Genomic DNA, 72,089 nt, shown 5'->3' with positions numbered 1-72,089 from the left:
ATGTTCCTGCTGAGCGGATCAGTTTGATGGGATTCACTTTACTGCTCACATTATTAGATAACATTACATCTTGGTGTACAGGCTGTTATTCTGATTGCTAATTGACAGTTGGACAAAAATGATTGAGCATGTTCCATAGTTGGGGCCACTGTGTAATATAATTATATATTTCCCCTTTAAGCTGGGATCACACAAAGGCAATGGATTCCGCTTGCAGATATCTGCAGCGGAAGGCCTGTGAGTGATCGTGGAAAGGAATTGTGAATGGTCGTGTATGCATGCGGTTTTTCGAATGGATGTATGCATATGGACAGCGTATCGTCTGCACGGAAGCAAGCAGTGGATGACATCAGAAAGTAGCATTATACCGGACAGGTGAAATATCCATTCATATTCTTTCTCGAAATGCCCCCTAAATTAGAGCATGCTGTGATTTTTCTTCCTCTCGTGGAACACGTAATTCGTACTACAGGTGTGAAAGAAGGTTTGCAACTACATGACTTTCAATGCTCGCGTATTACTGTAAATCGTTCACACAGACAGCGATCGGCAGGAATCCGCAATTCAAGTCCAGTTGTGTGAGACTGGCCCTAAAGACAGTCGGGGTGGACACCAAAATCAGAATGCTCAACAGCACAGGGGCTCCTTAATTTTTACTGCTAATTTGATAGCCAGGTGCTACTCATTAGGCACCTAATTCATGGCTCCCCTAGTAAGGTTACATTCACATGCGCTGCGAGATGCACAAAACTTGTACGAATATGAACTCCATTCTTTGGAATGGACTTATTCACAAGAGCGATATTTTTTTTTTCCCCTCACAGAGAGGCTGGACTCACATGGCAATAGACGTTTTTAGGTGCACCCGCCAGCACCGTAAAAACATGTGAACGGGCGCAAAATCTAACGTCTGTGCGCCCGTTCAGACAGCCCGAGTCTGGTGTATATATGTCGAGGCCACAATGCCTTCCCTCCCTCGCCGTCTCTCTGCCTCTCTCCCCCCCTTCCGGTGGTTTGCAATAGAAGAGGGCAGAGTGGGGCTTAGCGCCACCCACTCTCGCCCCCTCCCATGGCAGACAGCAGGAGGGGAGAAGAGAGGAGGAGAGAAGGTGAAGGGAGTTTAACAGTCACGCTGCTAATCTCATTCGCACCTCCCTTCTCTGGCTGCTGTCATTGGCTTACATAGGAGTCTATGCAGCAGCCGACATATTCTGGCTGGGAAGATAGTTCCAGGACTATCTTTCCTGCCTGGCGTAAAAGTGCCCTGCACTGTATTTTCTGGCCGGGCGCTTTTATGCCACGGGAATACGCCTGTGTGATCTGATGTATTGGAATCCAGTGCATCAGATGGTACAGTATATTGGCCGGCCATGAAAACGGCGGCCGATATACGCTCCAGTAAATAAGCTCTGATGCTTCGAGAATAAAAATCGCAGCATATTCTGTCTTTGGGCGTTCCCGCAGAACGCATCGCTCATTGTTTTCAATGGGACCTTAGAAGACATTGCATGCCATGAGATGTGCATTCGAGTGCCATGTGATGTTTGCCATTAAAATCAATAAGAAACTCTGATGTACATGTAACACGCGCTTAAGGATCGTAAATTCACAAAAGCAATGCGAGATGTTTGGGAGCCGCTGGTGCTATTCCATCAAAAGATAGGATATGTCTTATCTTTTGACAGAGAGAAATCTCTGTGTCAAAAAAACGCGCCTATTGTGCAATCATTTGACGTGCAATTTTTTTTTTTTTTTTGGACGCACCTACTCAGTGTCACAATTATGCTCATGTGAAAAAGCCCTAAGGGAGCATTACCTGGAAACTACTTATTTGGGCACTATTCTGTATTATTTTGTGAACTCTTAAAGTACATAATTACCTGGATGCTACTTATTATTTAGGCACTATATGATAGGATTATGTGGGCTCTTTAAAGAAGCATTATCTGGATGCTACTTTTCATTTGGGCCCTATATGCTGGTATTCCGTGGGCTGAAATAACAAGAAGATTTTCCGAAAATGGAAAGTGGTCATTTTTTTTCTTGTCCAGGTCCCCATTTTTATATAAAACGTTCTGCATGTACATTTAGTAGGAAAAGGGAGATAAGCAGATCTGAAGTGTATGGTGGAGGTTTATCTCCCAGAAAAAAGGACTGAGCAAGTGGAAATCTGACATGCCAGATAGAGATGAGCGAGTATACTCACTAAAGCACATTACTCGAGCTTGTAGTGCCTTAGCCGAGTATCTCCCCGCTCGTCTCTAAAGATTCGGGGGCTGTCGGGGGGCGGGGAGCGGCGGAGAGGAATGGAGGGGAGATCCCTCTCTCCCTCTCTCCCCCCCCCCCCGCTCCCCGCCGCAACTCACCTGTCACCCGCGCCGGCCCCTGAATCTTTAGAGACGAGCGGGGAGATACTCGGCTAAGGCACTACTCGCTTGAGTAATGTGCCTTAGCGAGTATACTCACTCATCTCTAATGCCAGATCCTTGTACTACACCAAACCTGCAATTGGGGCACAGTAAAACGGCCGCTATACCTATTAAGTGGATGATCGGTCTCTTGCATCAGTGCCTTTTCTACGGTTTTACTGCAGGAAGAATAAATAAGAATTAAGGTGGAAATCCCTTTCAGAGCAGTAAATGTTTCTGTAGACTGAAGCCGGCTGTCCTTAGTCTCATGTAGGGCGTTCTGGATTCCTGAGTAGATATAAGTTATTTGTACTTATTATCCGCAGTTGCTACCCCGCTGTTCGCTCTGCAACAACTGTACCTACCGCCGAGCCGCAGCCTGTCACCTTTTTTATAGGTTGAAAACTCGTTCCTCAAAAGAGCACTTCAAAGAGCAGCAGATTGGGCATGAAATATATAAAACATTTGACTGCAATTTGGAAATATGTGATGAAATGCCATCCTACTTGATTGCCTTGGTTTTTAGATTTGAATGCCTCTGATTAGAGCCGGGGCTCATTATCTGCTTATCCCCGTTCTCCGCCTCGCACAGTATGTTCTTCCTCTGTTTCTTCTACTGAAACTTTGCACTTTTACCAAATCACAGAAATCGTATGGGTGTCTGGGAATCAACCGAAACAGCACTTCCTTTTAAAAGATGAAATTGATCTAGCAGGGGGTGCCCGTCCGTGCCAACTGTCACAATAATCTGCCCTACAAATAAATTAAGCTCCTTCCACCCCCCCACCCCCCTCCTACGCTTTGCAGTGGAGATAAGTCAGCTTTGACAGTAGCAGAATCATACAGGGCTTAAAGGCGCGTTTAGACAGAACGTTTCAAAAAACTGTTCAAACAAGCGAAAGTGAATGATTACACCGGGGAACACAGTTTTTGGTTGTCTGAGATGTTAGAACTATTTTGGGGTCATAAATAGAGATGAGCAAGCATAGTCGGTAAGGCGATATACGAGAGAGAGAGCATCGCCTTTTTCGAGTACCTGCTGGCTCGTCCCTGAAGATTGGGCGGGGGGGGGGGTTTGCAGAGGGGATCGGATCCAATGTGACCCCCATGCAGCGGGCGTGCTATCTGGGGTTATGATGGTGCCAGATACTGAAATGGAAATGTTGGGGGGAGGTTGGCTGGCAGAAGGCGGGAAGATGAGAAGGTCAGTTTTAGAGAGGTTAAGTCTGAGAAAAAGGGAAGACAAGGCATTAGAGACAGCAGACAGACAGTCAGTAATATTATGGAGGAATATGAACTGAACGATTTTGAATGATTCTCGTTTGAACGCGCCAACGATGCATTGCCTGCCTAAACCGGCTACATGAGTGTGAATGAGTTAGTGGTGACGTCATATGTTCATTTGCTCATTCAAATGAGAATCGGCTCCTCTAAAAGGACCATTTCTCTGGTAATTTGTTCAATCTGGGAGGTCTGGCTTTTATACCCCGTACTGTACAGTAGTGACCATGCCACTAAACAGGTTTACTGACAGATTGGAGATCTTTCTCATGCTGGCTGTTACAATAAAAGAACGGCTGGGTATTACAGCTGATCTCCCACTTGTGATCAACTCAACATCATAATACATGAAGGAACCTCAGCTGCATGAAGCCCCTGACTTACTATTATGTCATGGTGAATTAGGAGGTTAAAGGTTCGTATACATGTAGATATTAACTTTAGGATTACAATAATCCTGAGCATTCATGACAATACTTTAAAGTTGTCCAGTTGTAAACTACTGATGGCTTTCCCTTAAAATAGGCCATCAATTGTAGATCAGTTGGAGGCTACCACTCAAGATCCCAGCTGATCGGCTGTCCTGTTGGCTGATGCATTCATGCATTGAGATGACTTTTGCAGGAAGCAGATAGCTCCATTCTTACTGCATTGGTCAAGCTTGGTATTACAAGCAAAGTACCTATTCACTTCATTCGAATGTTTGCTTACAAAAATCAGCTTAGTGCACAAGCACAAAGGCCAAGAGAACAGCTGATCAGTGGGGATCCTAGGCAGCAGGCCCCCTGCCGACCTACAATTCATTGCCTATATTGGGGAAAGGCCATAAATAGTTTAAAACTGGAGAACCCCTTTAATTGTCCACTGTAAATGCACAAAATGATCACTGATTAAAGTACAGTTTTACTGGTGGTTAACAATTGTTTTTCTACAAAAACAAATTATCGTTATCTATATTAAAATTATAGCATGTAAATTCTGACTTAAATCCATCAGATAATAATTTATAGATGATACACTACAATAGTGATAATGAAGGAAGATCCATCTTATGATCATAACAGGAGTCACTAATGTTTTGTAAGAAAATTGTAAGGTGTCAATGGGCCATCAGACATGAGAAGAGCGGTGCTCAATTTCAATGAAGGAGAGATTGGCCTTTCCTAAGGCGATAAAAGGAAAGACTTTGAAGTGATATTTTAGAGCGTTTCTCCTCTATATGTTTCCCATTATAACTAGAATTCAGGGCAAAGGAGAGACAAGGGGTGAGGCATTTTAAAATACCAAAAAGCATGATCAAGGAGGCCTCCGTGCCTACAAGACGAATCCTTTGAACAAGCTGTTCTTGCGGAAATTAAAAAAAATTGGTATAAGTTAAAAAGGTCTTTTGGGCTTCTATTTTTTTTACTCAGCCCTCCGGGCTCTTCAATTACATGTTTTCTGTATGCTTATAAAATCGGAATCCGTTGGCCAGATGGTCCGTTCAGTTCCTGTCATCTTGTCCTGCACTTCTCTGGCGTAGATGCGAACAGAGCATAAACTTTACAATGACGCTCAAGTCTGTCTATAACCCTAACTGCTCCCAGCCTGTGCAATATGCAGGGTGCCCATACATTGTACAGGAGTGATTCCCTGCAGTTATACAATGACGTACCAAAAGTCATCGACTTAGCAATATATAAATTGATTATGAAGTTGTAGAAGTTGTGAGGGGTTTGTTAGGGTGAGAGAGGGGAACCCCGACCAATCCCGCCTCTATCGCCGATTTGCCACGCCTACTTCATTGCTATGTCCGCTTGTCACGGCAGAGCATCGATCAATCACTCCAGCGGGGGTGGAAGTGCAGAGTCGTTAAAATACAGGTGAATTTGCACCCGGCTTTCCCAGGCTTCTGCACACATGCAGAATAAAAGATCAAATCACCCCCTGATCCAGTCTAAATGCCTTCAGCACTCTACAAGACCCAAACACTCGCTGCCACCACCAGCTTTTATAACAAGTAAGCTGGAAACCGGACTATAAATTATGAACACAATTTTCAGAGTTGTGGTTTATTTTAAAACGGACAAGGTTTGACTAATAAATTGCAGATTTATTCTAGAAAAAAACAAAAGTGTTAAATATTTATATATACAAAAATATACAGAAAAAGATGTTACTGTGGAGATAAAGTTTACATGGAGAAAATAGAATAAAGATACCAGATTTGGGATGTGTTTGGCCTAAGGTTCTGTTTCTGTGCAGTCACAGGAAGCAAACAGGAAAGTCCTTACTCTGTTGCATATCTTCGAAGGTCTGACATCTGGACTCTCCGAGCTCCTAGTTGTAAAATTTCCCCAGAACACACCTCCCCCACCCACTCTGAGGTCATTCAGAAAAGGGAGGAGAAGATGTGTCGTACCTGTGAGAAACCACAATTCCACATTTCGGCCATATCTCTGCAAGAGATCCTCCAATCGGGAATGTATGCCTGGCATATCTCCGATAATGATTTTATCTACTCAGCGATATCAAACATGACACATAAATTATTACCAGGTACGTGGATACGCCATTTGGGTGTGTTCTGGGCCCCGCACCCCAATGAATTTAGAAGCGTTTTGTTCAGCTGGCACGCTTGATTCTGCAAATATAATCGGGCTAGGACCTTCACATTACCAATAATCCTTATTAAAAGATTTTTGCCTAATTTGAATGTCAGAGACAGAATGTCTGTGAGAATCCAGCTCCTAGTTGAATAATTTTCCTCAGACTTCATTCACATGTAAATGAGGACACAATGTGGTTTGCTCATGCTAATTTTAAATCAAAGGGACAGGTGGTGTAGTGACCCATAGGGTCCTACAGAACGTTCACATCAACACCTGTCCTGTCTCACCTGTCTGTGCCCTCCTTGGGCATAGGTGCCATATATTGGAGAAACCTTGTTTCTCCACCTCTTCTAATCCTAGAGCTTAGTTCTGACGTTAGCTGGCTGCTCATTAGCTAATTGTCAAGTTCACATTGATTGGAGCAGAGTCCAGGGTGGGAAGAATTCAATTAGAGTCCCTATGCAGAGTAGGAGGAGAGAAGAAAAGTGAGGGAATTGAAGCAGGAGATAAAAGGAGGAGTTGATGAGCAGTTAGCAGAGGGTGTCCAGTTGCAGTTAGGAATTAGAGGAGAAAGGTTGTATCGGAAAAGTAGGAGTTGTTCTTGCAGGAGAGAAAGCAGTATCTTCACAGTCTTTCCGAGGTTGAGTGAGGTCTCATTCCGCTCCTTAAGTGTTTCACAGCCGAGAGGAGGAGAATCTATCCGAGGTTGGTCTACTACTAAAACAGTGAGTTTAAAGCTACCCGGTGAACTCAAAGCCAGGATTAGTCTAGCGACCATCTTACACTCTGCTTCACCTACACTTTCGTTAAATCTTAATCATCTCTTCAGTTAGATAAACGAGTGGGAAATTGTCTTAAGTCAGCTTCAGTGAAAAGAAAGGAAAGAGCATTGAAGTCAATTGCTATTCAAATCAATATTGCTGTTACCTTCATTATGTTCAATTTACTGCATATTGTTGTATCTACTTGTACCTTCACCAAGTTCTGCATTTGGAAGTTTTGTATATTCAACTGTTACAAACTTCAATTTAGTAAATCTGTCTATTCCCAGATTACTACCACAAGCTACCGGATTCATCTCAATTATTTCATCGGCATTCCATCCCGAGGGTCCAGGTTGGAGTACTGGCACCTGTGACAAAACAGGCCTTCCTGTTAAGCGTACCATGGTACATTATTTTGGCCACTGTGCGACAGCTGAGCAGGGCATTGTCATCACCATTGTCAGGAGAGGCTACAGAGCTACTCGTGACAACCTTCCTACAAACCACGTGGTCTCCATCACTTTGGTGCTCTTGGCTCGGCCGCTGCAGACCAGACAGCAGCAAAGAAGAAAGGAAGGGGCTAGTTTATATCACAGCTCTTATCCAAGGTAGGGTGAGCCCAGTTGCCTTTCTAAATGTGAATATTCGATGGCCAGGAGTGAGGAAATGGGTGAAAGGTCGACCAAAACTACAAATACAATCTAATTACACACAAAATGGATGACACCAGTCTCTATATCACAGTGATATCTTGTAAGCGAGGTCAAACACTGACTAGCGTGCTCATGGGAAGGCAAAGTGAATTATCAGAGTTCGAAAAAGGCCTGATAACGAGTGAGAGATGGGACATTCCATTCCAAAGTTGTTCAGGCATTTACCATTCCTCGATCCACAGTGTCACGTGGGGAACATGTCATAGAAGTCATTACCACCCACAGTGGACAGCACAGAGGTCAACTATAGGTGCTTAATAGAGATGAGCGAACGTACTCGTCCGAGCTTGATACTCGTTCGAGTATTAGCAGAAAAGAAATCAGGGAGAGCGCCAAACACTTTTCAAATGTGAGTTGGTAACTTCTATTCACTCACCTGGCGCCAGACATGACACCCTGTACACTTCTGTACAACGTAGCTCCTGACTGGGGGTCAAGGGACGTAATCCTGTACGCCGGCCCCCAGTTACGTCATCATCCACGGCCCAAGATGGCGCCGGACACCGGAACGTGGTACAACACCGGTGACCTTTCAGGGTAAAGTATGCAATGATTTGTGGTGCTATATATACCTGGCTTGATGTGTGTTTGTATATGCTTGAGAAAGACGTCTAGTACGTCGAAACGCGTCGCATATTTCACTTTGCAAGTATATCTCTACTTGTTTTATTTATTTTATATAAGGCTTTGTACCTTAATTTACTATACCTATTAAATGATTTTTATTATGAATTATCATTGATCGCTGCGAATTCTTTTTTAAAGAAGAATTGGTTTTTGCTCCATACAAAGCAGCGCAGGAACCCCATTTTTCTCTTCATCTTCAGTTCGAGTATTAGCGTGTTCGAGATGCTCGTTACTCGTAACGAGTACCACACGATGTTCAGGTTACTTTCACTTTCATTTCTGAGACGTTAGCGCGCTTTTCTGGCCAATAGAAAGACAGGGAAGGCATTACAACTTCCCCCTGCGACGTTCAAGCCCTATACCACCCCCCTGCAGTGAGTGGCTGGCGAGATCAGGTGTCACCCAGGTATAAAAATCGGCCCCTCCCGCGGCTCGCCACAGATTTGTTCTGACATAGAGGAGGGAAAGTGCTGTTGCTGCCGGAGCTGCTATAGGGAGAGTGTTAGGAGTATTTTTGGCTTCAAGAACCCCAACGGTCCTTCTTAGGGCCACATCTAACCGTGTGCAGTACTGTGGAGGCTGCTTTTTGCAGTGTTGCACTTTTTTTTTTTTTGGTATATCGGCCGTGCAGAGCATTGCGCCCTGCAGTAATACTCCAGGGCCAGAAGCGCTTAGGCAGGGACAGAAGACATATTAATTGAATATAGGCAGTGGGCCTTTGCAAAAAAATTTGGGGAAAAAAATCTATTTGGGCTGCCTGTGACTGTCCTCAGTGTTCTGGGTCTCTGCTGGGTGTAGTAGTTCTCCAAATTCATACGCAGCCAGCTAAGTGTTACAGCAGGCTTGCGCAAAATTATTTCCTGGCTCTGTCTGGGCTGTGAAATCACCGCTGTATTGCAGTTCACAGTGCAACACTCTGCAGTTCTTTGACATACTCCAGGGCCAGAAGCGCTTAGGCAGGGACAGAAGACATATTGATTGAATATAGGCAGTGGGCCTTTGCAAAAAAATTTGGGGAAAAAAATCTATTTGGGCTGCCTGTGACTGTCCTCAGTGTTCTGGGTCTCTGCTGGGTGTAGTAGTTCTCCAAATTCATACGCAGCCAGCTAAGTGTTACAGCAGGCATGCGCAAAATTATTTCCTGGCGTTCCGTAAGCAAAGTCAGCCTCCAACTACAGGCCAATAAGCGGCACATTTAATTACAGCATTCTGTTTCTGCATTCCTGGTAATACAGCATGCTGAGGGGTAGGGGTAGGCCTAGAGGACGTGGACGCGGCTGAGGACGCGGAGGCCCAAGTCAGGGTGTGGGCACAGGCCGAGCTCCTGATCCAGGTGTATCGCAGCCGACTTCTGCGGGATTAGGAGAGAGGCACGTTTCTGGCGTCCCCAGATTCATCGCACAATTATTGGGTCCACGCGGTAGACCTTTATTAGAAAATGAGCAATGTGAGCAGGTCCTGTCGTGGATGGCAGAAAGTGCATCCAGCAATCTATCGTCCACCCACAGTTCTGCGACGTCCACTGCTGCAACTCAGAATCCTCTGGCTGCTGCTCCTCCTTCCTCCCAGCCTCCTCACTCCATTACAATGACACATTCTGAAGAGCGGGCAGACTCCCAGGAACTGTTCTTGGGCCCCTGCTCAGATTGGGCAGCAGTGGTTCCTCTCCCACCAGAGGAGTTTATCGTGACTGATGCCCAACCATCGGAAAGTTCCCGGGGTCCGGGGGATGAGGCTGGGGACTTCCGGCAACTGTCTCAAGACCTTTCAGTGGGTGAGGAGGACGATGACGATGAGACACAGTTGTCTATCAGTGAGGTAGTAGTAAGGGCAGTAAGTCCGAGGGAGGAGCGCACAGAGGATTCGGAGGAAGAGCAGCAGGACAATGAGGTGACTGACCCCACCTGGTTTGCTACGCCTACTGAGGACAGGTCTTCAGAGGGGGAGGCAAGGGCAGCAGCAGGGCAGGTTGCAAGAGTCAGTGCGGTGTCCAGGGGTAGAGGCAGGGCCAGACCGAATAATCCACCAACTGTTTCCCAAAGCGCCCCCTCGCGCCATGCCACCCTGCAGAGGCCGAGGTGCTCAAAGGTCTGGCAGTTTTTCACTGAGAGTGCAGACGACCGACGAACAGTGGTGTGCAACCTTTGTCGCGCCAAGATCAGCCGGGGAGCCACCACCACCAGCCTCACCACCACCAGCATGCGCAGACATATGATGGCCAAGCACCCCACAAGGTGGGACGAAGGCCGTTCACCGCCTCCGGTTTGCACCACTGCCTCTCCCCCTGTGCCCCAACCTGCCACTGAGATCCAACCCCCCTCTGAGGACACAGGCACTACCGTCTCCTGGTCTGCACCCACACCCTCACCTCCACTGTCCTCGGCCCCATCCACCAATGTCTGTCAGCGCACCGTCCAGCCGTCGCTGGTGCAAGTGTTTGAGCGCAAGCGCAAGTACGCCGCCACGCACCCGCACGCTCAAGCGTTAAACGTGCACATTGCCAAATTTATCAGCCTGGAGATGCTGCCGTATAGGGTTGTGAAAACGGAGTCTTTCAAAAATATGATGGCGGCGGCGCCCCCGCGCTACTCAGTTCCCAGTCGCCACTACTTTTCCCGATGTGCCGTCCCAGCCCTGCACGACCACGTCTCCCGCAACATTGTACGCGCCCTCACCAACGCGGTTACTGCCAAGGTCCACTTAACAACGGACACGTGGACAAGCACAGGCGGGCAGGGCCACTATATCTCCCTGACGGCACATTGGGTGAATTTAGTGGAGGCTGGGACAGAGTCAGAGCCTGGGACCGCTCACTTCCTACCCACCCCCAGAATTGCGGGCCCCAGCTCTGTGCTGGTATCTGCGGCGGTGTATGCTTCCTCCACTAAACCACCCTCCTCCTCCAACGCAACCTCTGTCTCGCAATCAAGATGTGTCAGCAGCAGCAGCACGTCGCCAGCAGTCGGTGTCGCGCGGCGTGGCATCACAGCAGTGGGCAAGCGTCAGCAGGCCGTGCTGAAACTACTCAGCTTAGGAGATAAGAGGCACACGGCCCACGAACTGCTGCAGGGTCTGACAGAGCAGACCGACCGCTGGCTTGCGCCGCTGAGCCTCCAACCGGGCATGGTCGTGTGTGACAACGGCCGTAACCTGGTGGCGGCTCTGCAGCTCGGCAGCCTCACGCACGTGCCATGCCTGGCCCACGTCTTTAATTTGGTGGTTCAGCGCTTTCTGAAAAGCTACCCACGCTTGACAGACCTGCTCGGAAAGGTGCGCCGGCTCTGCGCACATTTCCGCAAGTCCCACACGGACGCTGCCACCTTGCAACATCGGTTTAATCTGCCAGTGCACCGCCTGCTGTGCGACGTGCCCGCATGGTGGAACTCTACGCTCCACATGTTGGCCAGGCTCTATGAGCAGCGTAGAGCTATAGTGGAATACCAACTCCAACATGGGCGGCGCAGTGGGAGTCAGCCTCCTCAGTTCTTTTCAGAAGAGTGGGCCTGGTTGGCAGACATCTGCCATGTCCTTGGAAAGTTTGAGGAGTCTACCCAGGTGGTGAGCGGCGATGCTGCAATCATTAGCATCACCATTCCTCTGCTATGCCTCTTGAGAAGTTCCCTGCAAAGCATAAAGGCAGACGCTTTGCGCTCGGAAACAGAGCCGGGGGAAGACAGTATGTCGCTGGATAGTCAGAGCACCCTCCTGTCTATATCTCAGCGCCGTGAGGAGGAGCATGAGGAGGAGGGGGAAGAGACAGCTTGTCCCACTGCTGAGGGTACACATGCTGCTTGCCTTTCATCCTTTCAGCGTGTATGGCCTGAGGAGGAGGAGGAGGAGGAGGATCCTGAAAGTGATCTTCCTAGTGAGGACAGCCATGTGTTGCGTACAGGTACCCTGGCACACATGGCTGACTTCATGTTAGGATGCCTTTCTCGTGACCCTCGCGTTACACGCATTCTGGCCACTATGGATTACTGGGTGTACACACTGCTTGACCCACGGTATAAGGAGAACCTTTCCACTCTCATACCCGAAGTGGAAAGGGGTTCGAGAGTGATGCTATACCACAGGACCCTGGCGGACAAACTGATGGTAAAATTCCCATCCGACAGCGCTAGTGGCCGAAGGCGCAGTTCCGAGGGCCAGGTAGCAGGGGAGGCGCGGAGATCAGGCAGCATGTAGAGCACAGGCAGGGGAACACTCTCTAAGGCCCTGGACAGCTTTATGGCTCCCCAGCAAGACTGTGTCACTGCTCCCCAGTCAAGGCTGAGTCGGCGGGAGCACTGTAAAAGGATGGTGAGGGAGTACGTAGCCGATCGCACGACTGTCCTCCGTGACGCCTCTGCCCCCTACAACTACTGGGTGTCGTAGCTGGACACGTGGCCTGAACTCGCGCTGTATGCCCTGGAGGTGCTTGCTTGTCCTGTGGCTAGCGTCTTGTCAGAGAGGGTGTTTAGTGCGGCTGGGGGAATCATCACGGATAAGCGTACCCGCCTGTCAACCGACAGTGCCGACAGGCTTACACTCATCAAGATGAACAAAGCCTGGATTTCCCCAGACTTCTCTTCTCCACCAGCGGACAGCAGCGATACCTAAGCAATACGTAGGCTGCACCCGCGGATGGAAGCATCGTTCTCTATCACCATCAAAAACTAGGACCTTTTTGCTTCATCAATCTGTGTATAATATTCCTCCTCCTCCTTCTGCTCCTTCTCCTGAAACCTCACATAATCACGCCGAACGGACAATTTTTCTTAGGCCCACAAGGCTCAGTCATATAATTTTTATAAACAATTTTTATACGTTTCAATGCTCATTAAAGCGTTGAAACTTTCACCTCAACCAATTTTTATTTTAACTGGGCTGCCTCCAGGCCTAGTTACCAATTAAGCCACATTAACCAAAGCGATTAATGGATTTCACCTGCCCTCTTGGTTGGGCATGGGCAATTTTTCTCAGGTACATTAGTACTGTTGGTACACCAATTTTTGGGGGCCCTCGCCTACAGTGTAATCAAATGAATTTTTAGCCTACCTGCATTACAGCTGATGTTACATCAGCTGTGTTAGGCACTGCAATGGGATATATTTATGTACCGCCGGTGGCTTCCTGGCGCCCACCCATGCTGTCGGTCCACAGGGAGTTGTAACTGCATGTGTCCACTTCTAAAGAACCCCAGTCTGACTGGGGCATGCAGTGTGGGCCGAAGCCCACCTGCATTAAGCACGACATTACCTCAGCTGTGATGGGCAATGCAATGGGATATATTTATGTACCGCCGGTGGGTTCCAGGGAGCCACCCATGCCGTGGGTCCACAGGGAGTTGTAACTGCATATGTCCACTTCTAAAGAACCCCAGTCTGACTGGGGCATGCAGTGTGGGCCGAAGCCCACCTGCATTAAGCATGACTACCTCAGCTGTGATGGGCAATGCAATGGGATATATTTATGTACCGCCGGTGGGTTCCAGGGAGCCACCCATGCCGTGGGTCCACAGGGAGTTGTAACTGCATGTGTCCACTTCTAAAGAACCCCAGTCTGACTGGGGCATGCAGTGTGGGCTGAAGCCCACCTGCATTAAGCACGACATTACCTCAGCTGTGATGGGCAATGCAATGGGATATATTTATGTACCGCCGGTGGGTTCCAGGGAGCCACCCATGCCGTGGGTCCACAGGGAGTTTTAACTGCATGTGTCCACTTGTAAAGAACCCCAGTCTGACTGGGGCATGCCATGTGGGCTGAAGCCCACCTGCATTAAGCACGATATTACCTCAGCTGTGATGGGCAATGCAATGGGATATATTTATGTACCGCCGGTGGGTTCCAGGGAGCCACCCATGCCGTGGGTGCACAAGGACTTCACAATAGGGAGTTGTACCTGCCTGTGTCTATGAATTAAAAACCCTGGTCAGGTTGGGGCATGCAGTGTGGGCCGAAGCCCACCTGCATTTAATCTGACGTTAGCTCTGCTGTCCAGGGCACTGCAATGGGATACATTTATGTACAGCCGGTGGGTTCCAGGGAGCCACCCATGCTGTGGGTGCACACGGAATTCCCATTGCGGAGTTGTACCTGCCTGTGACTATTTATAAAAAACGCGGTCTGACTGGGGCATGCAGACACCTTGACAGAATGAATACTGTGTGGCACATAGGTTCCCCATTGCTATGCCCACGTGTGCAGCTCCAGATGGAGGTGGCACAGGATTGGATTTCTCATTGCTTCTGTACAGCATTGTGGACTATCGGCCCGCCCCTTTTAAAGACGGTCACTGCTTAGCCGTGCCAACCCTCTGCAGTGTGTGCCTGCTTTTCCTCTGGCAGACGCACTTATAAATAGACATGAGGGTGGCGTGGCATGAGGGCAGCTGAAGGCTGGGCAGGGACAGTTTGGTGTGCGCTGTGGACACTGGGTCGTAGGGGGGGGGGGGGTGTTGGGCAGCATGTAACCCAGGAGAAGTGGCAGCGGAGTGTCATGCAGGCAGTGATTCTGCTTTGTTGGAGGTAGTGTGGTGCTTAGCTAAGGTATGCATTGCTAATGAGGGCTTTTCAGAAGTAAAAGTTGTTGGGAGGGGGGGGCACTCTTGCCGCTATTGTGGCTTAATAGTGGGACCTGGGCACTTGAGATGCAGCCCAACATGTAGCCCCTCGCCTGCCCTATCCGTTGCTGTGTCGTTCCCATCACTTTCTTGAATTGCCCAGATTTTCACAAATGAAAACCTTAGCGAGCATCGGCGATATACAAAAATGCTCGGGTCGCCCATTGACTTCAATGGGGTTCATTACTCGAAACGAACCCTCGAGCATCGCGAAAAGTTCGTCTCGAGTAACGAGCACCCGAGCATTTTGGTGCTCGCTCATCTCTAGTGCTTAATGATCACGACTGGTGACATCTGGCTAGAATTGTCTGTGCAAACAGACAAACAACTCTGGTAGAAATCACATTCACAGCAATGCAGGAGGCCCCACACGTATATACCGCAGCTCAGTGTGATGTTTTTAGCTTTCATGGGATATGGTAGCAAAAGACCCATCAGAGCGCCTCTGTTAAAACCACAACACCAGACATAGAGCCTATGATGGACTCGTGAGGTTGCTAACTGAACCCTAGAGGACTGGTAATATGTGGCGTGGTCCGATGAGACAAAGTACAGTACCCACTGTTTTGGGTTTATGGTAGAGTTTGTGTGGCCCAGACCATAGACTTCAGTTGTCAACAAGGCACTGTGCAGCTGGTGGTGGTTCCATACTGGTGTGGCATGTGTTCTCATGGCATGGGTGGGTTCAGTGGTCCTAATTAAACACATCATTGACCAATACCTGCTCCATTTCACTGCTTGGTTACCATTTGCAGCCCTTTGTGGACTTCATGTACCCCAATAACGATGGGATATTCCAGCAGGTTATTGCATCATGCCATCAGGTACAAGTTGTCCAGAATTGCCTTGAGAGCATTCTGTAGCATTCCTATAAAGGGTGTGCCCAGCATGTTTGAACATTTATGAGATATGGTGGAGAGGTCCATTCGCACCCTAAATCCTGCATCTGCAAATACCACAGAGCTGTGGGTGGCTTTCCAGACTGCATGGTTCAACATTCCTCCAGAGGTCTTTGGTCCACTTGTGGAATCGATGCCATGTTGAGTTGCCACACTTCACAGTGCTAGACGGGTTCTACATGATATTAGTTCATAGGTTTTGGCATGTCAGCGTAGATTGCAGTATTATTTATGTTTAAGGATGCCTTCCCACGGTACGTAAATGCTGTGGAATTTCTGCAGCAGAATTTGCTGAGAAAAATCCATAGCACTTACAGTACAAGCCATGTGGGTGAGATTTTAAAAATCTTGTCCACAGGGAGTAGAAAAATTCTGCACGAAAACCACAGATTCTAAATCTGCAGCTTGTCAATTTATGCTGCAGATTTTAACAGCAGATTTCAACCTTTGAAATGGAAAGGTTGAAACCCAAGGCGAATCTGCACCAAAACCTGCACAATTGAGGCCGGTTTCACATGAGCGCTAACCTCACGCGAGTTTTGTGCGTTGCGAGGCTCACAAAACTTGCATAAATATGAACTACATTCTTTTGATGCTGTGAGAAAAAAAATCATGGCATGTCCTATTTTCTCACGTTCCTATGGGGCGCGGATCACGCTGCGGAATTTAAATTACATTTTAGCCATGGACATGAGGCCTAAATGTATCAAAAGAGCATTCCAACCTTAGACATTTCTTACATGTCCACCGTATACTCATTCAGCAGTCACAGTGAAATGTCGGTATTAACACTTCAGTGATGGGACCTCAATATTTACCCGTGTGGAAAATTTCACAAGTGACCTAGCGACCTGTGACCCACTTGGTAATAGTGCCCTCCTGTGCCGACTTAGTAATAGTGCCCTCCTGTGCCCCACTTATTAATAGTGCCCTCTTTGCAGCGTCCACTAATAATCATGCTCCATTCTAGCCCCTGCAATGTACAGTCTCTGCAACCGAACCTCTGGAAGAGGAATTAGAAGGATTACCTTCCTTCCTCACACAGTTCTGGTTGACAATGCTCATTCAATGCAAATCATAACACCTCTTGCGTTTCCGATACTCAGTACAGTGTGTGCAGGAAACAGTGGAGGAGGTATGTTGTGAACAGAGCGAGCAGCACTAACCAGGACTGTGTGAACAGAGATGATAGTTCCACTGATGCAGATGCTGGAGGTTCAGGAATGGGAGGCAGGACAAGGAGTAGGGCCATTTGGCTTTGGATTGCCTCTCCTTCTGGGCCATTGTATAGCTGAAACAGCCGCACAGGGTGTATGTGCCTCCCTGGGCAAGACTCTCAACAACCCTCAAAATGATTTGTCCTACACAACGGCGCTGACTGCAATCCACTTCACTAGGGGCTACTCTGCTGTGCAAAGAATAAGCCAAAGAGATGCTATAGGCAGACCCTTACTGATATAAATGTTATAGGACATACCATGACATTATTACATGGCAAAAGCCCTTTAGTCTACCCTTCATTACAACAGTCACCCAACATCTGTTACACTTTCGTGCTACAAATAACTTTGATCAATCACATAATTGATTGCCAGACAGGCAGATGTGGACCCACCTTGCCACCCACTGGTTTAGTTCTGTGGTGGCAACACCAGTTTTCACCCTTGCCCCATCCAAGTGGGGTATGGTCTTTACTGCCAGGCCATTACCAGCACAGATAGTCCCAGTGGTGTGACGATTGATGTGGCACAGGGACAATGTGCAGTAACTGACAGCCAAAGGTTATGGCTGGCGGCACAGATGCAGAAACAAGGCTCAGGCAGAGAGTCAGGGCAGGTAGTGGGAAATAGCGTGGTCCAATAAATAGAGTCAAGGTCAAGAAGCACAGAGGTCAGAATAGCCGATAGTCAGAGCAGTAGTCAAAAACCAAAATCCGTAAACTGGGACTTTGTCACAATGGCTAACGTTGACCATTTGCTTAGGCATGGTGGAAAGATGCCTGATGTAGACTGAGATGTGCAGGGATTGATGGAGGAAGGAATTTGGGAGTGCACAGTGGACCTTCAGGACAGGGGGCGTGTGTGCACCCTACGGGCAACTAACAGGAAGTAGAAAGAGGACATAGCCCAGCCTGCAGGGTAAGAGAAGCGGTGGAGCCTGACCACGGCTCCTTCGACGGGCGAGCTGTGGCATCAGTGCGCCATAACAATGAACAAAATGTTTTCCCACTCTCATTGTAGTTTATTGTAAATTATAACTGGAGTTTTACAATTTACGCTAGAACTCGTGTTATCTCATTAACCTTTAATACGGGACGCTGAATAGCAATTTCTAGCTGAATGCTCCGGCCTTTATTACGCCGAGATTTGTAAATATAAGTCATTTTTTCCATAGAATTCCATTGTCTTCCATCTCCAGCGAGCGTCAGACTAGAGTAATCTCCGGCGCACACAATTAGAGCGTCACAGCTATAATACGGCGGCGACAGATAATGCACTACCAGCTGAGAGTTTCTACAATGGAAATCTTTGTAATAATCCTTGACAATTACGCTTGTAAGGATAAAAAAAGTTAATAATAATAATTAAGGATAATTAAAGTGAGAACATTTTTAGAAAGAAAATGTCCTTATTTCATTGAAATAAGAAAAAAAACTGCAGCACTAAAGTTTTAGCACTCAGAACACTACTGAGGTTCACACAGTCATAAGCCTATGAAGGCTTTCAGGCCTGTCATGTGACCAAGCCCTGTGGCAGGCCTTAAAGGGGCTGTCCATTTAATAAAAAATGGGGGCCAATGTTTTAGCTGTGATAATACAGTACCAAAGCAATGACCCTTTATTTTAAATGTAGCCTCTGGCCACTATTAATTCCTAGGGTCAGGTGACAGGAAGACTCTGATGTCCAATAGTAGTGACAGGATGTCTGTCTGCTGATCATGTGATCATCTCAACTGCTAATTCCGTCAAAAGTGGCGGGGTAAGGAGTTGAGAAGATCACATGGTTGGCAGACCCTGCCATAACCACTAAATGTCACAGTCTTTGGGTCATGTGACCTTGGGATACAATGGGCTGCATTTAAAGGGCCATTGCTAAGGTACTGTATTATTACAATATACTGCAGTACAGAAATATTGCAGTATATTGTGCAAGCAATTAACCGATCGCAGGTTGAAGTCCCCTATGTGGACTAAGAAAATAGTAAAAAAAAGTATATTAATTTTTTCAATAAAAAATTTTAAAAAAATCTAAAGAATAATAAAAAAAACATTTGCGTTCATAAAAGCCCAAACAATTAACATATCGCACTATTGATCACATATGGTGAATGCAATGCCAGCATTTTACCGTGATTTCGAGCAGCGTTTTTGAACGCATGTCAGTTAACAGCGTACAAAACACACAAAAATGAAATCAATGGCGGTGTTGTACGGCAGTTAGCGTGGCGCTTGGGACGATGCTCTAAATCTGGGTACAACCCCTTTAAAGACCAACCCACAGAAACCCTTGGTTACATGCGTTAAAGGTGGATCGCATCATGGGAGTGCAATCCATTTTTTTAATGCACCCATTGACTTAATTGACCATTTTCGTCAGAAAATTGGTCAAACATAGGACACGTTGCTTTTTTCTTTAATTTGGACTGTCCATCCGAGTAAAAAAAACGCCCATGTGAATATCCCCAATCAAATCAATGTGCTCTACTTCCATGCGAATTTGAGCAAAATTTTTGGTCCAAAAATCGCCTGTGTGAATCCAGCCTAAGGACTTATTCAGACGACTGTATTCACGTAGGTATTGTGGTGCGTAAATAAGTCACACAAAAATGGCGACCATGCGAAGCATTGGATTTCAATTGCTTCATTCAGACGAACGATTTTTTTCAGCGTAAAATAATCGCACGAAAAAAAATTATTACGTATGCAACCGTTTTTGGTCTCCTTTTTTATATGTCCCGTGCAAAGATAGGTCCTATCTCTTGGCCGGCTGCACACGATTGGGAAGGATTCCGCATGTGGGAGCCCACAGCGGAAGCTGACCCAGTGCTCAGCCGGCATCTGCGTGTACCTGCCTTTTCTATATCTTCTCTGTTCTGGAAATGGTCCGCACGGCGAGCAGTCGTACATGCGCAGTACAGATTTTTTATTTTTTTTTAAAACCTCTGCTTTTCCCGCACCAGATAGTCCATACAGTAAAAGGCAGCATCAACGGCAAATTTTTTGAATAAAAGGGAACTTTAATCCATTATGGTTCCAACAGCATACATAAATGGAATTCACAGCAATATAGCAGCGCCTAGCAATAACGCGGAATCCGCGACCTTACCCCAATTGCCATTGTCATTGCAGAAGGACTGTGGATTGAACTGCTTCCATTGACTTCAGTTGAAGCCGTCCGCGTAAAAATAGAACATGCTGTGATTTTTCCTATGCAAGTGGAAAATTGCAATTGATTTCCGCTCGTGTGGAGGAAAAAGCGTTTGGGCAGTATTTGCTGCGGAATCCCGAGGCGGACGCCCGCTCCAGATTCTGCAATGCAAATATGCCCGTGTGAAGGCCTTCAACATGATACACAGCCATCTCCCATAGACTTCTATGGCAATAGGAAAAAAGGGAGGGAGTTACTCTGCGTACAACGCTGGGAAAAGCAGACAGCTCGCCCTAATTAGGCATTAATTGTCATTCCGAGGATTTTCTTTCGACCGTTGCTTGTCATCGCTTCTGCGTATTTTTTTAACATACTCGAGGCAGCGCCCCCATGTGAATACCTCGGGATCGGGACAAAAATTCATTCATACGAACAAACAGTGTGTACGGGCAAACGTAAAAACGTATGCGATCGTGTGGAGGCCTTAGGGCCATGTCCACGGGCGTCTTTTCACCACGTATTACGCATGCACTGGGACATCTGCAGCAGATACGGCCGCAGACACGGAGGCCCCCCTGCTCACGGCAGATGCGCGTTTGCAAGAACCTGAGTGCAGAGTATTTGTGGACTGAGCAATGTTTTTTGCAAGCACATCAGCGTATCTTGGGGCTCCTTCACACCGGCGGTCACGATATCGCTGCGAGATAACTGCTGCAAAATCGCAGCCATGGTCAGAGGATTTTTGAGCATCAGCAATGCTTTTTCACTGCTGCCTGCGATTTTTTGGTGCAATATAATTGCGCAATTTTATTGTGCCAAAGTCAATAGGAGTTTCTAATGTTAAAAAAGCATTGCATGAAAATTGCAAGTTCGTGTATTGCGATGCAATAAAAGGAGACTCCATGGGGAAACATGGGCTAGAAGGGAAAAAAAAACGCAAAACGCAGAAAGATAGGACATGCTGCGATTTTCAAATCTCGCAACGTCACAGGAGTGAAAACATCAAAAATGTGAAGGAAACCTTTGAAAATCATTGGCTTCATAATCCTGCGTTCTCACTCACTATCGCATCGCGCATTTTTATTGCCACTGTGAAGGGGGTCTCGCTATACTCTTTGCACCCACCAGGCATGTTCATTTGAGTTTCAGATGTGTTCTTTTTCCTGAGCAATTATGCAGCATTTCACGCACCTCCTAGCATATTGCGCGTGCATTTGCGTATACCCATTTACTTCTATGGGGGCGTGCAAATGGAGCAGACTGCGGGGGCGGTTTGCGTGACCGAAATGCGCAGAAAAATATCTCTACGTACAAATACATGTACAAATACGCTTGTGTAAAGAAGGCCTTAAGGAAAAACTCACAGCAACCAATCACAGTGCAGCTTTCATTTTTCAAGAGCACTATTAAAAATGAAAGCTGCGTGGTGATTGGTTGCTATGGGCAACCAAACAAGAAGGTAATAAAACTGTAAATAAAAACTAAGCCGTGCTCTGATTAGTTGCTATCGGTAACATGAAATATTCCTTTCAGACTATTTTAAATTCTGCCCCATTACGTCTGACTACAGTAGACTGTATCAGCGTCCACCGTCCTAGCTTACACACTTCCGCTTCCGGGCGCCATGTTGCGGTTGGCATACACGTTAAAAGCGACAGCTTGTAAACGTCATTCCCATAAGGCCCTACAGCGGCCATCTTGGTGGAGGCAATACAAATGTGTCGGAGGAAGACGCCATATTAGGAAGGTCACACGGAGTGGTTGTATCCGGTTACCGGCACTACGGGCTGAGATTACTGGTGATATTACGCAGCCCCCATGTCCACGCCGCCGTTATCAGGAGCCGGGATGGCCGGAGCCGCTGCAGCCGCCGGTGGTTTCCCCGGTCCGCCTCCGCCTGCAGCCGCCGCCACCCGGGAGGTGAACACGGCGTCTCTGTGCCGGATCGGGCAGGAGACGGTGCAGGACATCGTGTTCAGGACCATGGAGATCTTCCAGCTGCTGCGGAACATGCAGGTGTGCCGGCGGATGGGGTCTCGTGTCGTGACCCTACTGGTATCCCCGGGACCCCCAGTGTAAATAACGACCCCCATTATGGCGCAGCGGTTTAGGGCAGATTTGTCGCCCTTTTGGTCGTGGGGAAAAAGATGTAAATTGCTTGCTTCGCCGGTTTCTTGTATTAGGGTGCGCTGCCACAGCGGGCGCGGGGGTCACCCCGGCTGCCATCATCTGTATGCCAGGCTGATGTGTTTTGTGAAAAAAACGCATCGCTGCTCTTAAATAGCGCACATTATCGCCCGCGGGAGCAAAAACGCATCGTATTGCGTCTGCATGACACGCATACGTACCGGCGCAATGCCGTTCTTTTTTTATTTGCCCCTATAGAGAAGAATGTGCGATTCTTAAGCAGAACGTGCCGCGGTCCTTCCATTGCTGTGAGAGAAAAATTGCGTACATAAATAGACCCATTAAAACCCAGTGTCAACGGGCCGCAGATCGGACGGCTTCTATTGACTTCCACGGAAGCCGTCTGCGCAATTTTCTGCACAAATTAGAACATGCTGCAATATTTTATTTATTTTTTTGCCCCGTGAGCGGAAAATCGAAGCTGATCCCCACTGGTGGTTTACCACAGCATGTCTATAGACGGCCATTGCTGCGGAATTCGTGGTGGGCGTCTGGCCGTGAATTCCACAGCGATACTTCGTCTGTGGGCCGTATTCACATAAATAAGATACCGCTGCGTCTTGTGCCATGTGATGCGCGCAAATATCTAATCCGTTCATTTCAATAGATTTATAAACGTGAGCAATTTTTTTAAACAATTATTTTGTTTTTTTTCTTCGCCCCATCATCAATTGCGTTGCCTTACTCACTTCCGATTACAACAGCGTGTCGGAATCGCTCATTCTAGTATGCTGCGTATACACGTGAGATGGAGCCCGTCGTTCTGTATGGTCGTGTATTGCGAACAAACAAACGGGTGGTTAGGAACTCCTGAGCAATATTGTATTTGCGAAGCCGCGACTTTTTTATGCGAGTGTGATGCTTCTTGTTATAGAGCGCATCGCTGAACTTGCCATTCTCTGTGAGAGCAAAAACACATCACACTGGCATATAGATGCGGCGCGGTGCCATTTTATTTCCTTTCCTCCCGTAGGTAAGAATGGCGGATTCTTCAACAGAATCGCCCAAAAATGGGACACTCTGCAATTTTGCCCTCACATCACTTCTTGCATCGTCCATTGCTTTCAATAGAGACGGCAACAGCATGCTAGGTGTGCGCGGTGCGAAGCCAGGTTTTCCCATTGGAGAAAGTCTGTGATGCTCCACTGCGGCCGTCAGGAGGATCGCTATTTCGAGGCGGTTTTGAGATACCGCGCTCGCCAACATGCAATATCAAGCCGTGATTCAGTGCTCGATATCCGACTCACCTGTATGCAATAAGCCTAATACATAGCGAAATTGCTTTAGTCCAGCATCCGATAATCCAGCACTTTTTTCCGGTAGAGCACAGTTGTAAGTAACTTTCGATCATGTGGCGCCAATCAGGTCCCATTGATGCTGCTTTAAAGGGGTTTTCCAGGACATAAAAAAAAGTTAAAAGGGACATGAAATAAAATAAAATTTCCTCCCCCTTCCCCATCCTGGCTGCTCCTCGTCCAGCACTGTGGACTGTGTGCTCACCGCACGGAGTCCAAGAACTTGGTCAATTATCTATCTAACCTCGACTTCTGCTCTTCCAGCTCCCCAACGGCGTCTCGTATCACATGGGGACCTACCAGGACCGGCTCGGGAAGCTCCAGGAACACCTGCGGCAGCTCTCCATCCTCTTCCGGAAATTGAGGTTGGTTTACGACAAATGCAACGAGAACTGCGCTGGTCTGGAGCCGGTGTCCGTAGAGGTAGGTGCCGGCGTCCTTCTCACATGTCACTTTAAGGCTCATTTACATGGACGGTATTCTCGCACATGTGTGGTGTGATGAGCGCAAAACTCCCATGAATAGGACTTCCTTTCTTTCTGTATTAGTTATCTTTCTAACATTCTTACGGATGGGACCTTAACAGACATTGAATGCGACGCATTTGCGAGTAGTAATGTAAAAGGTTTGGTACCGTGTTCGGCAGTAGAGCAATGTGTGACTGTTCTCAGTCAGAGAAACCAAGAAATCTTGTAGATATGATACCTTTTAAGGCCTCACAAAAATACATGATGTTACAGCAAGCTTTCAAACCAACGCAGGGTTCTGCTTCTTTAACCTCCTTATTTAACCTCGCCGCCTCCTGAAAGGACTGCATCTGATTGGCTGAGCGCTCAGCTAATCACAGGCAGCACTCAGCCATTCATTGAAGGGCTTCAGTACAGTATCGGAGAGACAAGCGACAAGATGCGCCAGAGCCCCGATAGCGGCGGAGAGATGAGTATATAATTTGTTCTACACAAGCTAGGGATTATTTTCAGGGAAGGGCTTATATTTAAAGCCCTTCCCTAAAAAATCATTGCACTGGTTGCCGGCAGCCCATTGCTTTCAATGAAGCCGGCAGCAGCAGTGGCGGCAGCCCCATTGAAAGCAATGGGAGAACATTGCGATCCTCTACCACAGCTGTGGCAGGGGATTCTTTACTCCCCGCAGGGAGTCCCCTTGTCACTGAACACTGTGACAGTGCTGTCACAGTGCTGAGAGGATTCCCCGCGGGGAATATTTATGTGCAGCACGAATCTTTCTGGCGTGTGGAGGTCCTATCTTTTGCAGGTACACAAATTTGCGCACCTGTAAAAAAAAAAGGACGTGTGAACTCACCATTGGAAACCAGTAGTTCTAATAGACGCGTGGTTATGTGCGCACAAATACACGCTCGTCTGAACAAGGCCTAAACCGAACGTAAAACACATTTTCATAGATGCCATGCCCTTTTAATTAAGAACTCGTTTCATTTACATCACAAATTGCTTGTCCGAGTACCTCAGAATGATATCGCAGTCACCCGAATGAATTCAGCCTCAGGGCTTATTCACACAGGCGAGAATCTCGCCCAAGTTTTGTGCGTTCCGGAATGCACAAATATGAACTCCATTCTTTTGAAGGACTTATTCACATGAGCGTTTTTTTTTTTTCGCCCTCACAGCGATGCTGCAGGGATAACAATCGCAGCGTGTTCATCTTTTGGCGTTCCCTCGGTGGGACCTTAAAAGAGGCGAGAGCGATGTGATGTTTTCTATTGAAATCAGTGGGAAACCCTTGTGTCCCTCTGACACTCGTGGAACTCGCGTCTGCGGATCGTGATTTTACAGAAGTGCTGCGAGGCCTATTTGAATCAAAGACTCCTCGCATCTGCGTGAACGACGCACGTTGACGAGCGTGATATCGTGCTCGCCCGAATGCTTCCAGCCATAGAGCCCATTCCATATTTATGGGGACCGATTTTTGCGCATAACAAAAACTAAATTGTCCTATTTTGGTCCGTATGCGGGCGCGTAAAATAAAGCCATAAACGTGCATTAGCATTTATGTTTACTGCCAGTTTTGTTTTTTTTGTGCGCCCTCTTTTCCGTGGGTTGTGACAAAACTGGCATCACTTGGGCCTTCTTGTGTGTTTTTGGTTTTTTTTCCTCGCCTTTTGTGTTTGTGAAAAATGGATGAAACAATAATATAAAAAAGCTCACAATGCAGCAAAAACGTATGTAATACACAAACTGGCATTGACAACGTTGCATTTTCTACAAACCCCAATTGCATGGCCCGTGTGAATGAGCCCCTTGTATGACTCGGATTCACTACAGATATTCCGCAACAGGAGGAACAAAGTGACCGCGCAGCGGCAAAATCCAATGGTGCGGATTTCAGCTTTTTCAATGCAAAGGGTGAAATCCGCAGCGAATTACTGATATGCTGCGGATTTAGAATCTCCAGAATAGGTCAGTTTTGCTGTAGTTTTAGTTTGCCGTTTTTCACCTCTACGGTTTGTAGTTTAATTGCTTCAGGTTTTCCATAAGGAGAATCGGCTTAACCCTTCGTGTACACGGGGGTTTTGCAGGATGACTTGTGGTGTTTATTGATACCATTTTGCAGTACATGCTACTTTTTGATCGCTTTTTATTACACTTTTTTTCTTAGAGACGGGGGTGACCAGAAAAAGTGCAGTTCTGGCGTTGTGTATATATATATATTTTTTTTTTTAATAAATCCAGGAAAGTGGTTTTCTTTAACTTTTAGTATCCTTTATTTTTTACAATAATGGCAAATGTTTATTTTTCTTCTTCTCTTGTCTGCATAGGGTACAGGCTTGTCACAATAGGCAGAAGTATTTGGCAGCCCTTGGGCCTTCAGAAGGCCTCCGGCTGCCGCGACGACTGAACATTCCCTCGCAGTCTAATTGCAGGAGATCCGTTCGAATCGCCAGAATGCTGATTAGGGTATTTAAAGAATTAACGGCCGCAATCATTGTGAACGCTGATCACGGCTCTTGTGGCCGGGGGTCCGTTGTCAAAGACAGCTTACACCAGCTGTGTATGGAGTGGGCTTGGCTTCCTGTCCCACCCCGCTTCATACCAACCCCATGCACCCAGGATGTACCTATATTTCATGGCGGGCAAGGGGGTAAAATAGCTAGTGCTTCATTTCTTCTTTGATGGCGCTGAAGATAAATTGAAGCCTATTGACATGTTTCCCTGAGGATGACTGCTGGGTTGTCCGAGCATCGCGGCGCCCTGTGATGTCGTCAGGTGTTCCCTGCAATCAAAAGAGATTTCCAAAGTAGCCGGCCCGCAATGCTTCTGCTGATCGTGAGGTCTCTGTAAACTGCTCTAAAAGAGGCCAGGAATCTGTTTATAATGGCAGCATGTGACACCTACACAAATATGTCCTTGTGGAACTCATATTCAGTAGCCACGGATACCAGGATTAAAAGTTGTCCCCTGTGCCCAACTTTCAGATCAGTGGGGGTCTGATCACTAGAACCCCCACTGATGCCAAGAATGGGAGTCCTAAAAATCCTCGCATGAGTCGGAGCTGCTGCTGCACATACTCACCACTGCTCCATTCATTTCGGTGGGACTGCTGGAAATGGCTGAGTTCAAGTTCTTGGCTATCTCCAGTAGTTCCCTTGAGATGAATGGAGTGACTGTTTACCTGCCCGACCACTGATGCATTGATGCGGGAACCTTCGGAGCCTCTGTCATTGGACCTGTGAATAAGGGATAACTTTTGATCCTTGTATGGCTGGGGTCACACTAGGCGAATTCCCGCCGGAAATCCCGTGGTTTGGCCGCAGAAAAAAACGCGAGATTTCCGCCGGGAGAACCGCCGCAGAAAAACCCGCGGTGGCTTTGAAGCGGCCCAGCCGCTCGCTCTTCCGCGGCGGCCGGCGCTCCCATAGAGGAGAGCGCGGCCGCAGCGGAAAGAAAAAAAAAATAGACATGCTGCATAGTCTGAAGCCGCGGCTGCGGTCGCCGCAGTTCCAGCCTGACTTACCGCAGCGGATTGTCCGTCCCGTGTGGACAAGATTTCTGAGAAATCTCGTCCACATGGCTGGCCAAACCCGAGATTAGCGGCCGCAGGCGGTTTTGCCGCGGCGAAACTCCGCGGGAAATCCGCCCTGTTTGAACCCAGCCTATTATGACCTCTTTAACATGGGGTCAGTCTTTGCTGTGCTGCTACTATCTACATGTGACTGTTCCCAGCATGAGAAGCCAAGTAATCTTGTAGATCTGAAACCTTTTATTGGCTAACAAAAAAAATACATAATGTAATAGCGAGCTTGCGAACCTCTCAGGATTCTTCTTCAGGCTTAAATGGAATAGATCCGAAGAGATACACTATATATATATATATATATATATATATATATATATATATATATATATAATATGGCTTTTTCCCTGCTGCATACTTACACCATTTGTTTGGTTTTAAAGACACGTTTCAAGCTAAACTCAGAAATGAAGTGAGCAGAAGTTGCGTCCCCAGAGCCTCTCCTCGTGTGTGTTTGTATGTGTGTGACATCCCCTCCCTGCTCTGTATTACATATGAAGAGTTTATAGACCTCACTGTTCAATTTATATATTTTGCAGCAACTAATTCCATACATAGAAGACGACTACTGGAAAAATGATGACCGTGGCCCAGCCAGCCAGCTGCGGTATGTAAGTGAAGAACGGAGGGAGATCTTGGAAGTGAATAAGGTAATGTATAGAATGTGGAAGCAAGTGCATGTAAATGTCTATAACATAAATGAGTTTGTGGGGGACATATGCTGAACATTTTACACCAGTTTCTGTCGTAAAAAAAAGTCACAAAATTTGTGCAAGGCTTGCTCGTGCAATAATGTTGCAACTTTTGGCGTTCTGTATCGCCGCTCCAGACCAACACATTTGTGTATAATGTGTTCCAGACTCTGGTGTAAATGATAACAGAAATGTATGCCAGGCCAGATCATGTATTTATTTTCTGTGTAGGTGCCCTGGGCGCCCCTCTTCACATATTAGAAATAACATTAAGTTTGGCGTTTCAAATGCCTTTCTTAATAAATTTTCCTCCATGTTCTTCTTTTTAGCTCTTTGTAATTCCCTAGACGTTAAAGAGAATGTACAACTCTAAAGCCTGCTGCACACGGGCGGGTCAGACTGCGGGATTCCCGTAGCGGAGTTCGACCCGGTGACCCCCTGCGTACCTGCCCAGTGTCTTCTGTTCAGCGCCATGGATGTGCTGGCCAGCACTCTGTGATGACGCGGATCCCACCATACATCCGCACTGCTCACTGCAAAAGTGCCGTGGGACAGACAGCTTCCATTGACTTCATTGGAAGCCGGCCGGGCATAGCCCATTTAAAATCGCAGCATGCTGCGATTTTTCACCCATGAGCATAAAATCGCAATCGAAAGGTTAAAAATAAAAAAAATTGCTATAATTACCTCTTCTATAGCATGCCTGTATAGAGCAGGAGCCCTGGTCCCCGCCGTTGGCCACTCAGCGAATTGCAGGCTTCAGTGGTTACGTGACATTCATGGCAGAATCACCGTTGAAGCCTGTGATTGGCTGAGCACATGATCATTAGAGCTTCCTTAAGAGTTGGAAGAGATGTAAATTTTCCCCTCTAGGGAATCTCAACATATAATTCTTTGATATGTCAGACAATACTACTGTACTACAGTGTTTTATACTTCTCAGTTGTTACATTGACTGGCAGCTTATTAGATCCTGCTTCTTGCAGGCCCTAATAAGCTCTTATACATGGCAGACCTGGGGGATAACATTGGACCCCCTTAGCTGCTATGGTAGCCAATTAGTGGGCAAGTTCTAGAGGCACTAATAGGCTGATGGAGATAGCCCACTCCCTCTGTAAAACTACTTGGGTGCCATGGTCAGCATTTACTGCAACATCTGAGGCATTTTGTTACAGCTGACATCTGATGCAAGTGTAGTGGGCACAGCTTCTGAGCCTACGCTCTCACTAGGCTGTGATAGCGTGGCATAGTGTAAGAACTACACGCCCTCCTCATCGTACTATTATGGTGGGAAGAGGTTCACATTTTGTTCAAATACAATGGATGGTAAATGTTAAAATCATAAGAAACCAAAGCAAACATCAATTCATCCTATGAAAACCTTGCTAGGATCTGAACCTTTGTCTGTAGATTCAAGTTTTTTTTTTAAGCTTTATTCACATGCAGGCTCCATTAATTTCAATACTGAACGCAAGAGAAGACTTGAATTACTATAGTCCTTTACTTGCTCCCTGCTGATTTCAGCTGCAAGAGCAGATGGATAGCGAGAGACAATAACATAGACATATTAAGTTCCTAGCTGATATACCCGGCTTCGCCCGAGTTAATTTGGTACTGGTGTTGATCTGGTGTTCATACGGAAAATTTTATGAAGTCGTGGTTACTTTGGAGATACCGAGGAAAAAAATATGTTCACCATTTTGCATGGTTCTTTGCATTACCCAGGAAAGACCACGTGGAGGTAACCATGCGACGTTTCCTTTACATAAAATGACATCAGGAAGTGAGAGAATTAGATTACGTACGTAAAATTTGGACACTAATTCTTTTGCGCTTAGAGTTGAATAATCGAGTTGGGACCACTTTACTTTTCCTACTTTGGACATAATCTATGCTTGTGCCAAATTTCATATTTCTACGACATCGGGAAGTGAGAGAATTTGATTCCGTACATAAAATTTGGACGCTAGTTCTTTTGCGCTAGAATTGAATAATCCAGTTGGGACCCATTTACTTTACCTATTTTGGACATAATTAATGCTCGTGCCAAATTTCATGTTTCTGCGAGATCGGGAAGTTGGAGAATTTTGGGCGAGTCAGTCAGGGCTTTCCTCTTTATATAAATACTAGCTGATATACCCAGCTTCACCCGTGTTTATTTGGTACTCGTGTTTATCTGGTGTTCACACGGAAAATCTTATGAAGTTGTGGTTACTTTAGAGATACGTTCACCATTTTGCATAGTTCTCTGCGTTACCCAGGAAACTCCATGTGGAGGTAACCATGCAACCATTTCCTTTATATAAAATGACATTGGGAAGTGAGAGAATTAGATTTCGTACGTAAAATGTGGACGCTAATTCTTTTGCGCTTAGAATTGAACAATCGAGGCGGGACCCATTAACTTTTCCTATTTATGACATAATCAATGCCCGTTCCAAATTTCATGTTTCTATGACACCGGAAAGTGAGAGAATTAGATTCCGTACGTAAAATTTGGACGCTAATTCTTTTGCACTTAGAATTGAATAATCGAGTTGGGACCCATTAACTTTTCCTATTTATGACATAATCAATGCCCGTGCCAAATTTCATGTTTCTATGACATTGGGAAATGAGAGAATTAGATTCTGTACGTAAAATTTGGACGCTAATTCTTTTGCACTTAGAATTGAACAATCGAGTTGGGACCCAATAACTTTTCCTATTTATGACATAGCAATTCACGTTTCTATGACACCTGGAAAGTAAGAGAATAAGATTACGTACATAAAATTTGGACGCTAATTCTTTGGCGCATAGAATTGGATAATCGAGTTGGGACCCATTAATTTTTCCTATGTATTACATAATAATCAATGCCCGTGCTAAATTTCAAGTGAGAGAATTAGATTACGTACGTAAAATTTGGACGCTAATTCTTTTGCGCATAGAATTGAATAATCGAGTTGGGACCCATTAACTTTTCCTATTTATGACATAATCAATGCCTATTCCAAATTTCACGTTTCTATGACACCGGAAAGTGAGAGAATTACATTCCGTACGTAAAATTTGGACGCTAGTTCTTTTGCGCTAGAATTAAATAATCGAGTTGGAACCCATTTACTTTTCCTATTTTGGACATAATCTATGCTAGCGCCAAATTTCATGTTTCTACGACATTGGGAAGTTGGAGAATTATTGGCCAGTCAGTCAGGGCTTTCGTCTTTATATAGATAGATAGATAATCATACGAATATTTTAGCCGGACAGGAAGCTGTAAGCAGGGAGCTGTTATCTATTAAGGTCCTGTAATTACAGCAGCCTCTGCAGTGATTCAAACAATGTGCAGGGGTGTATTAAAGGTGTTTTATGGAACTGGAAAAAAAATTCAGTGGCTTAGAAATGTTCAAAATAAAGAAAAAAAACACACATTCATCTTCTCCAGTGGTGCCCCATCCAGCTCTGGAGCCCTAGTGCCCTTTGCTTGGAACCTGAAAGAAGCCGGCGGGTAGTCCCATGCCGTACATTGTGCACATGACTGCTTAGCCAATCACAAGCTTCGGTGGCCATAGAAGAATCACCACTGAAGCCTGTGATTGGCTGAGCGGTCATGTGCACAATATATGGAATGTGACCACCTGCTGGCCTCTTCTGGGTTCCATGCGATAGACACCAGATCTGGACAAGGCACTGCTGAAGCAGGTATGTGCTTTATTTTATACATTTCTGGGCCACTGAAATTTTCTTGTATGTCCTGGAAAACCCCTTTAACTCCTGGCAGCAAACTTTGAACCTGCAAATGATGAGACGTTTTTTTCACGGAGGCAGAATAAACTTTTTTTTTTCATGCCTGTGGTCCACCATCGGGGTCACAGACTATCACAGCACTTTTTTAGTTTGGCACTTCATATTTTTTGAGGCAGGATGTTTGTACTACTGTTTTCAGAGCTTAAATCAGACTAGCACTCTAGACTTTGAGTACCATCAGCTTCTCCTGAGTTTGTTAGATTCTAGATAGAGCTCTAGCAATCGGACAGTTCTGGGAAAGTTGGGGGCAATAGAAATTTGGGTTGAGGCTATAAGAGAACTTTCTAGTTAATGTCTTATACAATCTACTTATTGACAGTCCCTCTTTAACTGCGCTGGGATCTTAAGACTAAATGGTCCTAGTTCTGCTGTCAAGACAGATTCTTCATCATACGTTCTATGTCTGTTCTTCCCCTTCTCTGTCTCTTTCATAGTGCCTGAAGATATCTGATCCTTTCCATCTAATTGGTTCCCTAGGTTTAAGGCCTCATGTCCACGGAATAAAAATCCGCAGCGGTTTTCCGCGTGCGGGAAAAAAACCGCGACATGCTACATTTTTGTGCAGGTCTCCCGCGGGGACAGCTCCCGCCGGCTTCTATGGAAGCCGTCCGGATTCGCGGAACACCTGTACATGAATTAAAACTTACCTGTCCGGACGCTGCGGATCTTCCCTCTGTCGCGGCCGGATCTTCTTTCTTCAGCACGCTGCCGGCGTGCCGAGCACATACGCCGGGCCGAAGAAGGAAGATCCGGCCGCGACGGAGGGAAGATCCACAGCGTCCGGACAGGTGAGTTTAATTTTATTTTCAGCCTCATGTCCGCGGGAAAGGAGGGACCCGCTGCGGGTTCTGCATGGAGAATTCGCAGCGGGCCTGATTTTCCCCGTGGACATGAGGCCTTAGTATGTCTAACTGGTTCTTGATGAACTTCCTCAACAGACAGAGAAACTTGTTGAACTTATGAACCTTAGAATTCAATTTATGAACTTTCTGAACTTTATGAAATTTCTGCCCCAAAATAGGGCTAGGTCTTATTTTCAGGGGATGTCTTATTATACTTAGCTGGCTCGGTCCAGGTGCCTCCCTACGCTATCCGGAACTCCCGACGCACTGAACTGCAGCATTGATTGGTCAATTAATAAATACCGCCTCCAAAACGCAATGGCTGTGATTGGCTGAGCAGCGGTCAAAGAACCAATCAGTGTAACGCTCAATGAACCAACCACACCCATCGCATTGGTTCATCGAATGCTGCATTGATTGGCTGAGCAGCGCTCGAGAACCAATTGTCCATCGCCTCCTGGAAAGTGATCTTCTGTGGGTGAACAAGGACTGCAGGGCGCACGGCGGAGCTCTGGACAGCATCAGGAGGATCCAGATCAAGCATACTAGGTAAGTATTCCTTTTTTTAAGTGTAATACAGCTAGGGTTTATCTTCAGGGTAGGGCTTATATTTCAAACCTCCCCAAAAATCCTGAAAAATCAGGGTATGGCTTATTTTCGGAGAAACAGGGTACCACTTTACCTATTGCGTGCTCAGTGATTTTTGGCTCCCAGGTTTATTAAAATCAGTGACTTCATCTTCATCCTTTCATCAACCTTGGTGTCGACTGGGTGCATGCTCCTAAGCACTCTCTGAACCTCCTTCCTCTCAGTAGTGAAATTAGTTGACAGCACCCCTACACCTGCTTCAACGTAGACCTCTGACTTGGATGTACTTGTGTGTTGTGTTGGTTAAGGGTACCAACATCCAAATTCATTGATACTGGATTAACTAGGGCCCTACAAGCCGTTTGTCTCTGTGTATATGTGTGTCAGTTAAATAAAGTTTATTAGACGTAAGTCCATACTGCCAAGGATGAGACCTTTTATTTCAGCAGTAGTTCCATATGTACATCTTTTAGGTAAATCTTTGTCGTTTTACGGTGACTATTTTTGTTACGTTGTGTTGCTGACTTCTTATTTTATTCAGTTTTTTGTCGTTTTTTTGCCTTTCAGAAATTAAAACAGAAGAATCAACAGTTGAAACAAATTATGGACCAATTACGGAATCTGATCTGGGATATTAATGCAATGTTGGCCATGAGGAACTAAAGCGGAACAGCAGTTATCTTATATTTAATGTTACATTGTGGGAGGTTTCTGTGCAATAAATATTGTTTTTCATAAATATTGTGGAGAGAAGAATTCTCATTAAGAAGGGATCGCCATCAGTCACAAATGCTGATCCAGTTCTGCCCATGAGCATTACTATGTAGTAGTGAAAGCCCCAGCCCCCTCCTTTTTAGCATCATATTATATCTTACTAGCCCAGGTGCCCGATACAGAAGGCGTGCAATATAAAACGGGACATTTAAAGTATGAAAAGATAATATCAGAACATGCGCATAAAATTTGGTGCTTTTTTTTTTTGCCAAAACCAACCAATCATAGCGCAGCTTTCATTTGTTATTCTGCTGAGGAAAAATTAAAGCTGCTCTGTGATTGGTTGCTATGGGCAACCGCATTTAATCCTTAGTGCTGAGGTAAAATGAAAGCTGCTCTGTGATTGGTTGCTATGGACAACAGTATTTAATCCTTAGTGCTGAGGTAAAATGAAAGCTGCTCTGTGATTGGTTGCTATGCGCAACAAAAGCTGTTATTTACTGTCCGTTGATTTCCTATTAGACAGTTTTAATAAATTAGGGCTGGTGTTCATAAATTTGCTCCATGTATTCCTGTCTGGGCACATATCATGATCCACACAGACATCCAAGGCAGAATTAAGAAAGACAAAATGAGCCAATGATTGGTGGCCTCCAGCCGGGATAGAGTGGGGCTAAAGAGCAGTCCTGAAACACAAATGTTCAGCAGTCAGTCTGGCTCTTCTAGTGGGAGTTACTTGTTGGAAATAACCAGGAATACTAAATCGAGTCCATAGAATCCATTGGTGAAAGCAAATTTGTGGTTGCTGCATTAAGACTCAAGCAAAGGAAAAAAAATTGCCAAGACAACCAAATTTCTATATTTATTTTTTTTTAACCTATAACCCTCTCCGGGTCAATATTATACCATGTGCAAAATTTCATGTCAGTCGCTCGTATAGTTTGTGCGTGATGCTCGAACAGACATTGACAGATGTATAAAAGCTTGATCTTTGGCTCTACCCCTGTTTGTGGTGACACTCTGGTCACATGTTCTTGGCTCTGCCAGAACCCCTAAAGGAGTCTTCCCACCAAGGACATTCTTCCTTTATCCTGCAGATAGGGGATGAATGTGTGATTGCTGGGTATCTGACCACTGGGACTCCCCAACAATGCTGAGAACACCGTGCCCCATGTGAATGGAGCGGTAGTGCACATGTTCAACCAGGGCTCCATTTACTTCTGTGAGATGGGGGAGGAGGATGCTCTCGGTTATCTGAGTCCCAGAAATAAATGGAGTAGCAGTGGAGCTTGAGCCCCACTGCTGCGTTCAGATGGGGCATTTGGAGCGCACCATTCTCAGGATCGCTGGTGGTGTTTTTTTTTTTTGTTTTTTTTTTTAACATGGGAGGCATTGTCATCTCTCACCACTCATCTCAGAATATGTGGAGCCAAAAGAAGACCTAAAGGGCCATTCCAGCCAAAACACATTTTTTTTCCATCCCTGCCCCCCTCACCTGATTGTCACACTCTGGATGTCTCCTATCGCACTTGCTCCCATGCAGCACAGCCTGCTGTCTAATACTTTTCAGTCACCATCTTAACTTTAAAATTTTCTCCTTACATTCTGTTTCTCTGGTGTGCTAGCGATCCTAGGACACATCAGTACAGCATCTCATGACCAGCTAGAAATAGTACCATCTCTGCCTGCCAGGAGAACACTAGACACTGTAATTATTATTACACGTCAGGGGGCTGAACTATCATCCTCTTTATTATAACTGTCTGACAGGAGCCTCCGCCGCATGAAGAGTCTGTATGGTACAGTCCATGCAGTTTAATCATACAGGAAATGCTGGTGCCTGACATAGTGACTTCCTGGGAGCACAAGGCCAAGTAATGTCTAGGTGGTCACTGTAGGATTAGCTGAGGAGAAGCAGTCCAGAAAGTTTAAGGTAGAAGGAAATAACAAAGTAAGACCAGCCAACATATATACTGGGGGAGATATTTACATAATGTATGAAAAAAATTTCACTGCAGTAGCCCTTTAAGGAAGGACTCATTTGTAACTGTATGTTGCAGAAAAGTAGCGTATAAGTGGCTTTTTCTGCACGTTTCCACATCAGAATTTAACATAGAGGTAATATAAAAAGCCAAATCCTCCCTTTTTCTCATTTTAGCATAACAAATTCCTGCCCAACTCTGACTCCAATCTGGCAATCAGAATAATCGCTGAATCACCGACCCTTCTGAAGTTATTAGTGACTATAAGATATAATATTGTAACACTCAAGAAAGGCGTCCAAGCATCTCGTTTATTGAATTTCCTATCCCAATGACCTCAAGCTGAGAGTTCCATAGTCTCACTGCTTTTACAGTAAAGAATCCCCTTCTATGTTGGTGTAGAAACCTTCTTTCCTCTAGATGTAGAGGGCGCCCCCTTGGTGCAATCCTGGACATAAACCGATCAAGGGTGAGGTCTCTGTATTGTCCCCTGATTGATATATATATGTTAAAGGAACTTTTTTTTAGCCAAAAATAATTAACAAATAAACACCGGCAACTGGAACAACAGGTGCCCAACTCAATAGTGCAGTACATTACACAGCTACCGGAACAGAATAATCATTACCTATGTACACTCCTCTTGACACATAACATTTGGCTAGAAATTTATATTTGATCTTTATTAGCTAGTCAACAGAATCACAGAAAAAGAGACTCCAAATGCACTAACCAGATATAACAGGAAAAATAAAAAAAGATGAACAAGAACAAGAATTTGACTTGGATGAGTCTGTCTCCAGTGCTAACCAAAGGGGAACCAGAACCCTTAAGTATGTCCTCAGCCTCCCCCGACAGCAGATCAGGGATATCAGCCATCCACATCTGTGTGGCCTTCTCACCCAGCGGGGCAAGATGTTGCGTTAGAAACATAGAAACTAGTCAATGGCTTAACAAGGTTGCACATCTGCGCCAAGCCCTCCAGCCGCGTCAGAGACAGTGAAATGGATAGGCCCCCAAACTGGGCCCTGACTACATCCTGCAGCTGGTAATATCTAAAGTAGGAATTCTCAGGCAGGCCATAGGTTATCTGCAGCTGCAGGAAGGTGCAGAACATGCCCTCACTGACTATATCATAGAGGACATTGAGAGAGTCTCCAAAAAGCAGACTCCGTAAAACTTCGCAAGTGCAGCAAATTGGGATTATTCCACAGTGGGGTGTGTGGGGACCACGTGGCCCCCTTCTCAGTGGACAGCCGTAAGGCACAGTGCCAGATCTTGAGTGTTACCAGCATGGGGGCGGGCAAAGGGACAACAGAAGATGAGGGACCACTCAGCAGGCTCTGGGCAGGGCCCACCACTCTGTGCTCCAGACCCACCACCGGATTATAGTCTGACGAAGACAGCCACCATCCCGCATATATCAACTGGCCAGCCGAATGATAGTAGTAGAAATGTGGTAAGGCTAAATCTCCCCCTCTCACCGGAAGGCACAGAGTCTCCAATCTAATCCTGGGTGGGGTGCCCCTCCACAAAATACGTAGCACAATCCCACGACGCCTAGTAAACTTTTTTGGAACTAACATAGGGAAGTTATGCAATATGTACAAAAATTTTGGCAGCAGTTTCATTTTTAGCAAATTTATTCTGCCCACTAAAGTAAGCGGGAGCGAGGTCCAACGCACTGCCATTTCCTCAGCCCAGCCCAGGAAGGGAACTACATTAGAGTCATAGAAAGTAGAGACCCCCGCTGACACGTCTATGCTCAAATAAGTTGTGTGAATTGTCCAACTCAGTGGGGTGGGCAGCAAAAGCTCAGCAGCTGCAGGATTCACTTTCAGCAAGTGGGTCTTGTCCCAATTAACTTTGATGCCAGAGTACATGCCAAGTGTGTCAAATATAGCCAGCGCTGAGTCAAGAGGCCAGTCAGACCTGGATCGCAAGAGGCTCTATAGCAAAGGTAAACCAGGTGGGGGACAGAGGGCAGCCCTGTGTCGTACCCCTACTCAGGGAAAACTGGGCAGAAACGTGGATATTGGTTTTAATATTGGCCACCGGGGAGTCATACAGGATCCCAACCCACTTAATAGTTAATAGGTTGGCCCAAACCGCTGCATCACTGCCCACAGGTGTTTCCACTCTACTGAGTCGAAGGTCTTTGCCTGGTCTATAAATACCAGGGTGCGCTTCCTGCCATCAGTGTGCTCATATGACAGATGGTTGAAAAGTCACATCAGGTTCATGTCTGTGCTTTTTCTAGGCATGAAGCCAGACTGGTCAGCGTGTATGACCTCCCCAAGAACTGAGTTTATACGCGTCGCCAATATTTTCGCAAGGATTTTAACGTTGTTAATAGGAAGTGAAATGGGGCGGTGAGAGACGCTGTCTGTAGGGTCCTTGCCAGTTTTAGGGATCATGACTATTAGGGCCTTGCGCATGGTATCCGGCAGAGCCCCCTCCCACAGGATAGAGTTGTACAGCATTTGGAGTCGAGGGGCCAAGAGTTCTACATTCTTTTTATACTACTTCCCAGGGAGCCCGTCTACGACTGGTAATTTCCTGTTGGGGAGCCATTTAATGGCTTCCATTATTTCCTCTATGCTCAGGGCTCCATCCAGGTAGGTTGTACTATCCCGGCTCAACGTAGAGAAGGGGACATCGTTGAGATAAGCCAGCAGCTGTGCATCAGAGCAGCTTAGTTTGGAGGTATATAGGTCCCTATAGAATTGGGCAAACGCTTGCTTAACTAGTTTAGGATCATTTATTAGGGCATCCGTGTTAGCCCGCACCACTGTAATTGGTGGTAGTGACTGATGCTCTCTGGCCAAGTAGGCCAGCATGTGGCCGTTTTTGTCTCTCTGATTGAAAACCTGGCGACTGGAATAAAAAGTTTCCTTTTTTGTATACTCAATAAGCAGCAGTTTATATTCCCGTTGCAGGTTATTAAGAGGTAAAGTAGTTTCTGGGGAAGGATCTGCTATGTGTATAGCCTCTGCTGAGTCAAGGCGGCACTCCAGGTCCAATCGGGTGGCCCACAGGGACCTTCTATGATCAACTATGGCGGAGGCAATGGACCCACTGATAAAAGCCTTAAACGCATCCCATACCACCAACTCTGCGGTCGTCCCCTCAGTGACCCCCCCCCAGTACATCCCAGCCTCCTGCTCTACATATTCATGTACCTCCCTCTGCTCCAGCCACAGTGGACTTAGCCTCCACATAGGGCGACAACCATATCCCCTGATATATTTAAACATAGTTAAATCCCAATTTTGATAACCTTTCTGGGTATTGTAGTCTGCCAATTCCATTTATTACTTTAGTTGCCCGCCATTGTCCCTGCTCAAGCTCTGATATGTTCTTCTTGAGTACCAGTGCCCAAAACTGTCCTCAATCTTCCATGTGTGGTCTGACCAGTGATTTGTAAAGAGGAAGAACAATGTTCTCATCATGTGTCCCTAGACCTATTTTGATGCACCTTACGATCCCCATTTGTCTTGGCAGCAGCTGCCTGACACTGGTTACTCCAGTTAAGCTTAGTTAACTAAAACCTCCAAGTCCTTCTCCATGTCAGTGTTACCCAGGGGTTTCCCAATTAGTATGTAATGGTGACATGTATTTCCTCTGCCCATGTGGAAAACCTCACATTGATCAGTGTTACACCTCATTTGCCACTTTTCTTCCCCCAATTTTTCCAAAATCTCTTGCAACCACATTCTGTCCTCTTTTGTTAATTACATAGTTTTCTATCATCTGCAAATATTGATATGTTACTGCAAAATCCCTCCACAACGGCATTAATAAATATGCTTATCTGTATCTGCTCATGTGTGTCGGAAGGAAGAGTGGAATGGACAGGTAAGTACTAATGGTGCACCATTTTGCTCTCTATGGCACTCCAATATACTGGCAGAATGGGAGTCTTCTGATGTGTGGTTGAGGCCGTAGACTTGTTTCACATGGAGTGTGGCAGTAGACAACTCTAAAAACTGTTTTGGCATTTTCCATCCATAATGCCGGTTTCACACAGGCGAGAAAATGGAATCCCCTTCAGCCGCGACTGGGGAAATCCCCTACTGCTGTGGAGATGGAGGGATTCCCCATAGTGATGCAAGGCTATTTTCACATGAAACTGCCTCACATCCTCGTGGCTTTCACATGGTAGAAAATGTTATATCAGGCCATAAATCACGGCTCAACATCGCCCTCGCCTGTGCGAAACTAGCCTAACTGCTATGAAACATTCATTTTACAGGTGCATTTCAATAAATCCTCATGACTCCGTTGACTATAATGGAGACCGACACGTTTCTGTTGGGTATGTTTGGAACTGTTCCTGCTGTCAAGAAAACATTTTTGAACCAACAGAAGGGAAAAGTTGCCAATGCGAATAGAGCCTTAAGACGTTTGTTGTGACGCTACGGTGTCTCTAGTCCGTTATTATCGTGGTTTTGGTTCCATCATAATTTATTTTCACAGATTGGAATGAAATTCTAAACCTTCTAGAAAAAAGCTTCACAGCTGGCACCTGTTAAAAAATCATTTTGAAGATCATCTTCGCTATTACGTGCTCGGCATTCCCACGGGGAACCATGTGTCAGACGCACACGCGTTCTACGGGATGGAACATTTCTTTTCATCTGGGACTTCCTTGTGTTCGTCTTTGAATGTTGCCAAGAGAACATAGACTTATGAACAGACTTGTCTATTCTGCCTGGAAATGATGTACTGAACCCGCTAAACACCGATTTACTTTTCCGATTTCAAAATAATTTTTCATAAGTAAAGTACATTTATGCCATTTTATTTTACCTTAACCCCTTAGTGACTAACACTGTTTGTGCCTTAATGACCAACTCATTTTTCCTTTTTTTTCATCATCGCATTCCTAGAGCCATAACTTTTTAATCTTTCTGTCGGCAGCCATATGAGGGTTGGCTTTTTGCGGGACCAGTTATATGTTTTAATGGCATCCTTTTTGGTACATATAAAGTATTGCATACCTTTTTTTTTTAATTTTAGGGGATTGGGGGAAAAAAAGCAATTCCACCATTTGTTTTTTGGATTTCATTTTTACGGCATTCAGTATGCAAAATAAGTAATGCGCTAACGTTATTCTCTGGGTCAGTGCGATTCCGGTGCCAGCAAGTATATAGTCCTTTTTAATGTTTTGCTATTTTTGTACACAAAAAACCTTTTTTTTCTATAGATTTGCTTTTGTGTTGCCGCATTCCAAGAGCCAGAACATTTTTATTTTTTCTATCTATGCAACTCTTTAAGGGCTCGTTTTTTGCAGCATGAACTCTAGTCTTCATTTATCCAATTTTTGGAAACCTTTTGATTTGCTTTTTATTCCATTTTTTTCTATAGGCAAGATTAACAAAATCTGCAATTCTGGCATGTCCTTTATTTCTTTTGTTTCAAAAAAAGGTTTTATTGAATTTCTCACTTTTTGTTCAAAAAGATTTTATTAGGACAATCAATATAATGATACAGTCAGGGCGTTCAAGAAGACTTCACATGAACTCAAATGTTAATGAAGTGAGTCGAGTTGTCCTCTATTTTGTGTTTAACAGTACTCAACTGAGCACAGATTTGTGATAAAGCAGAAATAAGTAACAGACAGTAGAAGAAAAGAGACAAAACTTAGAGAGGAGAAAAATGAAGGAGGGGGGGTAAGGGAAGGGGAGATAGGCCAGGCAAGCGCTCTAGACTTGCACAGCAACCATGTCTGTTGGGTCTAATGGCGTTAGGGAGTCTCTGCGACCAAGTCTACTCATGACATCTCTTAACGGTTTAACCGCTCATCCTCAGTCTCCGACTGTGCACTCCCCTGATCTCCAGGTTTCAAGTGGGAGAAGAGCAGGGCCGGTCGGGCGGCCGAGGAGGTAGCGACCCCCGTGCCACCCACTTCTTGGCTTCAGTGGTGGCTCTGAATTCCAGCCAGGGCCGCCATAGCGCATATTAGCCCGCTGACTTCATGTCCTCATCCGCCCTCATCTCGTATCTTGCCAGTTCGTTGATGACTTCGACCCAGTGACCTCTGGTGGGGAAGGCGTCAGACCGCCAGAACCTTGGTATGGTCTGTCTGACTGCCTGTACAAAAAAGCGCCATAGGCCTTTCTTCGTCTTGGATATGGAACCCTGGAACATGGACAGTACCCCTACCTTGAGTGTGAGCTGCATGTCTCCGTCATTTAGCTTGTTGAAGAGATTTAATACATCCTTCCACAGAGAAGCTATCTGTGTGGAGCTCCACCAGATATGGGACATACTTCCTGTCGCGTTTGGACATCTCCAGCATGTTGGGCTAAGTTGTGGGAGGATTTTGTGCAACCTGACCGGGGTTCTATACCAGCGCGAAATTATTTTAAAATTAAGCTCTTGGAGTCTGCAGTATACCGACTCTTTATGTGTCAAGGCAAAAGCCTTTTCCCAATCAGCCAGGGGCAGGCTCCTACCCAGTTCCTCTTCCCCCGCGCCCACGAAGTCTGGTGGGGCGACCCCCATCTCCTGGTCAAGCATCATCTTGTATAGCACTGAAATTGGATGGCTGATAGGGTCCGTGAACATGCAGAGTCTCTCGAAATCGGTAAGATCCCTCGCTGCCCGGGACTCAGAGGTCAGGGAGTCCACCAAGCTCCTCAGCTGAAAGTATTCCAGCCAGGCTCCTGGGGGGACAGTTTGCCCTGCGAAAAACTCCGTCAGGGGTTTCAGCTTTTTCCCACCCATCACGTCTCTAAGTCGCGGCGTGGGGTTCGCTGGGACGGTCGCTAAGATTTTACGCTGCACAAAGGCCTTACATTGGGGGTTGGCCAGTAGAGGTGTGAGGGGACCCGGTACCGAGATCAGCTCATTACCCTTCGCAAACCCCAACCAGGCCTTCATCAGCTGGCTCAATAGTGGTGATATCTTGGGGATGCTCCTGATCAGAGCCCCCGGGACCCAAAAAATTCCCTAGGTCAACCTAGGGTCGAGATCATGCTCCAATTCGACCCATAATTTGGAGTCTCGGTTTCTGAGCAGATTTAGCACGCAGTTCGCTAGGTTGGCTTTATAATATAGAGAGAAGTCCGGGAGGCCCAGACCTCCCTTTGTCTTGCTTCTGGTTAGAGTACTGTATTTTAGTCTGGGGCTGCGGCCTCGCCAGACAAATTTTGTGACCAAGGAACGGATGTGTTTGAAAAAGGATCTATGTAATTTGATGGGAAATGCCTGTAATATGTATAAAAACCACAGCAGGGCATCCATTTTGACTGCGTTTATCCTACCCCCCCCCCAGGATAGGAAAAGGGGGTTCCATTTCCCCAGGTCCCTTTCCAGGTTTGTTAGAAAAGGTTTGAAGTTCAGGTCATATGTGCTTGCTGGGTCATCTGGTAGCTGCACTCCTAAGTATTTGAGAGAGTTGGTTCGCCATTTGAGCGAGAATAGCTCCTGCAGGGATTGTGTTTCGGCTCGAGGGAGGGAGAAGTTCAGCATTTTGTATTTTTGTAGGTTAATTTTAAAATTGCTTATTGTACTGAATTTATCGAATTCCTTTAATAGAACTGGGATTCCTATTCTTGGATAGGATAGGTATAGCAGGAGGTTCTCTGCAAATAAGGAGAGTTTGAGCTCCCCTTGCCCCAACCTCACACCTTTTATAGCATTGTTTTTCCTTATGGCACTGGCCAGGGACTCCACCGTCAGTATGTATAGAAAAGGGGACAATCGGCAACCCTGTCGTGTTCCATTCCGAATACAAATGTTGTCCGACAAGGCCCCATTGACTCTAATCCTAGCCGAGGGGTCCCTGTACAGCGCCATTATCCAGTCCCTCATGCGGGGAACCAGTCCAACTCTCCTCAGTGTGCCCTCTAGAAACCTCTATCTGACTCTATCGAAGGCCTTTTCGGCGTCGACCGCCATGAGGCATAGCGGGGACCTCACCTGTCGGGGTCGGGCATGCGCTATCAGCGACATGGATTTTATTATATTGTCCCTCCCCTCTTTTCCCAGGACAAATCCCACCTGGTCTCTATGGACCAGTTTCGGAATACGGGGCTGAAGCCGGGTGGCAATTAATTTTGCAAAGAGCTTGACATCTACGTTTAGAAGTGAGATAGGCCTGTAATTTCCGCATTCCATGGCGTCTTTCCCCGGGTTAGGTATTACGACCAGGTGCACCTGCAGGGCTTAAGTCGGGAAGGGGCTTCCCCTATTTATCGCGTTAAAGGAACCGATTAGCAGTGGTGCGATATGGTCTTTGAAAAGTTTGTAGAATTTTGAGGACAAACTGCCCGGTCCCGGACCCCTGCCCACTTTGAGTTCTTTGATTAGGGCCGAAATCTCCAGAAGAGAGAAGTCACCTTCCATTTCTGCTGACGCTTCTGGATCTATGGGTCCAGGGGCGTGACTATCTAGGTACCCCTCCACGTCTCCCTCCCTCGGGGCTTGGACGGACTTCCGCTCGATATTATATAGGTTGGGGAAGTAGACATTAGCAAGTGGGATCACTGAGTTCATAACTTCCAATTTTAAGGAAAATATAGCGGCCTTGTGGGTCCACCATTTGATCTACCACTACATGTTGAAAAGACATGTGTAGTGCCACCGAGACCCCCCCCCCCCCGCCCTTTTCGTTGGGTGTGGGCTGTGTACCCAGGTAGTGTAGAATTTAGATGAGATACATGGGATGTTGTTTGCCTTGAAGTGGCTCCCTTGTAACATGGCCACCATAATTCCCTTTTTACGTAAGTGGTAGAGGACCTGGTTCTTCTTTTCCGGGGTATTCAACCCTTTAATGTTGTTTGTACATACTGTTATGTTAGCCATATCAACGTGTGTGGGAGGAGTGTGTTTGGTTGTCTGGTGACCGGCCTTCCGCGATGCCTTGGGGTAGGGGGGGGGGGATGGGTAAAACATGGGGGAGAGGAGAAAGAGGGAAGAGAGAGGAGGGACAGAGAAAAGAAAGACAGAAAAAAGGAGCAAATATGGGGTAAAGCCCTACTAAACATTCCTAAATGCAATCTAAGAAGAATCCTTAAGTGGCAGCGCACTGGCTGCACCCTCTATTAGGGAACGAACGAAACCTGGCGCCGAGGCAGCGCCCCGTGGCAGCTACGGCTGAAACATATAGAACAATAATAAACTTTCAAGGCTGTGACTAGATGACACCTTTTTTGGGTGTGTAAACTACAACTCAGCGGGACCCGGAGGGGGGAGAGCGAGCAAAGACATAAGTATGTATGTGTGCTAACATATCAATAATTGGTGGGTAAAAACAGGCGGTGGGGTTCGGGCCGTCAGCGTTTGGCTCTGTCTCTGACTCTCTGCCACGAGGAGTCCACGGCTGGGGCAAGCGCCCCTTCTCGTTGTGGCCAGTCTGGCAGGCTGATCATCGGGAGTTCAAATGTGCTCAAGAATTTCTCACTTTTTAACATGCTGGATAGCTTTAGCAAGTTCCCCTTGCAGGAGGTATCTACTAAACAGTGAATTAAGGTAAACATTTAGAAGGACAAAAACAAACGCACATATAATCAAAGAATGCTGTGTAGAACAAACCTTTTATCCATTAACTTCTCCCACTCCCCATCAACCCCCCACCCCCACCCGTCCATAATATCTAGTAGATGCAAAATAATTCTTATCTCTCTCCCCTCCCAGCCTGGCCTTGCTCATTAGATATGTCCTTATTAAATTCCCTTTTTATATTTAATTCTATATATCTTTATTTACTATTTTAATTATTTACCCCCCTCCCCCAAAGTGATAATATAAAATCGATTCTACTCCTGATCCGACTCCTCATGTGCTCGGCAGTCTTTTATTTTTAACAGCGTTCCCCATGCAGTATAAATCATATGCTAAATTAATTCTGCAGGCCAGTATGATTATGTCATAACTAGAGATGAGCGAGCACCAAAATGCTCGGGTGCTCGTTACTCGAGTCGAACTTTCAGTGATGCTCGAGAGTTCGTTTCGAGTAACGAACCCCATTGAAGTCAATGGGCGACTCGAGCATTTTTGTATATCGCCGATGCTCGCTAAGGTTTTCATTTGTGAAAACCTGGGAAATTCAAGAAAGTGATGGGAATGACACAGAAACGGATAGGGCAGGCGAGGGCCTACATGTTGGGCTGCATCTCAAGTTCTCAGGTCCGACTATTAAGCCACAATAGTGGCAAGAGTTAGACCCCCCCCCCCCCCACACTGTCAGCATAAAGATCGTTCTCCTCTGCCACAGCTGTAACAGCTGTGGCAGAGAAGAACGATGTTAGCCCATTGAATTCAATGGAGCCGGCAATACAGCTGGCTCCATTGAAAGCAATGGGCTGCCGGCGATCGCGGGATGAATTTTCGGGAAGGGCTTAAATATATAAGCCCTTCCCTGCAATTCATCCAGAAATGTGTAAAAATTAAAAAAAAATATACTCACCTTGTCCCGGCAGAGCGATGTTAGCCCATTGAATTCAAAGGAGCCGGCAATACAGCTGTCTCCATTGAAAGCAATGGGCTGCCGGCGATCGCGGGATGAATTGTCGGGAAGGGGTTAAATATATAAGCCCTTCCCTGCAATTCATCCAGAAATGTGTAAAAATAAAAAATATATATATACTCACCTGGTCCCAGCAGACGGAGTTCAGCGCGGCCGGCTGCAGTCCTCCTGAACTGCTCTGAACAGCTGTGAGTAGTATTCAGCAGCCGGGGATTTAAAATCCCCGCCTGCTGAATGAGCTGCCTCTAATTGGTCACAGCCTGACCAATCAGAGGCAGATTCCACTCACACACCCATTCATGAATTTATGAATGGGTGAGTGACTGCTGCCTCTCATCTGATTGGTCCCGCTGAGCCAATCAGAGGCAGCAGTCACACACCCATTCATAAATTCATGAATGGGTGTGTGAGTGGAATCTGCCTCTGATTGGTCAGGCTGTGACCAATTAGAGGCAGCTCATTCAGCAGGCGGGGATTTTAAATCCCCGGCTGCTGAATACTACTCACAGCTGTTCAGAGCAGTTCAGGAGGACTGCTGCTGGCCGCGCTGAACTCCATCTGCCGGGACCAGGTGAGTATATATATATATATTTTTTTTTACACATTTCTGGATGAATTGCAGGGAAGGGCTTATATATTTAACCCCTTCCCGACAATTCATCCCGCGATCGCCGGCAGCCCATTGCTTTTAATGGAGCCGGCTGTATTGCCGGCTCCTTTGAATTCAATGGGCTAACATCGTTCTGCCGGGACAAGGTGAGTATATACATATTTTTTTTTTTACACATTTCTGGATGAATTGCAGGGAAGGGCTTATATATTTAAGCCCTTCCCGACAATTCATCCCGCGCTGTATTGCCGGCTCCATTGAATTCAATGGTCAGTGCTCGTTTAATCGAGACGAGTACCGCGTGGTGCTCGTCTCGAGTAACGAGCATCTCGAGCACCCTAATACTCGAACGAGCATCAAACTCGGATGAGTATGCTCGCTCATCTCTAGTCATAACCAAATTTATATAGGTTTGTTTTGTTCTTTTTGCAACTGTTTCACTTTTTTTTTTATGTATTTTTTTGTCTATCACTGCGTTCAAAGACCCCTAACATTTTTCTTTTTTTGTCAACAGTGCTACGAAAAAGTTTTTTTTGCGGGATGAGTTATACTTTTTTTATGGTACCATTTGTTAATCCATCCAACGTTTTAATCACTTTCTATTCCATTTTTTGTGAGGCGAGGCAGGCAAAATTAACTATTTTTGCCTTGTTTTTTTGTTTTTCATAACGTGTATTATGTGGGTAAAATAATGTACTAACTTTATTCTCTGTGTCATTACGAATGCATCTATAACAGATGTGTTTTTTTTACATAGTAAAGGAGAAAGGTGGGGTTTTGATATTTTTATATTTTTTATTTTTGTCCCACTTAGTGACTTCAATATCACCATATTTTATCATTCTTCTATTCCACTACTATACTTCAGTATAGCAGTGTATTAGAAAGCCTATAAAGCTCAGCTTCCAGGTGACATAGCAACCTATTGGGACCCCGTGATCACATCGCAGGGGTTCGATGGGTAAGAGGGAGCCCCCTCCCTCTGTCAGCGTTTTACATGCTGCAGTCACAGTGACCGCGACATGTAAAGCGTTAAACAGCGGGGATCTATAGTTTCTGCGGTCCCCACTATTGGAGCATGTGCCAAGCTGTCATCCGATAGCCAAGCACGTGGTCCACCTGGCACGGGAGACTTGTGCAGGATTTTGATGCAGCTATCGTCATAAGACGCCACCTCAGAATAATGCCCCTTAACGGTCACCGTCAAAAGACGTATGGGCGGTTATTAAGTGGTTAAAGGGGTTGTACCACAATTGCAAGTTATTTCCTATTGACAGAATAGGGAATAACTTGCTGATCGATGGGGTTTTCACCACTGAAACCCCCACAATCTCAAGAACAGGGGTCCCATGCCTCTTTCCTCCTCACTGTGGGGTTACAGTCGTCTCCCGCACAGTGAGGCGAAGACTGAATGGGGTACACTAGTGTTTCATTCACTTTCGATGATACTGTGGAGATACCTGAATGGGTGCAGCTCGGCTATTTCCACCAGTCCCATTGAAATGAATTGAGCGCTGATCGCATGTGCTCGGCCTGCGTTCCATTCACAGTGGCGTCACTGCAGGGGGAGAAAAGAACCCCACAGTGACAGAAGAGCGGGACATGGGACTCCCATTCTCAAGATCAGCGTTAAGACCTCCACCGATCAGCAAGCTGCCCCCTATCCTGCGGGTAACAAGAATCTTCCTAGTCGTCCTATTGGTGCACCACAGAGGCATCTTGCAGGTGACGAGGCTATATCAATATATGAGCCCACAAGCTGCCTGACAAAAAGGGGCCATACTTCTCAAGATGCAGCCGTAACTAACCCCAAGCAGCCACTCATCTTACACCCCTACAACTTACTGCCTGAAACTACAGCCTCAGTCACCTTCATAACCGACCAGTGGCTGCAGTCAAGCAATTCCACTCCACAATGAAGTCATTTGGCAGCGGCACATTAACTAGCGTAACTCATGATAAACGTGATGTGAATCCAGAATCTGGTGTGAGATGAATCGCACAAAGCCATCAGAGGGAACTGTCCATGCTTTGCTGATTTCAATAGTTAACAAACCATTTCCCCTTATACAGTAGCAGACAGATTCTCATTTAGCAACAATATGAAAAATATCGCTCCAGAGTCACAGAGTACATAAAATATATAAAATACGCCAGTGATGCCGGGTTACAGCAATGCGGGCACGGAGCAGATGAGCGACATTCACCGCGCTGCCAGTTTATGCCTAACTATAAATTAATTGAGAATTATATGGTGGAACAAGCTGTGAGGCTTCAGCGCCGAAAAGCTCAGAAAACACAAGGAGGCTCTGAAATATAATGGGGTCAGATCGGAGTAACCAACCTGGGCTGGAGGCTTCGCTGCCGTATATCCGATCGGGACCCACACTTTTTTTTTCATGGTGGATATAGCTGGAAGGAAAAATGTAGATAATTCAATTTTCTATAATTTTCTAAATCTAATTTTCTATCGCTAACACTTAAAGATGTGCAAATCAATGTGCTCCTCTACTGATCTGCTAATTACCAGATTCACCAGCCTGGAGAATGCAATTGAAGAGTCGATTCACCAATCATTCCCTTCAGTATGTGAGGACAAGATCCAGTTTGCTGCTCTCGTCCTCTATCTAAATAACCTTGTAGTGGCCCAGAGTTGGGGCCCCCACAGCACTTGTTCAGCTACCTGCAGTGGAATGTCTAAGCGTGTCTATGTAATTATGTCAGTGTTGTCTAGCCTGTGTATGTCTGTACCCCTGTCACCCTAACCTGCTCTGTGTTGTGTCGGTTGTCTATGTCTGGGGTAGGATTGGCCAGGGGGAGGGGTTATGTTTAGTCAGGTTTGAGAAAAGGGGAGAAACATAAAAATGTAGTCGGAGACAAAGGACGTGAGGAGCCAAGCTTAGGCTCATACCTCCACAGTGCCACCTATTGGAAGGCAGCGATTTTAAAAAATGCTGCCTTCCAATAGGTGGCACTGTGGAGGTATTGTTTCATTTCCCTTATTTGCATATTACCCAGAGGAGCATGAATGGCCTTTTAAGTCTCCTCACTCACTCACCATCTAGGTGCTCTCTTTAAGGAGAATAGATAGCATTTCTGACCCACATCACAGGCCTCTCTCTGGCAAAGCCAGAAACCTACTGCACACTGATGAGGGGCAAATACCCTGAAACCATAGGCGTAGCGTCAGGGGTTGCTGGGGTCACCATGGCGACCCGGCCCCTGTGCTCAGTGGGCCCCGAGGCCGCCCTCCGTCATACCTACATACACATTTAGTGCATTAATGGGTGGCCGTTCTGTGTGCAGCAAGATTCCAATCAGGCTGCATGCAGAACGGCCAGCCCGAGTGTAGCCAGGCAGAGCAGGGGGGAGGAGGAGAAGGGAAGAAGTCACATCGGCCGCCACTGTGATCATGTGCTGCCCCCTGCTTCCTGCTGAACATGGAGCTGCAGTGTCGGGGTAAGTGTATATATGTGTATGTGTGTGTATCTGTCTGTCTCCTCTATATATATATCTCATATCTATCTATCTATCTATCTCATATCTATCTATCTCATATCTATTTATCTATCTATCTATCTCATATCTATGTATCTCATATCTATCTATCTCATATCTATCTATCTCATATCTATCTATCTATCTATCTCATATCTATCTATCAGTCTATCTCATATTTAACTATCTATCTTTCTCATATCTATCTATCTATCTATCTACCTATCTATCTATCTATCTTTCTCATATCTATCTGTCTATCTATCTTTCTCATATCTATCTATCTATCGCATATCTATCTGTCTTTCTTTCTCATATCTATCTATCTTTCTCATGTCTATCTATCTCCTATTTATCTATCTATCTATCATCTATCTATCTATCTATCGCATATCTATCTGTCTTTCTTTCTCATATCTATCTATCTATCTTTCTCATGTCTATCTATCTATCTATCTCATATCTATCTATCTATCTATCTATCTATCTATCTCTCATATCTATCTATCTATCTCATATCTATCTATCTATCTATCATCTATCTATCTATCTATCTATCTATCTATCTATCTCCTATCTATCTATCTATCTCATATCTATCTATCTCATATCTATCTATCTCATATCTATCTATCTATTTATCTATCTATCTCATATCTATCTATCTATCTCATATCTATCTATCTCATATCCATCTATCTATCTATCTATCTATCTATCTCATATCTATCTATCTATCTCATATCTATCTATCAGTCTATCTCATATCTAACTATTTATCTTTCTCATATCTATCTATCTATCTATCTATCTATCTATCTATCTATCTTTCTCATATCTATCTATCTTTCTCATATCTATCTATCTATCTATCTATCTATCTATCTATCTATCGCATATCTATCTGTCTTTCTTTCTCATATCTATCTATCTTTCTCATGTCTATCTATCTCCTATTTATCTATCTATCTATCTATCTATCTATCTATCTATCTATCTATCATCTATCTATCTATCTATCTATCTATCGCATATCTATCTGTCTTTCTTTCTCATATCTATCTATCTATCTTTCTCATGTCTATCTATCTATCTATCTCATATCTATCTATCTATCTATCTATCTATCTATCTATCTATCTATCTATCTCTCATATCTATCTATCTATCTATCTCCTATCTATCTATCTATCTATCTATCTATCTATCTATCTCATATCTATCTATCTCATATCTATCTATCTATTTATCTATCTATCTCATATCTATCTATCTATCTCATATCTATCTATCTCATATCCATCTATCTATCTATCTATCTATCTCATATCTATCTATCTATCTCATATCTATCTATCTATCTCATATCTATCTATCAGTCTATCTCATATCTAACTATTTATCTTTCTCATATCTATCTATCTATCTATCTTTCTCATATCTATCTATCTTTCTCATATCTATCTGTCTATCTATCTTTCTCCTATCTATCTATCTATCTATCTATCTATCTATCTATCGCATATCTATCTGTCTTTCTTTCTCATATCTATCTATCTTTCTCATGTCTATCTATCTCCTATTTATCTATCTATCTATCATCTATCTATCTATCTATCTATCTATCTGTCTTTCTTTCTCATATCTATCTATCTATCTATCTATCTATCTATCTATCTTTCTCATGTCTATCTATCTATCTATCTCATATCTATCTATCTATCTATCTATCTATCTATCTATCTATCTATCTCTCATATCTATCTATCTATCTATCTATCTATCTATCTATCTATCTCATATCTATCTATCTATCTATCTATCATCTATCTATCTATCTATCTATCTATCTCCTATCTATCTATCTATCTATCTCATATCTATCTATCTCATATCTATCTATCTATCTATCTATCTCATATCTATCTATCTATCTATCTCATATCTATCTATCTCATATCTATCTATCTATCTATCTATCTATCTATCTATCTATCTATCTATCTATCTATCTCATATCTATCTATCAGTCTATCTCATATCTAACTATTTATCTTTCTCATATCTATCTATCTATCTATCTTTCTCATATCTATCTGTCTATCTATCTTTCTCATATCTATCTATCTATCTATCTATCTATCTATCTATCTATCTATCTATCTATCTATCTATCTATCGCATATCTATCTGTCTTTCTTTCTCATATCTATCTATCTTTCTCATGCCTATCTATCTCCTATTTATCTATCTATCTATCATCTATCTATCTATCTATCTATCTATCTATCTATCTATCTATCGCATATCTATCTGTCTTTCTTTCTCATATCTATCTATCTTTCTCATGTCTATCTATCTATCTCATATCTATCTATCTATCTATCTATCTATCTCTCATATCTATCTATCTATCTCATATCTATCTATCTATCTATCTATCTCATATCTATCTATCTATCTCATATCTATCTATCTATCTATCTATCTATCTATCTATCTGTCTATCTATCTATCTCCTATCTATCTATCTCCTATCTATCTATCTATCTATCTATCTATCTATCTATCTATCTATCTATCTATCTATCTATCTATCTATCTATCTATCTATCGCTGGTATAAGTTATACATCTCCCTAGATTTACTGTATATAATTTCACCCTTTACACACAATAAAAAAAAACACATCTAAACCACATGCAGTTTTTAATAGTGTCTGCAGCTCCTTAATAACATACGCGTTCTTTAAATACTGCATGCAGGTTTTTTATGTGTATTTCTTTATAAAGTACAACATAAACATGACCCCCCTGAGGCCGCTCTCACACACGTGTTCAGAAAACGCAGCTTGTAATCGCGGCATTTTTACCGGTATTTCAAGCAGCGTTTTCGAACACAGGTTACAGCGTGTGACGTCCCATTTTTTAATGCACCCATCCTTGTGATGGGTGATGAGATTTGTTAAAAACCACGACAATGCAAAAATAGAACAGACAGCTCTCGAAAATCACAGTGATAGGGACACCGCGTTCCAGCGCAGATTTGAGTAAGCTCTTTAAAATCAATGGGAGTCTTGTACCGCGGTTAGTACGGCGCTCGGGACACCGCGCTAATAGCGGTAACAATCGGTATGTGTGAGAGTGGCCTGCGGGGCTACAAACAAATCTTCATGTGCAGGAAATGTGTCATGTTTGGAAAGATTACGCCAAGGGGTGGATCATGTATGCAGCACGATCTAGGTATGGGTACGGGGGAGTGTGGGGTGGAGGCCTGGGGGGGGGGGGGGGGGCCGAGCTGAACTTTTGCACCCGGGCCCCTGAGCCCTTAGGTACGCCCCTGCCTGAAACCACTGTCTATACATGGATTCTGGCTTTGCTTCCAATTCCCGGTCATTGTTACAAGACGAGGGGTGTTGTACATCATACATTGGTGACTGTAGACTCCGTTTCTGTAACAGGTGCATCCTGGCTCCTTCGTGTACCTACCCATAAGTCTACACCAGGTCCAACCTGGCGTGTATTTTTTTGTATAGTCTGAGACATTTTCTATTGTAAATTATACATAAATCTGTTAGTCTGGGACAGCCACGACCATTCCTGACAAACCCTGCCTATTTTTTACAAAAATTGCAAGGGCAGCGCAAAAAAGCTGAAAATTCACAACTTTTTGCAAAAATTTGCAACTTTTTTTTGTCATATGTCATAAAAGGCTTTATGAATGTTCCCTATTAGAGATGAGCATACATGCTCATTTAGGACAATTACTCAATCGAGCATCGCTTTTTTCGAGTAACTGCCTACTCGGGCGAAAAAATTCGGGGGGTGCTGGGGTGAAGCAGGGGATAGCAGGGGGGAACAGGGGGGGGCTCTCTCTCTCTCACCCCCCCCCCCCCACTCCCCACCGCAACCCCCTGGCACCCCCCCAAATCTTTTCGCCAGATTAGGCAGTTACTCGAAAAAAGCAATGCTCGATCAAGTAATTACTCTAAATGAGCACGTTCGCTCATCTCTATTCCCTATCATCCTTACATCAATGGAAACACACACGTTCTAATGGGAGCTGTACTCACAAAACAATATGCCATTTTTAATCTGCAAAATTCCTTCAGTTTTTACTTTCGTTATATTGGAGCTATAAAGAAATTGGTAGTTTATAACCTTTAATATGCACTCAATAGAAATCTATTTGTCTTTTGGGTTAGAACTCCGTAATCTCAAGCATCTTATCGAGAGAAGTCTGCCCAGAAGACTCTGGAGTCAAGTTGAAAGGCCTGTTATAAGTAAGATATTGATTTATAGAGTAGTTACCTTCCAATAGGTGGCGCTGTAGAGGATTATTCCATCACTCATTTACATAGTTTTTCCCAGGGAACATCGCATTGCCTATAACACTCCCAACACTTGTGGTATTCTCCATAAGGAGAAACATTACGCACCTTGCATCCATGGAAACACACAGGTCCTTATGAGAGCTGTATACACAAAACGGTAGACAATTTTTAATCAAAACTATCTGCAGAGTTCCTTAATTTTTTTTTTTTTACTTTAGATGTATCCAAGCTCTAAAAATTGGTAGTATCTACCCTTTAATATTCAGCGAAAGACATTTATCTGTCTTTTGGGTTAGAATTCAGTAATCTCAAACAAACATCAAGGGAAATCTGCCCAGAAGGCTCTGGAGTCTCTTTATCCTCTCTTCGTGCAACAAATTTCCCAAGTTCAATCACCTTCCTCACCAGGCTTTAAACAGGTAGAGACTGATAACCTCATTTTACTCTCCAGTTAATTACAACTGTAAAACTTTCTCACTCTACTTGACCTAGATGAAGGATTAAGACCGAAGGATGGGCTAAGAAATCCTGAAGAGAAATCACATACGGAAATGAATAAACACCCTAGATTTGCTGCAATGACCTTAAAACAAGGGAAGTCGATTGCAGCAATAACCATTTGTTAATCACCGGCAGAGCTGACGTTTACTAGGATTCCATAAAGTCTGTGCTTAGCATTCAGTCCTAAGGGGGCGCTCTACACGGGACAGTAGGAGCAGAATCCGGTCCTTAGTCCTTACTGTGGAATGGAGAAGTCTTCATCCCTATAGCTGAAGGTGTAAGATCATATCTACACAAATTATATTTGCCCTCCAGGCAACAAAGCAGCCATTATGTAGTTTAATGAGCACTGGAATCAATTTATACGATACCCTTAGGTGGCAGCATAAAGCAGGGAAGAGGCCTGGAAATAGGTTACAGCGAAAAACACAGAACTCATCTGCAGTAGGAATCAGTGAGTTTGGAGTGTACTAATTGGTTTTTTGAGGTGCACCCATTGTTTGATTGCCTCCATTTATTAAATCAAAGCCGGGCGCTCATTTACAACACTTGATATATTAGACATTATCTGTACCAGAGAAGCTATTTCTACACTTAATGCCGAATGTTAAATGACAAGAATGGATGGAGAAGGCGAGACGCATAATATTATGAGGATGGGGGGTGCGCACAAGTGTCTATAGGCATTGAGGGCTACATGAATTGTAAGATTATGCATGGCTCTGCTCTATAGATCACTCCACTGCTCCCCGCTGTATAATGAAGGCTGGAATTAGCATTTTAGTTATGAAAATGTTAAGCATTCTTGGCAGTGCATTATTAGGCCTTCATCAGATCTTCATTGCAAATTTTGTCTGGTTTGGTAGGGATTGTGTGAGTCTCTGGATGGTGTGATGCTGAAGGGGGCGCTGCTGATGTCCTTTCGCTCAAAACTTTATGACCACCTCTTAAAGAGGAATTCCAGAGACTAATTTTTAAAAAAAAATTTCAGCCATCCGAGAACGGGGACCCTTGTCTCTCCCTATTTCTCAATGCAGAGTTGTTTCTCCCTTTCACTGTAAAATTGTAGTGAATGAACCACTGGCAATGCATGTGCAGCTGCAGCTCCATTCATCTCAGTGGGGTTGACAGAGGTAGCCGGAGTACAAAGTGCTTGCCTATTTTTGTCAGCCCCATTGAAATGAATGGAGCCACGGCTGTGTATGCACTGCCAGTAGTCCATTCACTGCAATGTTACAGCAATAGGGAGAATCAACCCTAAACTAAGAAATAAGGGGTACATGGGTGCCCCATTCTTGGAATCGATGGGAGGGCTCCCGGTGGTTGAACACCCACCGATCTATTCGTTTTAACCCATCCAATGGCTGGCCAGTGTACAATTTTGTCGCAATAAAACGCTGGCCGTATTTCGCAGCCATCCGATGTGTTGGATTCCAATGCATTTGTTCAGATGGGTGATTTTCAGCTGTGTTAAAATGGCCGGCCGGAAAAGATAGCACATTCCGGCCGGCCGTTTTTACACCCGGCCAGGAAAGATAGGTCTGGACTAGAGATGAGCGAATGTACTCGGTTCGGGTGTTTTTGGACTCGAGCACCGCTTTTTCCGAGTAACTGACTACTCGGACGAAAAGATTCAGGGGGCGCCGGGGGGCGGCGTGGTGGAGCGGGGGGTTGCAGTAGGGAACAGGGGCTCTCTCTCCCCCCCCCCCACTCCCCTCTGCAACCCCCCGCGCACCCCCGGCGCCCCCCCAAATCTTTTCGTCCCAGTAGTCAGTTACTCGGAAAAAGTGGTGCTCGAGTCCAAAAACACCCGAACCGAGTATGTTCGCTCATCTCTAGTCTGGACCTATCTTTGGCCAGAATATGGCGGACGATCCCATAGACTCCTGTGGGAGCTGCCGTAAAAGGGAGGGCAAAGGGAGTTTAGCAGCGGCTCTGCTCAACTCCCTCCCTCTTCCCTCCCTCTCTCCACCCCTTGCTCCCACACTAGTTCCCACCCCCACCCTTTGCTGACAGCTGGCAAGGGGCAGAGAGGGAAGGGGGAGGGAGTTCAGCAGAGCTAAACTCTCTCCCCCCGCCCAACGGTATCCCAGGCTGCGCTATATATGTGCCGCAGCCCCAGCCATCATGACTTGGGCACAGCTGCCTCTCGTTAATGCGACTTTCTGCTGTGCTGTGCCCTTGTGAAGGAGCCCTTACTCACAAGATAACTCCTCACAACTTACACAGGTCTGGACATTCCCAAGCTTGAGTAACGCCACTGCATAATTAACTACAGCTATCCCATGACTTTTGGCATATCAGTGTATAACAACTACGAAATGCAAGATAATTGCAGTGAACAATGAAAACTTCTCAATGCTGGAAGTTTCAAAATGTCTATGTTTTCTCGTCCTATGGAAATATAATTAAAGCTTTTAGCCTCCACCATTTCCTGGAAGCCTCTCTACTTTGATGAACCTCAGTGCACCTCTCCAAGAGGTTATACAGCAGAACTGTCCGGCTGAGATAAATCATTGCTTACATTCCCAGACATCATTAGCATTAGAGGGCCGATGCTTCCTTTGCCGTTATATCTGAGCATTACAAAGATATGTTTCCCTTTTGTATACAAAATAAGCGGCATGTCTGGCTGTGATAAGAGACATATGTAGATGGTATTCTTATATATTACCGTACAATAGACCGAATATCACTTAAAATTCTATTCACGAGTAAAATAAGAAAAGTTTCTTATGGTTGATATAGTAAAGTGAAAAAAGTAAATACAGTATCTGTGTAACACCAGTAGAGTGCCACATATGCCCAATATAGATGCCAGTTATAAGTCACGGCTAGGGCATTATAGATGCACTAGACCTACCAGACGCCACCTCTTAAATACCATATGACAAATCTATTGCCCACAGCAGCCTTTTATTAAAGAAGTAACATATTGTACAAAAATAACTTACCATGCAACAGAAATGATTAACATAATGCACATCGATAATAACACTTCAGTCGATCAAGTTGGACTGTCAATCTGAGGAGGTCTTGGATGAGCTCAGATCCTCAGTACTAAAACACTTGAGCTGAATCATTCTGGGGGTGATAAGGTACTGCCTCCTGGTTCATTTTAGAAGTGAACCCAGGACCACCTCAGTGGGAGCAACACGTCCATTGACCATAGCACTTAAGAGGCATAACCATACCCCCGATGGAACCCAACCACCTCAATGAGTGCCATCGATGAGCTCCTTTCTGTAGGCTGTTGTGACTAATGATCCTCATCTAACAAACCCTCACAACACCGACCAAGATTTTATTCTAAATACGGGTGGGTGAGCTGCTTTCAGATCCAGGCCTCCTGGCAGAAATGTGTTTCCTCCACTTCCGCACTAAAAAAGGTATCTGCCCCTAATGCCTCTTACTGACTCTCCTACTCCAATAGAATTTACCTATTGCCCGCTTTGCTCTATTCCAACCCCTTTTCTAATTAACTCTTCCCTTAATGGGGTTTTACGGCTCTTTTTATTGATGACCTATTTTCAGGATAGTTCATCAATAGTTGATTGGCTGGGGTCTGCCACTTGGCACTCTGACCGATCAGCTGTCTGGGTGCTTGCCATCACCAGTAAAACACTGTTAATAAAAATAGTTTGTAAAACCCCTTTAACTGCCTATCACTACACACCATGTGAATGTTCTGGCCTACACTATGCTGTGCCCTCTTGTGTTAGTTGCCACAGTATTTGGAAACTGTAAACAGTGAACAGCACCACATGTTGAACAAGTGACCAGTTTATTAAAGGGACAGCTATTCCTACAATATCCAGGAGAGAAAAAACCATCGGGCAGCACGATTTCACCTACCGTATAGCACCCCTTTTTGGTGAGGATCTAGTTACCAGGCTGGCCCCAGGACAGAGACAGCTCTAGTTGGTCCAATGGTGAATTCCATGGATAATGTTTAAAGGTTACTATAACGTACCAGGAAGGGTTCTCAGAGACGAAACAGAAGCATGCTCGGGTATTCCAATTATCGGCAATGGGAGTAAAACAGGTAGAGGTGTAGTACTAGAGAAGAAATGCACAGGTAGTCAGAAATCCAAGCGTCGGTAACAGATGTCGCAGACCGAGGAATGCATTAATGGGTAGTTCAAAAAGATAGTCAAACAAGCAAAAGTTTAGTAACGATGAAGCAGAACCCAACGACCCTGATTTGTGGTTCAGTATTGGCAGCAGGGACTGGCACTGTTGCGGTGAATATTTTGCAGGCACTGTACAGTAGCTGTAAGGGTACCCATACACATTAGACTAAGGCCTTATTCACACAACTGTATATACGCAGCTATTGTAGCTGCGTCCAAAAATCGCAACCATCTGAAGCATTGGATTCCAATGTATTCATTTAGATGAGTGATTTCTGGGTGCGTAAAAAAAAATTGCACTGGGAAAAATAGCATATCGGTGACCGCAAATGGCGACCGATTTTATACAGCGCGTGAAAAGATAGGTCTTGCCCTATCTTATGTGGAGATACGCTGGCAGCTCCCATTGACTTCTATGGGAGCTGAAAAAAGGGGAGGGACTTTAGCTGCGTCCAACGCTCAAAAAAGAAGAGAGCTGCCTCTATTTAAGCATTAGCAGTCATTCTGAGGATTTCTGCTGACCGAGGGATTTCTGCGCTGCACCGTATTTTTTCACTGATACACCACAGCCACCTCTGTGAATGGAAGAGAAAACGCTAATTAGGATTGCAACTACATTGCGACTATTTTTCATTCATGCAAATTTTAGCCGCAATCGTCTAAACGTAAAAACGCATATGGCCGTGTGAAAGAGACCTAAAGGTTTATTTACTCTGGCCATTTATTGCGCACAAACATTTGCGCAAATGTTTGTTTCCTCAATAGTCAGCCCATCTGAATGTGCAAAGCAATCAGCCAATCAACAAGCAAACAACCACTCATTGGCTAATTGGGTCATTTATGCCACCGAACAATTAATTAGTGTTGTTGGCAGCTAGAGATGAGCGAGCATACTCGCTAAGGACCATTGCTCGAGTGAGCATTGTCCTTAGTGAGTATCTCCCCGCTCGGAAGAAAAGGTTCGGCTGTCGTCACGGGTGACAGGTGAGTTGCGGCGGTGAGCAGGTGGGAGCAGGGGGGAGAGAAAGATCTCCCTTCCGTTCCTCCCCGCTCTCCCCCGCAGCTCCCCGCCCGCCGGCAGCCGAATCTTTTCTTCCGAGCGGGCAGGTACTCGCTAAGGGCAATGCTCGCTCGAGTAATTGCCCTTAGCGAGTATACTCGCTCATCTCTATTGGCAGCACATATCCCTGTGTGAATGGGGCATGTACTGCCAAGACTAACGATACTGTATTGGAGATGAACAACCATGTTAACGATCACTTGTCTCCAGTATGGTCAGCATCGACCTGTGTAAAAACATTAAATGAGCACAACTCTCATTGTTAGACGCTTGTATAAAATGCCTGCTAGTCGGTCTGTGTAGGCCGGCTGTCCACGGGCGATGTGGTATCCCGCAGCTAAGCTCCGCCACGGGAGCCGCTGCCTGGGAGCAGGAGCCGCCGCCGAATCTCTGCCAGTCAGCCCTATCTAATAGATAGGCTAACCGCGGAGAATCGGGGGAATTCGCAGCATGCTGCGAATTGCCCGCCGCGAGCGGAGAATCGCAATGATTTTCCGCTCGTGGACAGGTGTCGGCGTTTCCATAGCAATGCTATGGGAAGCGTCAGCCGGTGTGATAGACGAATATGCAAATATACTGCCGTGGACAGGGGATCTAAGAGGAGCTTTAAGTTGAAGAAGATGGGCAATTTAAATCAAATCGATTGTCATGTGATTATAACGCTGAACCAATGACAGACTGTCCTCGTCTAGAAAGAAATCATTTGAAACCTTTTTCCCATAGTTGGACAAAAGATCTTTCAGCCACAAAAGAGCTTTCTTTAAAAAAAGGTTCTAGGAAAGCTTGTTCATCCATTGCATTGAACACGTATGACCAGTTTGAACACGTGTAATGTACAATATGGATAAATTGTGAACAATTGTGTATACAGAACAATCGGTAACCAGATAATTGCTCATTCAACATCTGTTCAACCACCAACTTACTTCAATGCAATATGTATAGCTAGTTCTAATTTTATGGACGCGCTGTTTTGGGATTTCTTGGGATAAGCAATCATGGGTACTTGTCAAAGGCATTAGGGTATTGGCGTAATTCATATTTCAAGGGGCAGGATAAAGCTGTTGATAATATTTCTGCTAAGTATCATATTTTTGGGGCTATAAGACCCACCTGACTATAGGGTGCACCCAAAAAATAGGAAAAATATTTCATGTTGATTAAAGCTTGCCTGGCGGTCAAAGGAAGTGGAAAGGTTAACGTAATCAATTGGCCCCGGTTTCTATATACGCTGTAAGGGGAATAACCCTTGTCACTCACTGCTTCAATAGTGTTGGTGTAGTTTTAATTTGTACTGGGTTTCCTTTTCTGCTCCCCTGTGGCTTTCCCCAGTGTGTCTTCTATGCCCTGTGTACTCTGGCTATGACTTCTCATGGCTCTACTCAATGTGCCATGGGACCACTGAGTGCTCACCACTAGTGGCAAGAAGAAGAAAGAAGGACCTAGTGTCAGTGCAGTGTAGTGGCAGGGGAATGGTAGTGAGCCAGCTGACAGAAGCAGTAGCTGAGTGGTTGTCGGCCAGCTGACAGGAGCAGTGGCTGAGCGGCTGTCGGAGAGCTGACAGGAGCAGTAGCTGAGCAGCCATCGGCCAGCTGACAGAAGCAGTTGCTGAGCAGTGAGGGGCAGCTGATAAGAATGATGGCTGAGTACTAGGGGGCCAGCCCATAGGAATGATGGTTGACCATAGGGGCCAGTAGGCAGGAGCTGTGGGTGAGCAGCAAGGGGCCAGCTGATAAGAATAATGGCTGAACACTACGGGGCTAGCAAACAGGAGCAGTTGCCAGTTCACAAGAGTTTCTGCTGTGCAGCGGTAGATCCACTGATGAGAGTGGCAGCTGATCGACAATGAGAAGATCATATAAAGGCCACATGGGGACTTCAACAGTAGGCAGCAAGGAGAAGAGTTGCAAATAGGGGCTAAACGTACAAAAAAACGCGCTCATCGAGGAGACACTAAGAACAGCTTCAGACTATAAGACACAGGGACTTTTTAGCAAGATTTTTCTTTTTCTTTCTTTCTTATGGTCTGAAAATATGGTAATTCTGATAAGAAGGTTAGTGTAATCTAATGTCTATATAGATTTGTCAGACATCTTCATTCACACAGTCTAAGGAGGCGATAAACTGGAGGAATTGGATTTTTTACTTATTCTTGTTTTGTTTGGTTGACTTCCACACTATTCTGCTTCCATAGATATTAATATGGATGTTCAACCAACAATTATCTGATGTCTGTGGTACATTTAGTGATTACATCAAGTAATGGGACAACAAATTGGATTATCTGCACGGATTCTGTACAAATAGTAGCATGCACCATCGAGCTTCTCATGGAGAACGCATCGCTTCTAGGTAAGAATATCTCTATACATGTAAGGCAGTGTATGGAGGTTGGATGTACAGACTCTGTATATGGAGCTCTGCCGTGTGCATGCGCTCAAAGAAGATGACTCAAGTGCTTCTATTTACTACTGATATTTGCTTTTTACTGTCTCCGTTTGTGAATTCCATGTATCACATAAAATATCCCAATTATAGTAATCACACCATAAACAGCTTCTCCTCGTTGTATGTCATTGGTTTTCCCTTTTACCCAGACGCCATATTCCATCTGCAAATGATTAAATTCTCATTTATTGCAAATGCAGATTAGACAAACCCCATAAATGTCACCAAATGTCACACTTGAGTTTTTACACCTCAGTTATGATAAATGCTCCCAACCTCGTAACAGGCAAAGGCCATGAAAGGTCGTTAATGAGGTTTGTTTATTTAGCCTTTTGTCATATATTGCTCTCCCCTCTGATACAGATCTACATTTACCTCCATATAGGATTTAACTTTAAAATGGAAATATTAGCAATTCAAAGCAGGATGAGAGCGCCGAGAGGCACGGCACGCCGCCTGCATGTGAAATGCAGATTTTTAGATTTACAATCTGGAACTTTTAATCTTTTAACTAAAGTGCAACTGCTATCTGTAATTGGAAAAGGTCATCTGATTTTAAAGAGACAGTAAACTCAGATGGTTAGTTGACATTAGACAGACAGGGAGATTTAGCAGTAGCTCCGTAGGATGTCTAAATGTACAAGACGGTAAAAAAGCATAAAATTTATCAAAAGGCGCGTATAGCAAAATAAATTTGGTGTAACGTCTCTTCCTCGCGCTACCTGATGGCTGAATTATAGATATGTCAGTATTTTGCGCCAAAAATGGTTTACATCTTTAATAAGTTTGGGCATTTTAACTCCTCACAGACGCAGCTAATTTTAGTTTTCAACTTTTCATCTCCACATTACAAACATCTCAATTTTTTTATTTTTCTGTTGACTTGGTTTCTGCTAGAGTTCTATTTTCAAGGGTGCCATTTAATGTACCATGTAATGTACTGCATAACTTCTAAGTGGGATGAAATGGGTGAAAATGCAATTGTGCAATTTTGGGAGGTTTCATTTTCAGTGCGGTAAAAATGACAAATCGACTTACTTATGTGAATCAGTATGATTATAGTGATGGTGATAATCCTATTCTGAGTCTCGTAACCTTTTTATTTTTCATCTATGGGCCTTTGTGAAGGGTTTTGTTTTTTTGCTGCCCTCACCATTTGTCTGAAAGCAGCTCGCCCACCCGTACTTAGAATAAAATCTTGGCCGGAGCTGTAAGGGTTTGTTAGATGAGGATCATTAGTCACAACAGTCTAGAGAAAGGAGGTCATCGATGGCATTCATTGAGGTGTTTGGGTTCCATCGGGGGTATGGTCATGGCTCTTAAGTGCTATGGTCAATGGATGTGTTCCCACTGGGGTGAGTAATGCTTAAAAGGGAGCAGGACCGTCTATGGGCTGACAAATTTACTATAAGAAACCGGTGTAAATTTAAGTTCCAATGTACACCAGCCTATGTCTGGTGTAGATTTGACTCTATAGAACATGGACATGGCACCTCTTAATAAATGTTTTGCATCTTACTCTGATGGGCACTTTATTAAGACCTTGTATGAAATGCTGGTCTTAGTAAATGTGCTTCTAGGATTTGGGGATTTGTAGTTCTATGGTAGATGTGTAATCTAAGACCTCCTTTGATTCTAAGTGTAATATAAACTATTGTGCATAAAGTTTTGAGGGAGTAAGAGCTTGTTCACATCAGCATTGGAGGTTCTGTTTGCATTGAATGAATTCTGCTAAAAAAAAAACAGGACAAAATAGCGCTGGATGGATCGCTGTAATATGGCAACTGTCCGGAAACCGGACAGACCCAATTATAGTCAATGAGGTCCGTTCAGCAGTGTTCGGTTGCATTTGGCCAGTGGGTGCTGTTTTCCTGCTCCTGTGATGGAGAAGGAAAATAGAGCTAGTAGCACTAGTGTGAACTAGCCCTTAAGGGGGCAGTCTCATCCTTACAATCCCTTTTTGAAAATACAAGCAAATGGTCATCATGATGGAAGATCCGGTCACCTGTTTGCCCACACAACACTAAGTGTTCAGCAAGTTTTGTTTTTTTAATCGTATTTCTTTTCATTGAAAAGCTTTTCCAAGCATAGCAAAAATAACATAGTTAAGCAAGTTTTTGATAAAAAAAAAATGACATGACACCCTTGCCTCACCTGATCAAACTCTATGGAACTTTTTTTTACAAATTCTTTGAGCAGTGAAAACGAAACAAAATTTCACAGCTGCACATTATTCGTATGAATCAGCCATCAGAAAATAGGCTGAAAAAAAAATCACAGAGTTGAATGCAATCTTCCCCAACAACACCAACTAGCGACAGAAGCCTGTACTAGTGATGCCCCGCCCACCATTCCTGTTTCTTTTAGATACTTCCTCGTAAATCATCCCAATGATTAACTGATCACTGCGGGTCTGGCTTCTAAAGCCTCCGATGATCAGCTGTGATCGCTGCTGGAAAGTTGTATTTCCCTTTCCCTACAGTGGCCACTGCAGGGGAAATGTGGTATTACATTGTGGCTATTCAAATAAACTACATGCAGTACATAGACAAGCCTAGTTTACTAGAGCTGCTGATGCTACCATACAGTCAAGCTCATAAATGGGGATACTGAATAGGGAACCTCCAACTCTGAAGCCCATGTGCTCTAATAAGGATTATGGAGAAGGGTATTTCTTAGTGCAACAACCCCTTTAAGCAGGAAGTGTCATCCACTAGGAAAATTAATATTTTGTAAAAGAAAAAAAATCTCGACCCCCCCTCCCCCCCAATTTTTTTAAATTCCCGATCGTTCTATTTTTCTTCCTAAATTAAACAGGTGATCTGTATGTTATCTGGGAAGTCATCTCATCCGCTTGCAGCATTGTTCCTTGTCATGAGTATATTCTTTTGTGTCATAAATCCATCCTGCAGGAGGCTGTCGGCGGTATGTAAAATCATATGGCGTTGTTTGCATTGAAATGCGTCTTGCTTCTCGCTCGGTCTTTGAAGCTCCTATTCCCTTTTGGTCTGTGGATTATCACAGCTACAATAATTCCAGCTTCATGTCATTTGTTTTTATTTGAAAAAGCGGCACTTGGGACGTACATTGAAAGCCAACATTTTGTTTGCATTTCTGTCAGATACATCACATTGACAGCACAGTCACATTTGGAATGGCCGTAACAAACCACAAGAGGAAAACAACAAGCAAGATCAACAGTATCTGGAATTTTCATTTCATTGTGTTTATTTTCCAGGCGGTAAGGGCAGGGCCCCGGCAGCTTGTCGTGTTTGCCTTTGAACAGTTAAAGATTTCTCTTTGAGTTTCTATGTTGCTGTTGGCGATTAAACTAAAATACCCTTTTTAGGGGCTATTAAAGGAGTCAAAAACTTTAGGGTGACTCAATCAAATGTCCTTTTTAAAGTCTCTTACCAAAATATGTAAAGCTTGTTCTCAACATCGGAGAAGTAAAACATCATACTATATCAGTAAAAGACCAGTGTGGACATAGATTTAAATTATGTTTGGTTATCTACAGTCACCACTAGGGGGAGTTAAGAGCTGCATACTGTTCCTGAGCTCCCTCTTGTGGTGGATGCAAGTATACAGAGTTGTATCATTTAGTTTGACATTGTTGCAAGGGTTTTGGTGCTCTATGTAAAAAAAAAAACGAGAGCTGACCGCTAGAAAAATTACATGCCATTTAGGCTGTCTATCCACCATCACCACCAATTTAGGCTGCTTCCATGTGTTATGACCTGTAGGAATTCTCCTGCTGGATTGCCATATCCTGCCTTTTGATGGGACAGTTGCTACAGTTCCTACATGTGATCCATTAGGAGGGGAACAGCTAAACACATTACTCAGCCAAACTCATTTATGGAGGAGCTCATCATTGGCTAGTCTTCTTTTAAGTATCCTTGGCTTCTGCAGTGTGTTTGCTGGTGATAGCAGTAACAATGTGCTTTTAATACAGTATTCCTTTTTTAAGTTCTGGTACCTTGTTCTAGTCAACTTTGTTCTTGTCAGTTTGGTCTTGTTCCTATGATTATGTCTAATCCAATTTTGTTTCCTAGTCTCTGGTTTTGTCTGCTCATGTCTTGTTTGTACATGGTGGACCACAGAAAAGTAGCCCGCCTCCAATCCCAGTACCACACTCTTAGGAAAGTGGTGTAATAGAAAATTTGTCTTTGTTGTCCATACCAACCATCCAATCACAGCACAGTCTTTATTTTATCTCAGCAGTAGATGAAATGAAAACTACATTGTGATCGATTGCTATGGGCAACACAGACAGATTTTCTTTTAGGCAGCTTTCATAAATCTCCCTCATGGTGTTCTTCCTGCAACTGCAAATAGTTATTGTGGAAGACTATGTGCGAAGCAGATCAATTAAGGAAATGCAAGAGGCCTTTACCAAGTACCCAGGTACAAAACCACCTGCTAAATATTGTATTCAAAAATGGTGGTAAACCGGGTCTGTCGCAAATATAAAGGAACCGAGACCTCTGCTGTTGCACTAAGAAATACTTGTCTGCATGATTCCTATTAGGGCACATGGGCATCAAAGATGGAGGTTGCCTACTCAGTATTTCCAGTCCAGACATCTGAAGTTGTCCGTGACATTCAGAACGGATTGTAAATAGCCCTTGAAAATCAACTCAGAGATTGTCCCAGAATGTTGGTGTCATTCATTGGGTCGCATTAATTCACAGAATACGAGTTACTGGCTTACTGAAAACTCACGAAACCCCACTGCACGACCGGAAAACTGTTGTTTGGTTCGCAATGTCAGAAACACGAATTGAGGGCCATTTTTCTCCGAATCAACTGTGAATGCCATGGCCTCACATATATGTATTTATCAGCTCTTTGTCTCCCTGCTCATCCATTACTTGGTTTAGAGTCCCATTAAGATCTGTTGTGTGATCTTCGATTACTCAACACTCTCCCAGTTCCCTCATTTTCTCTTAACTGCCCAGTTTTAATGATGTTGGCTCATTTCACTGATTAATTGATGTTGTTTCAGCCAATTACATTTTTATTAGTAGTTTACGCTGTGTTCCTCTCTATTACTACCATGATCAATGGTTATTAGTGTCACTATTATAGCTAACTCCGTCGCTGATTCATTTGTACTGCTGTTATTTATAAAACATTATTTAATGGTACTGTTGTAGTAACCATTTCTCTTCCCGCTGTCTTTAGAGGGACTGTCCGCTTTAGAAAACCCATTAATCCATTTTAGACCCTCATCCATTACAGCTTATTCACACGGATGTATGTTCCGTCCATGCTCTGTCCATGTGTGTAATTGACTGCACATGGACAGCACACAGACCCATTTACGTCAATGGGGCAATTGACACATGCACTTTACACAGACCGATGTTCTATATAAAAAATCACAGCATGGTCCGTTCAAGTCAATGGGTTGGAAAACAGATCGAGCGCACACATAGGACGTCCGTGTGCACTCCGTTTTTCACTGATCTTTGCTAAGCAACTGTAGAAAAAAAGTTGGGCCTCTTTCAGTTTTCTTTTCAGCGTGAGAAAGAAAAAGTATGACACATGGATCAAACGTAAAAAACAGAAATATGCAACACATTTGGATTTCACACCCATTAAAATTGGTCCTTTTTTCATGCAGCAGAATTGGACATGCTTGTCTGAGCAAGGTATTAGCCGCAGCAGAAATGACTACAGAGAGCGTCTTGATCTGAAGGACCCAACTCAATAAACACAGTCATATAATGGTACAGGGATTATAAACACAGTGATGTCATAGTAGATGAATAATAAATGTAGTGATGTCACCTTACAGGAATACTAAATACAGTGATGTCACAGTATATGGATACTAAACAGTGATGTCACAGTATATGGATACTAAACACAGTGATGTCACAGTATATGGATACTAAACACAGTGATGTCACAGTATATGGATACTAAATACAGTGATGTCACAGTATATGGATACTAAACACAGTGATGTCACAGTATATGGATACTAAACACAGTGATGTCACAGTATATGGATACTAAATACAGTGATGTCACAGTATATGGATACTAAACACAGTGATGTCACAGTATATGGATACTAAACACAGTGATGTCACAGTATATGGATACTAAACACAGTGATGTCACAGTATATGGATACTAAACACAGTGATGTCACAGTATATGGATACTAAACACAGTGATGTCACAGTATATGGATACTAAATACAGTGATGTCACAGTATATGGATACTAAACACAGTGATGTCACAGTATATGGATACTAAACACAGTGATGTCACAGTATATGGATACTAAACACAGTGATGTCACAGTATATGGATACTAAACACAGTGATGTCACAGTATATGGATACTAAATACAGTGATGTCACAGTATATGGATACTAAACACAGTGATGTCACAGTATATGGATACTAAACACAGTGATGTCACAGTATATGGATACTAAACACAGTGATGTCACAGTATATGGATACTAAATACAGTGATGTCACAGTATATGGATACTAAATACAGTGATGTCACAGTATATGGATACTAAACACAGTGATGTCACAGTATATGGATACTAAACACAGTGATGTCACAGTATATGGATACTAAACACAGTGATGTTACAGTGCATGGATCATTGTGTTACAAAAAAAATGAGTTTTGGGTGCTGATTCCAAATTTGTGCTCAGATTTTACCTGTCTGCAACAGATTTATAAACAATAACAGTAGCATAAAGAAGTGTAGATATAATTGCAATTAAATATGTTTTAAAAATGTCCTGAGAAGCAGTTAATCCTGAATTGGGTAATATATAGTTATCAGCATGACATAAGATCACCGGATGTACAAGTATAAAAACAAAGAATTTCCATAAGTGCATGAAAATTTGGGAAGTTAGATGCAATGTTTGGAGACATCACTTATTTCTTTCTGTCCGTCAGTGTTCTCCCTTGGAATATTCATGCAGTAATCAGCCGGCATTGCAGGCGTCCACTTTCCTTCATACTGTTTTACAGTTGCACGTATGTCCTGGTGAAATCTTTCAGCGTACTTAACTAATAAGCCACTGTATGTCTCAGGGAAGTACTGGTAGACAGTTGTGATAAATGAGGCCCATGGTTGTAATGGTCAATATACTGTAACAAAATGGTACAATGTTGAATATCCTACTTGCTTATGCTGTTTATAACTACATTATGTTCCCTGACAGACAATGTTGGTTGCCATATTTAGATTCAGCACCCTGAAGATCTGTAAGAACACTGATTTTTGCATAGGAAAATATACTCTTGTAACACAGTGATGTGGACCACTGTTACTAGTGGGGTACCACAGGGGGCAGTATTGGAAGGGTCACCGTTACTAGTGGGGTACCACAGGGGGCAGTAATGGAGGAGTCACCATTACTAGTGGGGTACCACAGGGGGCAGTATTTGAGGAGTCACTATTACTAGTGGGGTGCCACAGTGGGGAGTATTGGAGGGGTCACCGTTACTAGTGGGGTACCACAGGGGGCAGTATTGGAGGGGTCACCGTTACTAGTGGGGTACCACAGGGGGCAGTATTGGAGGGGTCACCGTTACTAGTGGGGTACCACAGGGGGCAGTATTGGAGGGGTCACCGTTACTAGTGGGGTACCACAGGGGGCAGTATTGGAAGGGGTAACCGTTACTAGTGGGGTACCACAGGGGTTGGCTTTAGGCCCTATTTGTTTTAATATATTTATTAATGACCTGGTTGAAGGATTGTACAGTAAAATATCAACATTTGAAGATGACACAAAACTAAGTAAAGAAATGAACATAAGAGAACAGAATGTGGTTACAAGAGGATCTGGATAAGTTGGGGGCAGAAAAGTGTCAAATGAGGTTCAACACTGATAAATGTAAAGTTCTGCACATGGGCAGAGGAAATACATGTCACCATTACACACTAAATGGGAAACCACTGTATAACACTGACAGGGAGAAGGACTTGGGGTTTTTAGTTGACTGTGAACTTAAATTAAACAACTAATGTCAGGCAGCTGCTGCCAAGGCAAATAGGATCATGGGGGGCATCAAAAGAGGTATAGGGGCACATGATGAGAACATTGTTCTTCCTCTTTACAAGTCATTGGTCAGAGCACACATGGAATATTGTGTATAGTTTTGGGCACCACTACTCAAGAAGGACATATCATAGCTTGAACGGGGTCAAAGGCGGCAACTGAAGTAATAAATGGAATGGGCGGACTACAATAAAATTTGCATATAACTATGTATGGAAATATTAGGAGACAATACAGAGATCTCTCCCATGATCTATTTGTACCCAGGACTGTGATTGTTACAAGGGGCATCCTCCACGTCTAGAGGAAGAAAGGTTTCTACACCAACAGAGAAGGGCATTCTTTACTGTAAGAGCAGTGAGACTATGGAACTCTTTGCCTGACGTGGATGGCTAACCCACTAAAAGAGATTAAGAGGGGCCTAGACACCTTTCTTGACCGATACATTATTACATGTTATAATCACTGATCCCTTCAGAAGGGTCGGTGACTCGGGAATTATTCCCATTCCCAGATTGGAGTCAAGAAGGATTTTTTTCCTTAAAATTAGGAAAATTGGCTTCTATCTCAAT

The 72,089-nt window shown here is 44.5% G+C and overlaps 1 protein-coding gene across 1 annotated transcript; it reads left to right on the top strand.

Annotated features, from left to right (window-relative positions):
- The first annotated feature begins 21,968 nt into the window (after positions 1-21,968).
- Positions 21,969-34,439, top strand: MED30 (mediator complex subunit 30). Its single transcript, XM_066578522.1, has 4 exons — positions 21,969-22,270; positions 24,001-24,159; positions 28,326-28,436; positions 34,268-34,439. Exons 1-4 carry the CDS (start codon positions 22,073-22,075, stop codon positions 34,361-34,363), a joined length of 564 nt encoding a protein of 187 aa, XP_066434619.1. The 5' UTR covers positions 21,969-22,072; the 3' UTR covers positions 34,364-34,439.
- The last annotated feature ends 37,650 nt before the right edge of the window (positions 34,440-72,089 follow it).

Source organism: Eleutherodactylus coqui, chromosome 9 (assembly GCF_035609145.1).
Source record: "Eleutherodactylus coqui strain aEleCoq1 chromosome 9, aEleCoq1.hap1, whole genome shotgun sequence".
Classification (NCBI taxonomy): Eukaryota; Metazoa; Chordata; class Amphibia; order Anura; family Eleutherodactylidae; genus Eleutherodactylus; species Eleutherodactylus coqui.
This window is presented reverse-complemented; position numbering and strand designations above follow the sequence as displayed.

Coding starts and splice junctions, on each gene's coding strand:
- MED30 (XM_066578522.1), top strand. CDS start 22,073: ATGTCCACGCCGCCGTTATCAGGAGCCGGGATGGCCGGAGCCGCTGCA. Junction 22,271..24,000: donor AGCTGCTGCGGAACATGCAG/GTGTGCCGGCGG, acceptor CTGCTCTTCCAG/CTCCCCAACGGCGTCTCGTA. Junction 24,160..28,325: donor TGGAGCCGGTGTCCGTAGAG/GTAGGTGCCGGC, acceptor TATATTTTGCAG/CAACTAATTCCATACATAGA.